Source organism: Papaver somniferum, unplaced genomic scaffold, assembly GCF_003573695.1.
Source record: "Papaver somniferum cultivar HN1 unplaced genomic scaffold, ASM357369v1 unplaced-scaffold_118, whole genome shotgun sequence".
NCBI lineage: Eukaryota > Viridiplantae > Streptophyta > Magnoliopsida > Ranunculales > Papaveraceae > Papaver > Papaver somniferum.
Window position 1 is genome coordinate 13,497,305 of NW_020620825.1, and position 72,089 is coordinate 13,569,393.

Genomic DNA, 72,089 nt, shown 5'->3' on the forward strand with positions numbered 1-72,089 from the left:
TTGCAGGTAAAGCTTAAATTTCATTTGTATATTCAATTGTTGAGTTCTGTTTAAATGAATAGACTGAAATTGAATTATAGATTAGAGTTGTAGCTGTGTGAAGAACCTTTGTCCTGAGCAATGTCTCAGGCTTGAACCTTAGCATGTCTGACTAAGCTTACTCAGTCTGGCTCGGTTTGTTCTTAGCTGACTGAGTTGAGCGAACTCAGTATTTTGTTTTGATTCCGTTTTGACTCGGTTAGATGACTGAGTTAACCAGTTGACCATTTTGACCTGGACTTTGACCTGACTTTGGACGTTGACTGTTAGTTGACCCGTTTGACCGTCAGTGACCGTTAGATTGACCCAGTTGGGCCAGGCCTTGTGTAGTGGACCGGACTAGTGGGCCGTGCCGGATCAGTCCCATGGGCTTGGGCTTAGGGCCAACAATCTTAATTAGTGTTTAGACCACTTATGATCTGAATTAGCCTTTGGTTTCTTCTGCGAAGTTGTGGATATTCATAAAACTTAACTATGGACTATAGAATCAATATAATTGGATTAGTTAAACCTTTAGATATGCAAGAGATGGATAATGAAAATGTGTAGAACCTTAAATGGGCCTAGAATCAGAAAGACTTGTATGATTTCTTATGTGAGCCTTTGGGGTAAATTCTTAGACTTCTTGTGTGATTAACGGTTAGTCTATTAACAACGTTCGATTCAAAGGATGAACTAGTGGATCGTGGATCTCGAGGTAGGTGTGGCTTGTCATCAAAAGAGGTGGGAATTTATATTTAACTCTCCTGTGATTATTGTTGTTTTCATTTACAAAATTTTATGTTTAACAAATTCATGCATTATCTGCTTGTGTATTCCTTACATTGTTTTATTTTGAATTCCGAAAGTATTGTTGTTTCTTTTAATCTTTCCATTGCTTGGAAAGGAATTGCAATGCTTTGTATGTCTTTATGAAATGCTTGGGAAATAAGAATATCCATTTGTATGCTTGATAGGTGTGTAAGGAATTGGTCGACGCCTATTAGGAAAATGATAGGTGTGTAAGGATTTGGTCGATACCTATCTGGAAAACGAGAGTTTTTCCATGCGTGGTATATAGGATACTTCTCCTTCATTTATATCTACATGAATTCGAGCTTTTATGCGTATTTGGTGTGTAAGGAATTAGTCGACACCAATATAAACTAATAGGGTATGTAAGGAATTGGTCAACACTCAATATAATACATTGTTTGAAGAAGGAGTTAGTTTCATATACATGATTGTTTATTTCTATGATTTGGTTGTGTTTTAGTGTTAGGGAAAACATGATTTGTTTTCAAAATCATTCCAATGATTACTTGAAAGTTAAATGTTTATTCTTATTGGGCACCCCTTTTAGGGATGATGTGCACACCCTTTCCCACTTTCAGTTTCAGAGACAGATCATAGTTGTGCACTTCGAGGATTTGACTCCGTTAATTAGTTAACTTCTGCTATGTTTATTATGTTGTATATTCTGTTTTGCAAACCAAATGACTATTGTATATGTATCATTTGAGAGGAGTTCTTGTATATATATTTATGAGCGGGGCTAGTATTAGGTTAAGTTTTGTAGCCGGTTTCTTAATTGAATTTTTTAAGTAAATGATTTAGATTCTTAGTGCCTCTTTATTTAGTTAATCTCTTGGATTAGTCAGCTGCTAGCTTAGGGGGTGCTACAGTGTTGGTATCAGAGCTCACTATTAGATCTTATATGGGAAAAGATAGAAATAGCCAGAGCCAGTTAGAGAACTAGATTAGTAAAGAACTGGGTTGGGTTGTGAGATAAATCTTAATTCACTAAAAACAATCAATAACTAAAAGATTTTGAATTGAATTGATTGATTTATCTGTATAACATGTTGATTGATTGCTTGCTTCTTTTCTAGTCGTGTATATATTTTATGAAGTAAAATTTATCAGGATTATACCAGTTACGATAAAAGTTTAGAGATTAGTTAATCTTAGTAAGTTAGTACTTTATTAATCCAGCACTGGGGAATAGTGAAGGTTGTGTTTTTCTGTTCGTAGGAAGGCATTGTCGGGCTTGGCCAACCTTGACAGGGCAACTGCATTCAGAAATGATCGATCATAGAAGTGTAATATTGTCCTTTTAGAGAACAAATAACCATAATTTCACTTAGAAAGATTTGAGGATCTCCTTTGAAATTAGAGACACATATCTTATAAAATAGAAATTAGTGTAGAGAACCGAAAGACAAAGATTTATAGTCTTTCATTATAGAAATTTTTGTAAGGAACTAGACTTACCTATTTGAAAGAAATTAAATCAGCGTAGTTGAACCTAGAGCTACAAATTTCAGATTTTAGTTGTTGAATCCATATAGGTTTGTGCTTTATTTATTTTTGTTTACGCTTAGATAAGAGATAGGATTATTCTTTAAGGTGGGGAGTTTTGAAGACTAGAAGGGTGGTTCGATTTTCGAGGACGCAAATGAATAAGGTGGGGAAAATTTAAAGACCCTCAAGCTCGTCAACGCTATTAGACTAGTCAAGAGACGTATTAGCCAGTAATATCTCGATTTTGTTTAAAACGAACGTTAATTAATTGGAATTAATCCAACAACGATATAGATACAGAACTAGTATCGTTAGAACGATCTCAAAAAGTTACGGGAGATGGGCTACTCGAACGTGTCAATTGGATATCAAACAAAGAAGAAAACATCAAAGACAATATGAAGAGTAAAATTTTCATTTTCGGAAAAACGCTTTTGATGCCGCACAGACACGTTGTGGCTGCCCTTATCAAATTATGGGTGCCCTAATAAGTTTTAATAAGCCTTATATCTACGAACCGAGAAGACAAATGCGTATTTTCTTAATTTTATTCTTCTTATCTTCTTTCTTTCTTCTTCTTCTTTTCTCTTTCCTATTCCTCTCCTGTTCTTCATTTTCCAGCGAATTCGAGAGATCAAGTGAGATTTTTCTTATCGGTAGAAGGTGGAACCGAGCATGGGGTAGATGCTGGTGATAGTGATGGTGTCTGTTGTTGATTCAAATTCGAATATGAGAGGAACTGAATTCAGGGTTTCTCTGTAAATCGATGAGGGTGAAGATGATGATAAGATTAAGCTTGGGAGATGAATAATAGTACTTCCGAGAGATGAAGAAACGAGGGTTGAGGTTTAATTTAGTTTTTGAAGTTGTTATGGAGAAGAATCAAAGAACTAGGGTTTGGAAGAAGACTATGTAAGCTCGATTAGAAGACGAATTTGATGTTTTAAAATGGGAATTTGATATGTGTACTGATCGACTGAATGAATTATGATTGGAGATGAAAAGTAATTCGAGTTTGATAAAGTCAGGGTTTTGAAGATGTTTGTGAAGAGTTTGATTTTGTGATAAGAAAATGATGGAGTTATCTCTGGTGATGAACTGGTGGATATTTGAGTAAACATGATTTGGAGATTGAGATAATTATTGAATGGAACTGTGACCGTGGATGAGAAGATGTTGATACTTGAATCAAAGACTGGGATGCGGCTGAAATGGTGGTGTTGCTCAGATTCTTGTGATGATGGTGATGGAACTGAGATATAGTCGAGATATGGGAGTATGCAATTGAATTGTTGGTAAGTTGTAATAGTGCAGATAGGTTTTGAGTGGTGCGTATGAAGTGCAGTAATTGTTCCAGAGAAGGCTTGTTGGTAGCTGAAGGCATGAGATTGTAGTGGTGGACAAAATAGCATGAACTTGTGCTGTTGGTTACTGTTATTATTGGTTGCTTTTGAGTTTGAGTCTGGCTGTGTGTTGTTTGAGTTTATGTTCAGTTGATAATGAAGAGAAGTTGAATTATTGTGAGATGTTATTGTTATCGGGGCTAAAAGGAATTGGTAGAAGTTTAGTTGAATGTGAAGAAGTTATGGCTTAGTACTGCTATTGCAGGTAAAGCTTAAATTTCACTTGTATATTCAATTGTTGAGTTCTGTTTAAATGAATAGACTGAAATTGAATTATAGATTAGATTTGTAGCTGTGTGAAGAACCTTTGTCTTGTGCAATGTCTCAGGCTTGAATCTTAGCATGTCTGACTGAGCTTACTCAGTCTGGCTCGGTTTGTTCTTAGCTGACTGAGTTGAGCGAACTCAGTATTTGGTTTTGATTCCGGTTTGACTCAGTTAGATGACTGAGTTAACCAGTTGACCATTTGACCTGACTTTGGACGTTGACTGTTAGTTGACCCGTTTGACCGTCAGTGACCGTTAGATTGACCCAGTTGGGCCAGGCCTTGTGTAGTGGGCCGGACTAGTAGGTCGTGCCGGATCAGTCCCATGGGCTTAGGGCCAGCAATCTTAATTAGTGTTTGGACCACTTATGGTCTAAATTAGCCTTTGGTTTCTTCTGCAAAAATTGTAGATATTCATAAAACTTAACTACGGACTATAGAATCAATCTAATTGGATTAGTTAAACCTTTAGATATGCAAGAGATGGATAATGAAAATGTGTAGAACCTTAAATGGGACTAGAAGCAGAAAGACTTGTATGATTTCTTATGTGAGCCTTTGGGGTAAATTCTTAGACTTCTTGTGTGATTAACAGTTAGTCTATTAACAACGTTCGTTTCAAAGGATGAACTAGCGGATCGTGGATCTCGAGGTAGGCGTGGCTTGTCATCAAAAGAGGTGGGAATTTATATTTAAATCTCCTGTGATTATTGTTGTTTTCTTTTTAAATTTTTTTATGTTTAACAAATTCATGCATTATCTGCTTGTGTATTCCTTGCATTGTTTTATTTTGAATTCCGAAAGTATTGTTGTTTCTTTTAATCTTTCCATTACTTGAAAAGGAATTGTAATGCTTTGTATGTCTTTATGAAATGTTTGGGAAATAAGAATATCCATTTGTATGCTTAATAGGTGTGTAAGGAATTGGTCGACACCTATTAGGAAAATGATAGGTGTGTAAGGAATTGGTCGACACCTATCTGGAAAACGAGAGTTTTTCCATGCGTGGTATATAGGATACTGCTCTTTCATTTGTATCTACATGAATTCGAGCTTTTATGCGTATTAGGTGTGTAAGGAATTGGTCGACACACCAGTATAAACTAATAGGGTATGTAAGGAATTGGTCGACACTCAATATAGCACATTGTTTGAAGAAGGAGTTAGTTCCATATACATGATTGTTTATTTCTGTGATTTGGTTGTGTTTTAGTGTTAGGGAAAACATGATTTGTTTTCAAAATCATTCCAATGATTACTTGAAAGTTAAATGTTTATTCCTATTAGGAACCCCTTTTAGGGATGATGTGCTCACCCTTTCCCACTTTCAGTTTCAGATACAGATCATAGTTGCTTAGTGAAAGCTTCGAGGATTTGACTCCGTTAATTAGTTAACTTCTGCTATGTTTATTATGTTGTATATTTTGTTTTGTAAACAAAATGACTATTGTATTTGTATCATTTGAGAGGATTTCTTGTATATATATTTCTGAGCGGGGTTAGTATTGGGTTAAGTATTGTAGCCGGTTTCTTAATTGAATGTTTAAGTAAATGATTTAGATTCTTAGTGCCTCTTTATTTAGTTAATCTCTTGGATTAGTCAGCTGCTAGCTTAGGGGGCGCTACAACTAGGTGGTGCCTTATCCACTTAATTCCTTTCTAGGTGAGCATTGATCCAATCTAGTGGTCTCTCCATCTTCCTTCACGGCCTTAACCATACTTGCACCAAGTGTAGTTGTCACACCTTAGTTTGCGGGTGCATATCCTTTACAATGTAATTTTAACCTTACAGACATGTTTGTAGTTGGTATGTGTGATCTCGTCACTTTAGCGATATCAATGTGCATTCTGAAAATTGATAACCCTTTTTTTTCCACTTCAGCATTTCCATTTGTTGGAGTATAGGAGTCTATATGAGATAAAATGGGAACACACCACGACATTCCATGTCGTTCCCTCGAAACATCCTTTTTCCTGCCTCCCCCAATGACGGAAAGATTGTCTCATTAGAGTGACTATCCGCAAATCAGCGGTTGAGAGATCGCATGTCAAAAGGTTTCAAACTGCATGCGGATAATTGTTGGAAATTCTTGTCCAACATAGTCACTTAATCATTCTGATGACCCATCATAGTACGATGTGGACTCGTAATGGCACAAATAATGCAACCAAATATGCATAAGAACACAAATGTCAGGCTTATATCCAGTTACTAACTGGTACACAAATAATGGTTGACCAATAGTAGGTCTAAAATGAATAAGTTAAGATGTGTTTAATATTGCATATCCCCTAAGTAGTTAAAGGTAGGTTTATATGCATAACCATGCTTTAGACATCATCTGTAACCTTTGATGATAACCTTTGTGATACCATTAGGTATAGGATGCTCTGCATTGATCCTATTAAACATTTAATAACCATCAAGTTCTTTTGATGTACACTAGCTAGCATTTACAAGGGGTGGTGATCCCTTACATGTATAATATGTGCTAGTAGTTTTCCAAAAACAAAATATCTTGGGACCTATAACTATTTCAAAATGTCAAAATATCCACCAAAGTCATAAGTCACTTTAATGGTCCACATTCTGCATGGATATATTTCTAAATATCACATTGTTTTCTTTGTAATATGGATTGTTTACCATTTGCATCTTAGGATGGTCTCGATCCTGTTTTAATGAAGATTTTGCAAGATGAGTCATATGCTCTCTTACTTAAAATCATAATGCGAAGGGGGGTTGTTCATCTAGTACTTTAGAAAATACTTATTAAGAGATATGCCGTCACTTCGCATTCTGTCAATCTTTTTCCCGTTCTCGTTCACTCAAATAAAGTGATGTACGTACGAGTCCTTTCAAAAGGATCATCATGCCACAACCAAAGTGGCTTTATGGTTATGCCAAAGCCTATATTATTCGATTCCCAACATGTCAATGTCGGGGTCAATATGGATTCAATAATCCAAATACTAGTGATTTACATTTCACCAAATTGACTCATAAATTTTTCTAAGAATATGCTTCCTTCCACATTTATTAAAAACAATAAAATATTCAATAAATTACACTCTCATTACTATGAGTTTCCATATGATAACCATTTGCATGGATGTCTTTGGAATCTAACAAGGTGTAGATAGCTCTAGGTACATACAGAGATTTTGTGACTTTTAGTCTTTGACCATCATAGAAACAAAGTTCTAGCAGTACTTCGCCCGATGATCCAATCATTGTAGTCACATTATCAATTAGACATCGAGACTTATCCTGAGAGGTTTAATAAGTGGTGTGTCCTTATTACGTAACAAAAGCATTCAACATAAGTACTTTAGCGTGTATCGTACGGTTACGGGGACATAATATACTTTTCATCCAGATATATCTCAAGTGCTTTAGGGAAGTTTTTGTCTCGTGATAATGATATACTTTTCATAAGTGCAGAAAATGGATATTTCAACTGAAGTCAATTGGTTAGGGAAAGTTCTTCTTGACAATAAAGTTGATATCTAAAGTATCACTATCCAATGGAAATCGGTTCCTACTATGGTACCTACATTACATTGCTCGTAGCAATACCAGTAACAATTTATTTTTGATGCGATCTAGAGTTACATCTTAGCTTGATCCCATGTTCGTTTGATACCCATGTTTTGGTGTAATTACTACCAGAGATAAAAATATATCTTTGTATCATGAAATATATGTCCATTTACACATGCTTCACATAAGTCAGTACGCCTAACCCTCATTATTTCAGGGTTCTTTCTTTTTCAGTTTTTCTACAATTAACATCTCTAACGGGTCAAGAAAATTTCACTTTGCATGTCAACCACTTACTATAGGTTGAATACTTTACAAAAGATAGTAGATCTCTTGTTCTCATACTTTAACATATACTGGTTCGTTAGTATTATGAATGAAGTAGAAAAATGGAAGAAAAATAAATCTGACTCATGTCACTTTTTGTGATTCCTTTCACAAAAGTTGAGATTCATGTGCTTTAACTACAACATAACTTTGTTGAAGCTACTGATTATAATTCAATAGTCTTTACCATTTAGACGATATATCGTCATTGGTAGAAGGTTTTATATGGAATATATTCATTTTCCACAAGGGAATGGTATTCACATCAAGTAGATAACGATCAACTGATTGGTCAAGGCCCGGTCCGGGTTGACTAGGTCATGGTTAAAAAAAGTGCACATATATGGTCCATTATATATGAATTACTCAGTCCCGTTGATAATAAACTTGAAACTATTATCATATAGGTCCAAATATATTGTTAACCCTATAATTGGAAATTTCATCATCCAAATGTAGTGATCGGAAAACAATTGCAACCATGCCCGATGATGATGAAATTTTTAGAGAACATTCATAAAAATATTTCTCCAAACATGATACAATTTAAAGGTAATCCAACTTCCAGATAAAAAGATATTCATGAAGTCGTATGACTATTCCAATTCACGTTTTTGTAAACATAAATGGAAATATCACGTACTTTGGAGTATTTTCCATGGTTGGTTCTTTCTTGAATTTTTACAATAGCTTACCAAGAACAACATATAAAACATTCCAAAAATACACCATAATACAACGGCTGAAATTATTCAATATTAGGTTTTACCATGCTGTTATAAACTAGGGTTTTCCTGAACGTATATAGTTTTAATAAAATCAAGTTTTGGAGATTGCACCATATTCATATTTGATTAAAATTTTAAAAGATTATTTTTGATTGTGAGTTTTTGCCAAGGGAATTTGTAGTAAATTAGCCTTGATTTAGTTGTACAAATAATCCCTGGCCCGGCACTGGGATTATTGAATCTGCATAAGCATAATTTTTATTCCGCAAGAGAATCAATAAATTGTATTTGGCTAACGGGCTCAACAGTCCTAAAGATATTTTCAAAGTGTATGCGTATGCCAAATTTCAGAGCTTTCCCCAGCATAAACTTTGTTATTTTATGTACGCCAATATACATATCTTTTACGTCATATACATGGCATTAGACTTATTCGGAACATGATTAGACGCCATTCTTGAATTAATGAGACATTAAGAATATTATGCTTAGTACATAGTTATATCGGTATCGCCTCAAGTCGCAAAACTCCCGCGACCGAGTTCTTCGAGCATACTATATCAACACTATTATATTCAAATTAAAGTTTGTACTAAAATAACATTTTTTCTCCAAATATAAACCTGGCATGTTGCCTTGAACTCAAACCCCAGATTGTATCTATATGATGATCACATCATGAGCACGACATATTGGCTAGGCATGGCCAAGCCGCTAACGTACACCGCATATCTCATAAAAGTACCTTAGCCAAACATGGTTAAGGCCATGAAATAGCCATTGTGGCTTACAACACTTTGGTCAAGAAAAATGGACTAATAGCTAAGAGGAAATCGTCTCAAAACGGTTGACTAAGTCCATAAAATAATTTGGCAAAAAATGGCATGTGGCCTATTCGTCATAACGCCACATCATAAGTAGTGGCACCATGCCACGTGCGACCTTGGCAGCCTAAGCCAAGGTCATAGAACGTAGTTGTACGTCATTCTCGGCCATGCACTACAAAAATGATGGCCAGTTGTGACGTATTTTTTGAGACGTCTGTCACAAAAAAGTAGTCAATTGTGACGCTGGTTCCTCGCTGTCGCTTTTACCTGAAATACTGTGACGGCATGTAGCCAACGGAGACAGGCTTCGTTGTCACAAGAAAATACGCCGTCACAATTAGTTTAGCACCTTTGACTGGTCAATACGGGACATGTTTTCTCTATAGACTACCGAAAAAAATTAGTAGGAATTACCAATAGGTACCATTATAGTGTTCTTAGTTAGTGGCAGGTCCATCCATTAAAGCCCAGTAATCAGAGGTCCATAATTAAAAGAAAACATGAAAATTGACCAAATTTTTTTAGCCCAGGTCCTGCACACGTGCGAGATCAGGTATACGTAATATGAAAATACCACAAATAACCTTTCCTATTTAATATGTTAAAAGCATGAGAAATATTTTTCACATTTCATATTCATTTTCTTCTTCTCTTTCCTCTCACCATTGTTGCAGATGAAGATGAAGATTTGTTTTTGTTCTTTCTCGTTTCTACCGAATCAGATGATGAAGATTTTCCATTGTAATGTTTCTTTTAAGGTTTTGGCGTTCTAATCATTGTTGTGTTTGATTATGTTTTCGATCTCCATGGTTGATTTGTCGACTATATATTAGATCTAGATGAATAATCACATTTTTTGTTCATTTCGTTGCTAGATTCGATTATGCCACTTCCATTTTAGATGTTTTAGACGTATTTCAGTTCTTTTTTGTATATGAATCAACAATACGTATATCCCGTACTGATAGAAACTTAGTTTATTTTTGAGAAGAAGAAGAAGAAGAAGAAGATGCATCGTTATGATTTACGACGAGAAGATTGTTTGTGTTTCCAGGTATGTATATTAACAATGATTTTCGGTTTCCATTCTATTTTTTTCATAGATTCGTTACTAGTTTTTCACATGCAGCTGAAGTTTAGATTATGAATCAGCAGTACATATATGATGTACTGAAAAATTATGCTTTAATTTTGTTATTTTTGTAGTTTTTGATATTTTTCTTCTTCGATCTAGAAGTATATATATGGAATATTGAAGAAAAAAAGTGTTTCGATTCTGGTTTTTAGAGATTCATTAATTGGTTTTCACATGCAACTGATTTTAGTTTCATTTTGGTTGTTTTTGATATGCTTTTAAGTTGTTTTTGTGTATTAATCATCGGTACGTATATGATATACTGGTGGATTTTTATGGAACAAGTTCAGATCTAAATAAACAATCATGTTTTGTGTTTATTTCATTAGTAGATCTGATACTTTTATGGTTTGTTTTTCAGTTTTCTTTTGTTATTATCAATTGTTGATAAACATCACTATCCAGAGTTCGTCCTAAATTTTATACTTCTCTTGCTGTTTTAAAAGTTTGTGGGGATATAGTTGATGAAAAGAATGTACACAGTTGGTTTTTTCTTAGATTTGTTTATAGACCTTCTTTGATTCATATGTGTAGTATTTGAATTTTATGTTTGTTAGTGATGTTGTGAAGTGTTTGATGAATAAGTGTTCTTGAAATGCATTAGAAGCGTTGGGTATCTTTAGAGAGATGAGAATTGAAGGAGTTAAATTGGAATTGCATGACTGTATCTTACTCATTGCTGGTGCTCCACTTGGTGAAGAATTGAAGAGGATTTTGATTCATGTGTATGTGCTCTTCCTCTTATGTGGTCTTCCTCTTTTCTGTATTTCCTTTTAAGATTCATGATACATTTTGTATCTTATCTATCACGGACAGGTGAAGGTGGGAACCCGTTCTGCGTTACTCAACTTTGGATCACCAGTGGATGCATCTCAGCTATATAAATTACTCCATGCCCTTCATACACATCCTCATTAGAAGAAAAATTAGCAGGCAGAGGTGCACCTGGAACATGTATGTTGCTCAGATTTTGTTGCTTTTGTCATACATACCAAAATAAATAGAATAGTAGCTTGGTGCATCTTCTCGATGTTGTTTACTGCTCTGGAACTGTTATCCTCAACTGGATAGATAGACCTCACCCTGTGTAGTTTCTTAAATGCCAAATGGCCTAATGTAGGCTCATGGGCATGCGGATAAGTAAAAGGTTAGCCTAATATTTATAGTTAGATAATGTGATTTTGTTAACTGATACTAGTTTTTGAAAGCTTTATCGTTCTCCCAAAATCATGTAGACCTCTGAGGCAGAACAATTCTTTTTTCTACCACAAGTTTCCTGACTACCTGCTGCTGTGCGATATTGCTGTCTCACTGGAATACCCATTTCTTGCTTCATGCTACAAATAGACACCACCTAATACACAACTGTTTTTTTCACCCTTAGTCACTATGTGGAAATGATAATCTATAGAGTCACAAGACTCATAAATTGTTATTATCAATTGTTTTTCAGTTTTCTTTTGTGTATTACCTATCAGTACATATATGACGTTTTCTAATATATTTATCATTGATTCTTATAGATTTGTACTCTACCTGGAAGCAGTGCAGCAAATATGTACTCGAATTTGTAAGCATTCAGATATATAATCGGATTTGTAAGCAGTACGACAGATATGTACTCAGATTTCTAAGCAGTGCGACAGATATGTACTCAAATTTGTAAGCAGTGTAGCAAATATGTACTTGAATTTTTAAGCAGTGTACCAGATATGTACTCAAATTTGTAAGCAGTGTAGACACACACGTTTGGTAGTAATGGGCATTATGGACATTTCCATGTTTTAATTAATTTTGGATCCTCCGGATAAAAAAAAAGTCTGGTTAGACCCTACTATAAATAACTATATGGGCCTAGGACCAAACAAGAAATTTTCCAAAAAATTAATCATTTCTCGAAAAATATTCTCTCTTTCTTAGTCCCTCCCCAGAAACCCATCGAGAAGATATGATACCCTAGATTTTATTCATCCACTTCCTTCAAAAATAAAAATAAATTCATCCACTAATTGTGTGTATCAGTCACTTACTACTTGTTATTCTCTTCGTTAGGTTTCGATTTCTTTCACAAAGAATACAAATCCACATTGGAGCAATGGACATTTACGGATCGAGATTTGTTCCTAGAAAAGCTATCGATTGGTTAATGTTCTGTTCGATTTGAACATCTTTTGATTCTTAAAGCTCTGGTTTCTTCGAATTGATCCATCTCCTTCTAAATCGTCTTTTCATGGTGGTGTTGGTCTTCAAAATTAAGTTAGTTGAATCAATTTCGTAAGTCTCTGAAAACCTAAGTTTGGAATATTTTTTTATTATTTATTATATGGTAATTTCTTATAATAGTTTCTACAGATTTGATTCTTTCGATTTCTTATATCACTAGTTGGATTCTAATTCCAACAAAATTTTGATACCCTAAATCTGGAGGTTAAATTTTTTTTTTTTTTTTGGTTTTGTTGATGGATATTTATTAGCTTCATTGTAGGCAGCGTCGTCACAGACGTATTATTGAGAATCCCCCTTCATTGTTTATGCATTTTCAGCGACTTGAAGAAAATTCACATAATCCAGATTAACAATGGTATATATGTATATCGTTAGTGATAGTTTTGTCGATTTATTGGTTTCATTCGTGTCTCCAGAATGAAATGATTACTGATAAATCAGTTTAGTATCCAGTTTGTCATTGGGGTAAATCAGTTTAATATTGTAACTATGCTCTCATTTCTGATAAATGATTGTAATTGTTCACAAGTGTTAACTAATATGAATAATTCCCAGCTTTATGAATGCTTGTGAATTTCATTTGTTTCTTGAGTTTTACTTCCTGAACAAGCTAATGGGGTGAGGTTTCTTTATGAGCACTAGTTTCTGGGCCAAGAAATCAGTATTATGTCATGGTGTGAATTATCTTTTTCTTCTTGTGTTACAATAAAAATTTGCAGTTAAGTATTTTTTTTATGTGAATCGGATTAGGGGGATTGTAATTGCAAACTTTTATAGTACTTAGTGTGATCGCTGTGGGGTAAGTGGTGCAAGGCATCAGTATGGGACCCAAAATCTAAAATCTACCTTCATTCTGCTTGAAAGTGTTAAGTGTCCAAGGAGGCTGTAACATGTAAATCCAGGAGAAGAGACCAATTGTCGTTTCTGCTTCTGTAAGTTGCTTGGGCATTTTCCTAGCAGTCTTGCCGTTTCTCTTGCAGGATGGTCATTTTTCAAAAGAGTCCAATATTGGCCATTACCGGCTACTACATGCAATGCAAAAGACTGTTCGTATTAGGTGTCTAAATTAATCACTTGGAGGAGTTTTCACTTCATTCTACCAATCTAAAAATAACGAGCACTACTTCTTTGATGATTAGGTTTTATGTTTTATCATAGAGTCTTATGTCGTTCAGTAGTTTGTTTTTCATTTTAATTTAAATTTCATTATCAGTGACAAAGCTCTATTTATTTGCTGGATCTTATGAGGTTTTGTCTCTCTTATATTTATAAACAAGTTCTTTTTGGGAGAATCATGACTCGCTGAACATCTTTTGCCTATGAAATTTGAGTTTTGAAAGCTGTGGTATGTATATTGTCTCAGTTATCTCTTATTCCAGATTTTGTTTGATTGAATTGTTAGGTAGATTGGGGTTTATTTTTCCAAATTATCCAGGAAATCGACAGTGCAGGAAGGTTGCCAGTATAGCGATTAATTTCAGGTATCATTAGGAGCGTGAGCTTCTCGGGAAAAATACTAATCACGAGCTCAGCTGCAAGGTCACTGGGATCCTGCATTTTAGCTCCATACATGACCAGTTGGATGAATAGCTGCGAGTAGAGCATATCAAATCTCCTGTTGTTATCCTGTAAACATGGCTGCTCAAAGATCCAGATAACTATATCTCTTTTAGTCTTTTATGATCCTAACTGTAACCAATTTTTTTTTAATCGTTCATCGTATCTTTTTGACTTACATACTGCTGTTCTTTTCATATGTTTTTCATATTGGTGGGAGCATCATCATGCCTGGCTAACTTATTAATAGTGAGCGCAAGAATCACTTATGAAGCCATCAAATCGATAACTTTGGCGTACTTATAGACACAAGTGGAACAACTGCACCCTGGAAGGTGTTACGCTCACACATCTGAATCTATTGCCTAAGGTATCAATCTTACTTTGTGTTAACTAACAAGATTAACTTCTTTTTCTGCTACCTTGATGTACAGAATACAGAACCAGATGTGTTTTCTGTGATTGATTTTGTGCACTAATACACTCATTCAGGTATTGCTTTTCCAAGTGGAATTGCTGTCATATTATGTTTTCCACTGGTTTTTATGCTATTTCATACCATGTGATGTATCCTGATTTCCTATTTATCTAGCTTGAGCCCTGGAATTTATCAATAGTAACATGTTCGCACTTTGAGAAGAACACAGGGTTGTTGGTGCATAAAAAGCAGCTGTTATTAGATACATTTGGCCTGAGGATAAAACTTTTATGACGATAATCCTGTACTTGGATTACATATCTGATCTATCTGGACCGGAAGAAGAGAACACATTATGCTAGATCGAATGATGGATGGATTCCTCACGCATCAAAGTTAGACATAGTACTGTAGCCCAAATACCCAAGGGAAACTGAGCCCTCACTTGCTGTAAGTTTTGAAGTTTTAAACCCCAAGTTTGCAGTAGCTTTGATGGTTAACGAGTTTACTAATGTTAATTTTTGCCCCCTTCTTCTATACTTTCTTAATTCTGTTTGTTAAGGCTTTCCATTATTTTATTTCTAAACTGCTCGTATGTATTGTGTTGATAGTAAAATATTTAATTGGACCTGTACTATATTCCTCAAGATTATTTTCCGACTTTATGTTAACTTACAGGACATCATAGTATCGTACCTGCAAAACCTGATAATAGATTTATAAGCATGATTTAACCTTGCCATGCATACTAGGGAGCTGCTGAGTTTTCATTTCAGTATGGGACCTATGGGTTGAGCAAGTATACGCGACCATGTTGAAGGTATGGTCTTTATAACATTCTTTGGTTTGACATTAGAAAAAGAAGCCTTTTTACATCTGTTAGTTGCTGGATTTTTCTTTTTTCTTAAAGCTCTGCTGTTTCTGTTAGTGTTCTGTTCATGATACACATTAAGTAGAACACAAAATAAATTAGAATCAGTAAGATAAAGTAAATTAATTTCGGCTCCTTCGGCAAATGAGACCCTCTACAGGTAGATTTGCCTTCTTGAATTTGAAGCTATCTAGGTGTGATTTATACGCATTGATAATTTTGAGGTTCAGTGTTTGTGGTAGAGATCACTATTCCTCATTATTAGGAACAATATTTGGGCCGAGTTGCGCATTAATGTTTATCCTTTTTGTTATCTTTAAAACAAAAACGTTATTTTCTATTTTAGCCTATTGTATTGTTATGTAATGTGCCATTGCACTGTTCCTGGCTCCGTATACATGTGTCCAATCCATCTTAAACGCATCCAATCGCTTTGAGTAATATTTTGGTGAAAGCTTGTTTATGAACATAGGGAAAGTAGGGGTTGTGGTTCCGAAGAGGATCTTGAACTTAGACATGGTTTACTGGTTATTGACACATCTCTTTGTCTTAAACTCAACTAAATGCTGCTGATTTGCTCGAACTTTTGAGTGATTTTGGTTTTAATCTTGGAAATTTTAGGCCTAAAGCTAAAGCGAAACCCAAGGAATTTGAGTACACATCCAAGAAACCAAGGGAATGTAAGTACAAATCCAAGGACGGTGATTATGTAGTAATGCCGTTGGAAATCGAAGCCATGAGGTTCTGTAGCAAAGAAAAAGTCAGTTTTCTTTTGAGTCTTTATTGCTTTTCTTGAAACCAATAGCCATTTTTGTTGGATTCCCTATCTTTCTTTTTGGTTCTGAGTTCATATTTCTCGTGCTTAGTAGGTTATAATTGAAATCTATTCAAAATTTATTAAGATTAATTTGTGATAGCTGAAACTGTAATTTAATCTGTGGTATATGTTCTACGTTTCAGGGATATGTCTGCTGCAAAATTGGTCCTAGTGATGCAGTTGTTGATTTGGAGAACCCAGTTCTGCAATTCAGTCCATCTTTCTCGCCTGGGTATGTCAGCACCAATGGCGCTAAACAAATTGTACATTGTGATCGTGTGCAAATTGGCGGTATGTCTAGGCTAAATTCCAGATCTATGTGAAACCCCTTCGGGTTACTCTTACACCATCTGTTGTCATACCTGAAAAACTCCATAACAAAGTTCAAGTATGTTTCCATAGGTAGGTGGAACAAATTATTTAATCGTCTTTGTGTCATTTTCTTCGTTGAGCATCAGATTTATAACGGCGGATGAGAGCTACGTCATAATGTGGTTGTATTTTCAGGAATGCTTCTCTTGGATTGTGTCAGTGCGGGAAAGACGACTAGAAGGCCATCCAAAATGGCCAATGGAATGGTTTGATGTCACCTTATGAGAAAGATAAATTCGACTGCGACATCATTTTGATGTAAAACACGATCAAGTAGCTAGGTAGTGTTTTCATTTGAAATTTCTTTACGGCTGGGCATTATATAGGAATTTGTCTCAAAAACTTGGAATCTTTGTTGATCTTGGTTAATAGACAGAAATTGATGCTTTGAGAATAAATGAAAGTTGAGTTTTGATATGGATTGTAAATACCTGTGGTTACCTATAGGTAATTGATTGCAGCAATGAACGAATTGGGTCCAAATGTGTAACATATTTGTACTATCTAGTTTGCAACGGCCTTTGTGCGTTCCAAATGTCTTATTGTGACAATAAAGTCAAACGTGACGAGAAGAATGCCGTCACAAATGATATAGTGACAGCGGGGCCGTCAAATATACTGTCGCAAATACCTATTGCGACGGCACCTAAAGCGACAGCACTTTGGCCATCACAAAATATCAATTGTGACGGAAAAGTGATCTATTGTGACAGATTTTGACCGTCCCAATAGGCCATCATTTTTGCAGCCTAGGCCAAGGCCGTAACACGTAGTCGTGCGTCATTCACGGCCTTGGCAGCTTAGGCCAAGGCCATGGCACGTATCCATGCGACATTCTAGGCCTTGGAAGCCTAGGCTAAGGCCGTAACACGTAGCTGTGCGACAATCATGACTTTGGCAGCTTAGGCCAAGGCCATAACACATAGCCATGCGCCATTCACGGCCTTGACAGCTTAGGCCAAGGCCATAACACATAGTCGTGCGTCATTCTCGGCCATCACAGCTTAGGCCAAGGACATAGCACGTAGCCATGCGACATTCACGGCCTTGGAACCTTAGGCCAAGGCCATATCACGTAGTCATGCGTCATTCTCGGCCTTGGTAGCTTAGGCCAAGGCCATGGAACGTAGCCGTGCGTCATTCTCGGCCTTGGAGATTATGCCAAGGCCATGGTACGTAGTCGTGCGTCATTACCGGTCTTGGCAGCTTAGGTCAAGGCCATAACACCTAGCCGCGCGTCGTTACCGACCTTGACAGCTTAGGCCAAGGCCATGGCATCATGCCATGCGCCATTCTCGGTCATCACAGCTTAGGCCAAGGCTATGGCACTACGCCGCGCGCCATTCTCGGCCATCATAGTTGAGGCCAAAGCCATGGTAAGATTATGTGCACTATTTTAGGCCATAATAGTTTATGCCACAACGAGGCACGATTGCGTCCTAAAAATGTCATATCAATGGCTACGATTTAGCCTAATCAAGATGAGATCTACAATTCAACAAAAACACCTAAGAAATATGAAAATATATAACCTGAGAGATTCTTCATGGGGTATTTGGTCTGGTGGTCTACGGCAACATGTTGCGTGGCAACACCGCATGTGAACAGTTAAAGTAGTTCGACAGTTACAGCAGTTGGGGAGATAGTGGGTGTAACATAAAGGGGTTTTCGGAAACTTTTCGACTACTTACGAGATTGGCATTGTGTATCTTAAACTACTATAAATATGCCACTTAGCCTATTCAGAAAACAGAACAACCTTTCATACCTAAAAGCTCTGTATTCTTCACAGTTTTCAATACCCAACACATAAAATTCAATACCATTGTCAATTTCTCAAACTTTTCTGCTTCCCTCCCTTAAGATCAGCTTATCTTCCTCTCCATCGTGACCGAAGCAGGATGGAATGGTTGCTATCGTTGTTTAGGCTTGTCCTGTTCGATTTTGATTTTCGAACCTAAACAGAAAGTACCACAGCGGTGCATTTGTTTTACCTGATAGTAATTTTCAGGTACTAACAAGTATGTAATACCTAATTGGGTTGAACATGTTAAAATTTCGTGAAAATCTAACGGTGAAACCTCTATTTTTGATAATCATACATTCGTGGAACCCTAGTAAATACTATGAAATGAAATTCTTTTGTTCAAAAGAAATACCTGGTAACGCATCAGTGATGATAAAAAAAATAGGATCAGAACCACGCTAATCTTCAATAAATAATCCATGACCAATCTTAAACGAAGAAGAAAATTGCACGTTGGTAGAGTCGTGTTGATAACGTATTGCAGTATATTATAGAGAAGAAGACAAAGAAGCATAGAAGGAGAAGAATTTCTATTGAATGGAATGATCAGGTTACGTGGATATTATATATTTTATATACATATAAAGAGAAAATCCTAGGTATCAAGTTGGGACGCACATCCATGGGACGTAGGCCTACAACAGAAATATATTTTTTGAAAATTTTTATTGATTTTTAAACTTACCAGGAAATTGATATAAATTTTAACAAAGATTTTACATAAATAAATATTTCAATTTTATTAAATATTAAAATAATATAATTATAACTTTCATTCTTTATCATGCCAAATACATAGATTTAAAAGGATGAAATTCATTTTCTAGGTAGTTGGAACTCCTTAGAATTCGAACTTCTTCCATGCCAAGCGTAACCAACATGCTAATTATATGGTTACCAAATTGTTCTGGGTAAGTACTAAGACAAAACATCGGATTGATACACCCTCAAGCAAATTAGTATCTCTATTAGCAATGTTGGCTTATATGGATGCAATGAAAAATAAAGTTGTTAGATCATCATCGATGAGCTTAGACGATTATTTAGATATTTTTTTTTGGAAAAATTATAAATAAATTTTTGTTTAACTTATAGAATAAAGCTTCGTTACAACTCGAATTAGGTTGAATAAGAATTTTCGACACACGAAAAATAACACTAGGTTTTTTTTTTAAGCATGAGAAACAGAAAGAGCAAGCCTAGTTACCTATTAAACGTGGGTATCTTCTACCCACATAGTCATTTAATAGAATTTGTTTGAGAAAATGTGGGATTGTATGGTCCCATATTGTTGTTGATAAGTTTCATGTTTGGATTACGTCTGCTGTAAAGTTTGTCAGGCCATCTGCTGCTTGGTTCCCCTCTCTATCATTGTGTTGAATAGCATAAAGAGGAATTTGTCTCATTCTTTGTTTTATTCCAGTAATCATTTCTGCAATATACCACGGAGCTTCAGCCTCCGTTTTTATGAAGCGCATCAGATTTTCTGAATCCGTCTCAAAGACAACTTTTGGCCATTGTCTCTCTGTTGCCTCCATTGACATAGTAGAGTTTCCCATGTTTTGGCTATTAGCGCGGTAGTTATTCCTAGAGGCTGCGCGAGAGCCATCACAATTTGAGTACTCGAATTCCTGCAAATAAAACCTGCACCCGCCATTCCTGGATGTCCCTTAGTATCACCATCCGTGTTGATCTTTATCCAATCCGGTTCAGGTCTGGCCCAGCCTGCGAACGTTGTTGTTGCTGCTATGATATTTGTTGGATTGTCCCTGGATGGTGGGTCACCAGGTAAAATCGGGGGCATTACTTTTTTTGCCCATTCGAATTCCTGTTGTTGCTTCAAGAACTTTTTCTTGGGGTGTACAAACAAACTAATTCATTTCTAGACATCCAGAAGTTCCAGAGAAGAAAACAGAAAACTGATACAGAGAGGGTATAGCTAGTGTGTTGAAGAATTTGTGAAATACTGTAGTTGTTTGATTGTTTATAGTGATACGAGAGTTTAGGTTGGTTTGGTTGGTCGATATACGAGATACCAGGTTGTTCCAGGTAGCTGAAGCTATTGGGCATTGAATAAGCATGTGCTCTGATGTTTCTGGTTCGACGTTGCACTTAGGGCATTGGTTAGATTGGTGAGGTTGATGCAATGTAAAATAGAAAAGGTCGGAAGACCTTCATTGATAGATTTCCACAAAAAAGCTGAATTTTTGGTGAACAGGATAAATTCCACAAAAATTTGATGGGTGGGAAGGGGTTTAGGTGGTAACGGTGAAGTAACACTAGTTATTAAGAACGTTTAACTTTACCAATTACAAATAAAAATTTTATTGTGCGCCATAACCCAGCCCCTACTGTCCTCCGTGAGGCCCACGGGAACCACATAAAAAGAACTGTGAGACAAAAAGTTAAATACAATTTTGACGTGGTTTGCCACACGGTCCGTGTAGATAACAAATGATGGTTTTAATAAATAAAAAATGAACCAAGACAATAGTATAATTCATTTTTCTCTTTTTTCTTCTTTCCTCTTCTATCTAAGAAAACACCCTAGCCTCCATTAATCTCTTGCCCAGATTTGGTCCTTTTTCGGACCAGATTTGAGCAAAATTTCTTTTTCTTTTTTAGTTTTAATCGAATAAAAGTAGTTTTATTTTGTTTTTAATTTCTTTTGACATATTTCTTTGCTATTTGGAGCGATTTTTCTTCGCCATTTGTGGCAAGTTTCTCTTTGCTTTGAGGGCGATTTAGTCAAACCTTGATCGATGGTTCGTGACTTGCTATTCTCGATTCAAGAACATCAACTATCCAACACGATATTGCTTTGAATCCAATTTCAATCCAAGGGATTTAGGGAATCCAGGTTCGTTTGGATCTACGAGATTTTGGGAAAATAACTCCTTTCTTTTAGGAGTATCTCTTATTGAAGAAGAAGAAAATCAGATTAAATGATCCGAATCGATTCCGGATTATACCATCATCTTTCCATGCTACAATTACGAAAATTGGGTATCATTACGATATATGACTTTTGCTCTTCGCGACTTACTTGTAATTGATATCTTCATGTGTATTAGAGTTTTGATTATCTGATGCTTTTGTTATTCCTGTATAAGCGATCATGTAATCGTTATTTTAATTTGAATAAACTTAAATTTGTTGACCAAAAATAAATAAATAAATTTGTTGATCCCACGCTTTGTGCTCAATTTCTAACTTTAGAGTTTCTCTTGTAGATTTTGAATAAAATAGGTCCACAGCCCATAGACGAATTGAATTTAAATAGAATCTTGGCATGTTGCGATTGACATGAATATGACTGTTTGGTGGCTCAGTTGACAGTAGGCCTGTTGTGCGCATAATCTATTGTTTGAACTTGCATATTACTCTCAAAATTTCGAGGTGCCCTGATGGATAAGTTATTTCAAGATCGACGGCCTTTGCCCTTCGGCTTCTGGTCCATTCCAAAGTTCAGACATTCTACACTTTTGGCGAATCCTCGTAAAAATGTAAACAACTTGAGATATTTTTGTCTGGAATTTGGTCCCTTTTGGGGGATCAAATGTTGGCCTCTCTGGTCTCAAATCTTTCCTTGTTCGGTCATATCCGTGAGTCTGCGTCCATGTATATTTTCATGTGCACTTGCCTTTCATTTACACTGCACTCTCCTACTCTAGTAAAGAAACTAAACAAAAAAAAAAAAAACTAGTCTTTTCATCGTCGAGCGAACAAAGAAAAAGAAACAAAAAGGTATTGGCAACAACTAGTCTCTGAATCACACTGATCGGGGAAGTCCTGCAAAGTATGTACGGGTTCAAGGAATTCAATCGTTGGTATAATCCACGTTTTTAAGTCTGTAAATAATACATTCTTCTACTTTCCTGCAAAAGTTAAAATAAGATTTGAGTATTCCTATCTTTTTCTAATTTGAATCTGTAGCTTCTTAGTTTTGCGCCTATAAATGGCCAATCATCAATACATACTTGGAAGAGTAAACAGGGATAGCTTCTGAAAACCAGACATCAACCTGTTTAACAATGTCTTCTTATACATTATCATCACCATTTCTTGTTCTCGCATTTGTTGCATTTTCTACACTGGTGAGTACTTATAGCCATCTCTTAGTGAAAGCACAAACAAATACACCTCCATTAGTGAAGGGACTCTCATGGACTTTCCACAAATCAAACTGTCCGAACCTGGAAACCATCATTCGGACTGAACTCAAGAAGGTCTTTGAAAAAGATATCGGGCAAGCTGCCGGTTTGCTTCGTCTCCATTTCCACGACTGTTTGTCCAGGTAACTATAACTATTGCTGCATCTATAGAACAATTTTTTATCTTTATTGTTTCAGTTAGATGCGTGACTGGTCGTGTAACTAGCTATCTGCTGTAGCCAAACTCTGATGTTGGCTAAATTTGATTTTCGTTCGATTTAAATCTCAACAGATCAAAGTTTATAATAGCTAGTTTGATGTTACTCTGTGTATGTGTAGGGTTGTGAGGCGTCGGTTTTGCTTGATGGGTCTGCTAGTGGACCAAGTGAGAAGAACGCACCACCAAACTTTTCACTCAGGCCCCAAGCCTTTAAGATCATAAACGACCTGCAAACTCTTGTCCAAAAAGCATGTGGTCGTGTTGTCTCTTGTTCCGACATTGTTGCTCTTGCTGCTCGGGACGCTGTCCATCTGGTAAGCTTATAAGTCTTCCATTCCATATATATATATACATATGCATGGTTGATCGTTATTGAGAAGATGGCGTAGGAATTTTTAATGTTGCATGTATTGTGTCTCTGTAGTCTGGAGGTCCAAACTACAAAGTCCCTCTTGGTAGACGGGATGCAACTGCCTTTGCAACCAGAAATGAAACAATTCAGAATCTTCCTGCTCCCACCGCAAATACAAGTACTCTTATTACAGCTCTTGCTGCTAAGAATCTTACCACTACTGATCTCGTTGCACTCTCTGGTGGTCACACCATCGGTGTCGGAAATTGCTCATCCTTCACCAATCGCTTATACCCTACCCAAGATCCCACCATGAACCAGAGCTTCGCAAGAAACCTTAAAATGACTTGCCCTAAAGCTGACACTATCAATACCACAGTGCTTGACATTCGATCGCCAAATGTGTTCGACAACAAGTACTATGTAGATCTCATGAACCGTCAAGGTCTCTTCACTTCTGACCAAGATTTGTATATGGACAATAGGACCCGACCCATTGTCACTAGCTTTGGTGTGAATCAAACTTTGTTCTTCGAGAATTTCGTGTTCTCAATGATTAAGATGGGCCAGTTAAACGTATTGACTGGTACTGCAGGACAAATTCGGGTCAATTGCTCTGCTCGTAACCCAACCTCTTCTTCATCCTACTTGTCCTCTGTGGTTGACGAAGAAGAAGATCATGAAGATATGTCAGTTACATATTAACAATTGTTACGTAATTTCATGTTATATATATGAAGCTATGGCCTAGGAGACACGCCTAGCTAGCCAGTTTATGCTGTTGTCCGTATGTATGTAATATGTTCACCCGCTTTGTCTATCAGAGCTGCAATAAGATGATTATCCATTAAAAATTTAGTTGAACAGTGGGAGCTATTGCCGGACGAAGAAGACAGAAAAATGATCCGGTCAAAAGGTTTTGCTTAAAGTCAAGGACTGGATATAGGAAATGAACCCAAAACATAGGGTGTTCTAGTAATAAAAATGAATTAAACCCTTTGTTTAGTTCTCCTCTCTACCTTCTTTCTATTGCAAGTTTGAAATGGTACCTAGTACGAAAGAAAAGAGCGGGATTTAGAACACAAAGGAGAAAATCACATCATTCAATGGCTAATGATCATGTAGAAATCCTTTCAGATGATGATGATCCATTACTATCTCCATGTCCATTTCCATACAACCCTCCTCCCACCAAAAGAAGAAAAAATAACAGCGACGAGGGTGTTGCAACTCTTCTCCCTTCTTCTTCTTCTACACTTGTAATTCTCGATGACGATCCAACTCCTATTAAGAAACCTAGTCAATCAATCCTTTCGTCATCCTCTTCTCCCTCTTTTGTTCCTGAAACCCCATTTTCATCATTAAAAGATTCGTCCAAATCTGATGTTTCAGTTCTTAAATGTGCCAACTCCGCTGACCCTAAAATTGGGGATTCATCATTTACGCTTCCAAGTCGAAACCACAAAGAATATTCTGGTTAGTGCATATTATTTCTTTTTGATTATTTTTTTTCATAATTTGTTGATTGTTTAGGTTTTTGTTATGAGAATTTTGTGTTCTGGAAATTAGGGTTTTCTTTAGGTTTGGGGTTTAGCAGGGTAGTAGCTTGGAGTGTCATTAGCAACGGAAAAGGAACTGGTCTCGAATTTAAGGGATTCTGTTAGATTCTGGGGATCAATATAGTTCATAATTTAAGCAAAAACCTTCCATCATCCTTGAATTGGATGCTGCATCCCCGAAGGATGGCTTGAGTTAGTAATGAACTATCATTACAAGTAACCCACACTTATCAAAAGCAATTGATGATCCCCACTGGTTTAAGATCTGTAATGTGCATAGAATTTCAGTGACACTGAATGCACCATCAATCGGAAAGAGGGGATGAAGTCCTCGCTGCAGTTTTGCTTTTTTTCGCGAACAAGTTGGGTTTGAATTATTCAACCCTTTATGTCATCCCGTTATAGCTTGAAGTAGAATGAAGACACTATTTGTGGTGCCGAAATGAGGAGTCTAGTGAAACATAAATTTTGTCATTTGAACACGGTTTGTTTGTTCAGCAAGTGGACCTCCTTTGTTTGCCTGCTAGTTTGGTACCTGCGAAATCTATGTTTTTGATGGGTTGTTACGTCCCATGATGCATTTCTTCTCTTTATTGGGGTGTCTGGACGAGTTTCAAACGTTATCGTTATGAGCTCTGAAGTAGTTTGCAACTCACTCATTTTGATTATTTTTACCTATAGCAGGAAATAGTTGTTTTATATGTTTGGACTCTGATGACGAAGCAAGAGGTGATTGTGAAGCGGAAATGTCGAAGGAGAATGAAGACATGGTTGCTGGATCGAACAACATGGAAATTAACTCTAGTTTTCCTGACTCTACTTCTTCTCCGTGTAAGACTTCTAAAACAATGTTTATGTCAAAGAGACTGAAGAATGCTTACATTAGTTAATAACTAAAATTACATTTGTCAATGACGATAGTTGAATTGGGTATCCATCATTTAACAAGAAATAAGGAATCAATATTTCTCAGGGACGGACGATTATGTAGAAGATATTGGCGGCAGACCTTCAAACCTTGAATGTTCTTATGGAGATGTTATATATCAGGTAAGGATAGAGTAGTACAGTACACTATTCGTGTTTCAGTTTTCCTGGAAAAAAAACATTACTAGTGAAGGACAAAAAGGAAACAATGTAACGGCAAGCGTATGATGTGTAGCTCTTCCTAATTGCTATTGCATATAGTTATAACTTTTTACTTAAGAAAAGAAGGATTAATGTCCTTTTCACTTAGCAATAACCTGATGGCCGATTCAACAGTCTCAGGGATGCTATGAGGAAGAAAATGGGATCTCGACTTCCCAGAAAGATAAAGATATTGGACTAAATCCAAGAAGAAATAGTCGCAAGGATGATGCTAATGATAGGAAGAAGAAAACGAAAGAAGACAAACTTCGTTTGATTGAGGAAAAAAAACTCAAGAAGGAGGTCAGCTTTTCTAAACATGCTATTATATGACAATTTTTTTAATTATGTTTGTATGTTAAGCATTCAAGGTTTGAGTTTGCAGCAAGAGAAATTGCAAAAGCAAGCTCAGAAAGCTGAAGCAGCGGAGCTGAAGAAATTACAAAAAGAACAGCAAAAGTGGGAGAATGGTAAATTTGCTCTAAAATCTATAGTAGCTGAAATTGATGCTAAGGTAGTGGAGATTGGTGCCATTGGAGGTACATCAACTGTTTATGACTTTTCTTCTTGGTTATACACTTTGGATGTTCAATTGAATTTATTTGACGGCTTGGATATGTTACTAAGATATTGGTTATTATCCAGGACCTATTCTTACAAGGCTAGCAGAGAAAGGTCTCAATTATCGTGTAACTTCCAATCCTATTGAAAGATCAATTTTATGGACAATTACTGTTCCTGATGAGCTTTCAAAGGTAATGCAAACCTCTGGTTGTAAGTGTTTGTTGTTCTTTCGGTGCGTAACCAAAAGTACAATTATGATAAAGATAATTTGCAGCAAGATTAGTTCCTCCATAAACTGTTATACTATAATTATGTAACAATTCATTCATGTCTTCATATGCAGATAAGTTTCTCAAAAGGTATACGCCTTAAACATGACATATTTGTGCCATTACTTATCCGAAACTGACTTTAGTTGAATGGTGCAGTTATCATCCAAGGGATCAGAGGTTCCATACATATTGATTGTGCGCCAGGCAGAAGAATTTTGTAATCTTGTCTCCAACGAAACTTTAATGGAAGATGTCTTGAAGGTTCAAAGTAGATATCCCTCATACACAATTTGTTATCTCACAAAAATAGACTAAAATCATATATCAACAAAAGGTATGTGAAGGCATACATTTTCTAAAGTTTTTGTTTTGTTTATTATTCCTTTAGTTTCCCATCCTTGTGATTTCATTGTTTAGTGTGACTTCCACCTCGAAAATTTCACTATATTTACTTCAAAAATTTCCAAATCCGATCTTCTTTGGTTGTAATAGGGAACAAGAGCAGTTTAAGGATCCATCAAACAGTACTTGGAAACGCCCACTGGTTGATGAGGTTTGTTATCTTGATAAAATAGTAATACACATATAATCCATCCCTATCTTGAAGTCACGAAAGATGCATACTCTAGTGATCCTAGAATGAGGTTTCATTTTTTCTGAATATATCAAATTGTTGCAGGCGTTCTCAAAATTAGCTACTAATTTTGAAAAAGTACATTCGCGGCAATGTGTAGATGAAGCTGAATTAGCTGAGCATGTTGTTGGTTTAACATCTAGCCTTGCTACATGCCAATTCAGGTAATGCACACTTGAAACTCAATCTTAGCTTAGGTGACTCTGTTGCTGTTCATTTTATAAGTTGATCCTCAATTCAGTTGGTGGTTCTTAATTTTTATTCTGGCCCACCATTTAAAGATTACTCAACTTCACTGCGTTTTCTCTTAGGGTTTGTTAAGTATATCTATTAAACTGTTAGAGAATTGGATCTGTATCAGCCGTGTGAAGTTTTTTCTATAGAGAGTCTCTGTTTTGTTATAACTTTCAAATTAGCAGTACATGTCTTTCTTCCCATCTGCATGGAGCTTTGTGTCATTGTTTCTTGTAGAAAAAGCAGAGGGAAGAAACTGGGACAGTGTGCCAGGTTTCATGAATTTCATTGTTGTGAATACCACTCTCTTCTTATATGGATTAGTGTAGTTAACACGAGTCTTTGGTAAAGATGTATGGCTTTACATCGCCGTCACGTTGTTCAAGGGTGTGGATGAACAAAAAAGTAATTATATACTCGGTGATAGTACAATATAATCATTTTTCATCCTGCAAGCTGTCTTGGGCATGATTCAGCACTCGTAATCTGACTTGTACGCATCTGGACCTTACCAAAAATGTCCTTTGTCATTGTTTCAATGTTTCATCCTTTATCTATAAGATTATGAACTTCACTTCTTCTGCTGGATTTTCAAATAAATTGTTTATTTTGTGTTCATTGCCAGAAAGAAACTAACACGGCTGTCAATAAATGCCAATGGATTCATCGTCCCCAAGGATTTCGTTGACAAGAAACTTATAAAAAATAACATCTGGTAAGTAAATTTGTTTGTACCGTGGCGAATATCACATTTGGTGGTTCTTTTCCTCTTTCTCAAAATTCTATTGGAAGTAGAAACTGAGACAAACTATGTTCTTTTCAAACTCAAAGCACAATAAATTTAAAAAGCGCATTGGTCCTATACCAGATACTCTTGTTCTTGTTATCACTCCCTTCATTTTTTTTTTCTCTCTTTTTTTTTTTTGATAGATCCTTCATTTCTTTTTTATCTTTATGTATTTGTTAAGTTATGACTTACGTTTTGAGCAGCTACACCCACGGTTTGTGATATTTAGTATCCATATTTTCAGGTTGAAGGCACTAGTGGCCATTCCGAAGGTACAACCTAGGTTTGCCGTCGCCATTGGGAAAAAGTACCCGACCATGAAATCTCTTCTGCGTGTCTACGTGGACCCAAGTAAATCTGTGAGTATCAGCATTAACAAGAGTTAATCGGTTATGTTTAGTGCTCACCATAGTGATTACGTAATTCATCTTTCATAACGAAGCAAATAGTTTGATTGTCAACTTTCCAAATATTCCTCGCACAAAGAGTATGCGGAACTCGAGAAAAGAATTTCCATTTTCTCGGCCGTCTAAAGACATTGGAGCTACCCTTTATAGGACTTTCAGATACTGTGTGCTGTTACTGTAAACAATACATCGTCATGAAATCCTAAGCTTTTCATTTTTTGACCCCATAAAGACGTGAAAATTTAAATCTAGATGTTTGGTTTGGTTGTTTTTGTCTGAGTCATTTTTAATACAGGTGCATGAGAAGGAATTCCTGCTCAAGGATATACCAACAGAGGGGTTGCTAGGTACGGAAGATGGGAGGAGAGTAGGGGAAGTATGCTCCAAGAGAGTGTACAGAATCCTCATGGCCCAAAATGGAGGCATCAAAACTGATGATGTTGAAAATGGTGCGGATTTCTTTAGGTGCTAAAGGTTAGTTATTGAATGTAAGTGGCTGAATGAGTCTGCCCCCTCACCTCATCAGTCATCCACATCTGACTATTTAACTCGCTGTATATTTGCTTGTACAGTTCTATGTATTTATGTACATCACCACTTACGGTCTGAAATCTCACTTAGACTAATATGTGATGAGAGGTAGTCGTAATGGACAACTAACAAACAGTCTTCATCAATGTGTCGATGTGATCAGCAGGTACAACTATAGGTAAGCCGTCCACTCATTTAGTTTATAAAAGAGAAAGGGATGTCTTCATTTCTATCTTCTTTTTATAAAGTGGGAATTTTGTTATTTCTAATCAACACTTTCATTTCATTACATTTAATCCATGATTAGACGTGGTTTCCAGACTTGGATTTGCACCACTATTTCAAAATGAATAATTAAACTTTGTTCAAAAGCGGAAATCATAGTATGGGAATCCTTTTCTTCTTATTCAATTCGCTTGTATTAATCCTAATTGAACAAACGGTTCACAGTTCATGAACTTTTAATTCTTTAGTGAGAAAACTTTGGCTTTGTTTGCACCACAGGAAAAAAAAAGGTCAAAAGGAAAACAAGATGTTCTTTTTTTTATTGGAAATCGCTTTCCTGATTTCATTTTTCTTTTTTGAAGAAATTGTGGAGCTCCCCTGAGTTTCAAACTCAAATTGTGAGAATTTAACACCTTGCCTTTTTAATGAAGTCCCATGTTTGCTAAGATAGATCAAATGTTTTTAAGCTAGATTCACCAAAAAGGCTTATCATTTTAAAGAGACGTGTTGGTGTTGGTTTTGGTTTGTGGAGCTTACCAGGCTCGCACCTCCACTGGCGCTAGAAGTGTCCCACCACCATTTCCATCTGATTAGATTTGAGCCACTTCTTCCTTGGTTAGTTGGATACCCACTAACACTACCATCTTCATCATCATCATCACTTCCGATACCACACCTCATCTAGTTGTTCTTAACCATGAGTTGATATTATTCCCATGGTGGAAAAGAAAAGGCACAAATGCTTTGACACACTAGCAACATCCTCACATGGGGTCTTATGCCAATTCAGTCTTGTCCCCACCAATCCCACACCCACAAACACACATCATTTACATGTTCACATCACCCCCACCGTCCATCTACCATCGTTTCAGCCATTCGAGGTTCCTTTGGTTTTCTTTTTAGTTTTTAGTTTTGTTGGCTTGCAATAAATCATCTAAATCAAGTGGTACATTACAAGCTAGCATGCATTCATGCTCATGTATTTTATATACTTTACATTTGAACCCAAAGGAAGTTCACTCCCCCCTTCCAATATCTGTCTCTAGGTAGTCTCTATATATAGAGAGAGAGGTTTAAAGAAGATATGCTCTTCTCTTTTGAGCACATATTCTCAGTCTCTCTGATACTATAATCTATAGTACAGTTATTATAAAAGCTTTTTGATTGTATGTACACTTCTCATCATTCTCCACGTGTATAGAAAGAGACACGTGGAAGGCATGTGAAGCGAGACATCAAAACATGATAACAAGCATTTCATTAGAAGATGTCATCGGTTAGCAGATCTGACGGTCAGGGACAGAGGACCACAGAGGTATGATGGATCAGAGGAGCACCAGATAATACCCCTTGGGTATTAACGCACCCAATCCCGAGGAAGATCCCAGATCAACGGCCGAGAGGAAGTTTGGCTGACACAGATGTGACCATACAAAGAGACACTTGTCTGACACGAGCAGACATCCATCTGCCCGCATTAAATACCAAAGAGATATACACGTGTTGATCAGCTCATGGAAGAAGCGAGGATAACCCTTCGTGTTCAAGCTCAGGCCGCGGCATATACCGAAGACCTCTGCGTAATAGGCACAAAGCACAAGAAGATAAGATTACAACGGCACTTCAGAGATGGGACCCATGTTCTCTCCCTATAAATACCCCTCTCCAATAAGAGAGAAGGAGCAGACCATTTTGGAGAGCAATTAGAGGAGAATATAGGAAGAGTAAGTAATCCACCTACTTCCGCAGACCCATGTATATTCTAAAGTCATTCGACTATCTTTGTAACCATTCAGTACATAGTGAAACACCAAACCCCGTGGACGTAGGCCTTAGTGCCGAACCACGTAAATCTGTCTCATTTACATTTCTGCATCTTACATTCCGCGTTAAACTTCATATGCTTTATATATTTATACTTGTTTCTTGATTTATTTCCTTACACGAACGTTATTCATGAATATTCGACTAGACAATGACAATCCCGAAGGCTTTGAGTCGATGAATCGATATAATCATCACGTTACGCATACGATGTACAATTCTAGAATTAGTACGTATGCGAATATTGTTTGTGAACACTTGGATGGCCTCGACATAATTGTGTTCACAATTTGGCGCTAGAAACAGGAACTCTGTCCCGGTAAAGATTTATCTTATCCTGTGATTTTACCTTAAAACGCGCATTATGGTTGTGCCCTTTTCTGGGTTCAGCGTGCTTTCAACACCTTTTTTATTTTTGGGTTCATGTTCTTCAATTTCACAAACACCATTTCAAAGCATACAAACCCGTGGCTATCTATCACCGATTTGCAAGTGAGGTGTTTTCTTCAACTAAGACTTAATGATCCAGATTCGTGAGTCCTCGTGAAGGATCTGCCTTTTCAAGAGTTCTTTTTCAAAAGTAGTCTAAAAACGAGATTCATGATCGTTTGTTGAAGGATTTGTATTTCCAAAAACTAGACCCATGAAGTCTTTACATTTCTCTTCTATTAGGGACCTTGGGCAACTCATTTCCTTCTATTCCAATAGTCTTGCGGGTACGAATGGCGCTAACCCGATCCTCGTGGATATCTTTGGTTCTCCTTATTTATTTCCCTATGCAGGAAAGGATTAAACATGGAGAAGATACTAGAGGCAGGAAAAACCAAAGCCTCATCAAAGGAGACACCGAGGGTTACCTCGGTCATGACCCGAAGCAAGCAGAAAGGAGACAAAGATAAAACAACTGCTCTGAGGCAGGATGCTGCGGAAATCACTTCACCTATGAACACTAACTCCATTGCAGACGCGGCTCTCAAAGCAGCATCCACGAAGACTGTTGCGGCCCTCCAAGCTACAGAAGCTAACAAGACTTGGGTCCCAAGCTCAACCGAGGGGACATCCACCAATCTTCGGAATGCCGTCAACCAACTGTCAGAATCAAACCATACCAGTGCTTTTAGGACCACGGGCGGAAGCTCAACCGAGGGGACCAAACTTGGAGATATCAACGATTGAAGCTGATCCTCGGCCACCCTTAATACACATTGTAGACGAAGGGGGAATTGTGGCCGTAGGGGTACCAGCCGGAACTCCCAATCAGGGATCAAACCAATCCCACCGACTGATGGTAGAGCTCGAAGAATTGAAAAAGAGCCAGCAGGTCTACGCAGATGTCGTAGCTCTTCTGGCCAGGGAGAACCAAGACTTGAAAGATAAGATTGCCCAAAGCACGAAGACTAGCCAACAACTGGAAGAAGCAAATTCTAAAGCGCCAGAGCCTAATTGAGACCGAAGAGTCATCCTAGCAAATGACGCCAGGGGAAGCAGCGCATCCGATCCGGAATATGCCACCGAAGAGTTAGACTATTATGACAGCAAAGATCGAAGAAAGAAACGCTCAACTGAGCATGAGAACGTGGGATATTACCGCGCAATGGAGGAGCTGCGTGATGCCATGATGGCTGAGATCAAACAGCTAAAAGCCAGACAAGGCGGAGGAAGGCTTGAAGAGGTGATGAAAGAAGCTATTTCCACGCCCCTAACTCATCGCCTGGAAAATACCCCCATTCCGTTAAAGTGCCATGTCCCAACTTTTGAATGCTACGACGGATCCAGTGATCCCGCGGCACATATCCGGTATTATAACCGTATCTTAGCCCGATGGAGTCAGAACGACGCCGTCCTCTGTAGATATTTCCCATCAAGTCTGAAGGGATCGTCTTTGTCTTGGTTTGACAACCTACCACCTGATTCCATCAACTCCTACGATCAACTCGCAGCGAAATTTCTGAGGACATACATGTACAACAAAGCTGTCAACACTGGAATGGATAAGCTTTTTTCTCTGGAAATTGGCTACAAGGAAAACACGAGGGAATACACTAACAGATGGCACAAGATCTGCCAAGCTATAGGGAGTGTGGACCCAGTAGTAAGTATCAACTGCTACAAGTGGGGATTAGACCGAATGAGTCCACTATTTGTTGAGATTCATGGAAGTGTGCCTAAGACAGAAGGAGATCTTCGAATAATTATCGAAAAGTACGCTCATCTTGAAGAAATCCAGCGTGAGAACCCGAGGGCACACACGCAGAGGTCTCACCGTACCAATTCCGCAGAACAAACCAACGGGGCCAAAAGAAATAGCTCAGTGGAACGGCCTCACGAAGATAGGAAGGAACGAAGAGATGAACGATGAAAAGACGATCGAAAATTCTAAGATCAAGTTTACAAGAAGCTCAATGCTAGCTATGCTCGGATCTTGCGAGAGATCAAAGGAAGGGAAAATTTGGAGTGGCCGTGGTCTAAGGGAAAACAGCCTCCAAGAACCGAGAAGTCTAAAGATTACTGTGAGTATCACTGCTTCAATGGACACCAGACCGAGAAATGCAAAAACCTCAAAATAATGATCCAAAAACTGATTGATACTGGCGAACTCAAACATTACATACGAAAGGAGGTCGCCGAGGATAGATCCAAATGGACCAAGCAAGTCCAACTTCCAGAGGGAAACCGCACAATCAACACCATCTCGTGTTCCGAAGCCGCGGGGCCCTCCCTTACAACGCAGATAGGAAAGAGGCTACGGAAGCAGTTTGAAGACTACTGAGAATTATATAAGATTGATTGCATAGAGGTGGACGAACACGAAGAGTGGATGGACGCACCTATTATCTTCGATGCTGAAGATATCGAAGAAGATATGGAAGATCATAACGATCCCTTGGTCCTCACACTACCAGTGGCTGGATGTAACCTCAAACAGATCCTCATAGACGGGGGAAGCTCAGTGAACGTTCTATTCTACGACGCATTCAAACGGATGAAGCTCCATGATGAACAGCTAATAACCTCTTATTACACCATCTACGGATTCAATGGAGCGCCCACAAAGCCATTGGGAGACATCGTGTTGTAGGTTAACGCCGGACCCATGAAAGTAGAAACACGATTCAGCGTGGTTGACACCCCATCCCCATTAACGCCATTATTGGACGAAAGTGGTACATAAACTCAAGGGAGTGGCGCAACTTACTACCAATATCTCATTCCCTACACCCGAGGGAGTGATGGAAATCAAGGGAGATCGGGTCTCTGCAAAAGAGTGCCAGACCACTCAGGATCGTATCAACAACGAACAAGAAGAGCAGCGAAAAACCCGAAGGATAAAAATAAAGAAGCTGCGAAAGAAAAGGCCATAGACCTGTTCCTCAAGGAAACCACAGGGAAGGGCTTGACAAAAGATGATAATGTCCTAACACAGACAGTACTTCAGCAGCCAACGAAGGACAGAAACATACCAAATAGCAATTAAAGAACGTCCCAGTCCTGGGGACCCGAAGCCGGTGTTCACACCAGTGGAGCCCGTAAAAGAAATCAACATAGGAACGGAAGAAAACCCGAAGATGATCAAAGTAGGGACCATAATGGACGAAAAGAGAAGATTCCTTAACCAAATTACTTAAAGAATACGCGGATGTATTCGCCTGGAAGTTAGGAGACATGCCGGGGATTGATCCGAAAATAATCCAACACGAGCTGCGCATCAAACCAGGCACGCCACCTTTCAGGCAGAAAATAAGAAAAGTTGCACCAGAGTATCATAAGGCAGTAGAAAAAGAACTTCGGAAACTACTAGAAGCAGGCTTCATCAAGGAAGTCAAATACCCTACATGGATCTCCAACATGGTCGTCGTTCCTAAGAAAAATGGAGGGGTTAGGATATGCATCGACTTTACTAACCTCAACAAGGCATGTCCAAAGGACAGCTATCCCCTGCCAAGCATAGATCTGGTTGAAGCAGTGGAAGGATACGAAGAGCTGTCATTCATGGACGGATATTCTGGTTACAACCAAGTAGCCCTGGCAGAAGAAGATCAACTACACAACATTCTACACCCCGCATGGCCTTTATTGCTACACTAGAATGCCCTTTGGACTTCGAAACGCAGGGGCAACGTACCAAAGAATGGTCGATGCTATCTTCAGGCCATGGATTGGTAGTACCTAGAAGTCTACGTTGATGACATGCTCGTCAAAAGTAGGCTGCGCAAAGATCACCACCAGGACCTGAGAGATATTTTCGAAGCAATGAGGAAACATCACATGAAAGTAAATCCAGAAAAATGCACTTTCGGTGTCACCTCAGGGAAATTCCTCGGATATCTGGTAACAAAAAGGGGTATTGAGGTAGACCCGCGAAGATTCAGGCCATAGTGGAAATGCCATCTCCGAAGAATTTAAAAGAAGTGCAAAGCTCAATGGGTCCTTAGCAGCCTTGGGCAGATTTATTGCCCGATCCTCGGACAAATGCAAACATTTTTTCAATATTCTCAAAAAAGGGAGTAAGTTTGAATGGACCGCAGAATGCGAAGAAGCCTTCCAAAGAATCAAGGAACACCTGGCTTCAATTCCAATCCTGCAGAAGCCTGATCCTGATGAGGTTTTGGCATTGTACATAGCAGCGACAGAAGACGCAGTTAGCGCAGTGTTGGTCAAAACCAATACGAAGATAGAACAACCTATCTATTATGTCAGTAAGACCCTCAATTCTGCGGAAAGGAATTACACGAAGATCGAACAACTCATCCTGGCATTGGTGGGCTACTCAAAAGCTGAGAACCTATTTCCTAACTCACTTCATCCGCGTCCCATGCAAAGCACCACTGGAAGCAGTCCTCAAAAGCGCGGGAAAAGTAGGTAGAATAGCCAAGTGGAACACCCACCTGGACCAATTCAACATCATTCATGAAATTCAACATTCCCAAAAATCCCAAGTTTTGGCGGATTTCTTAGCAGACCTCCCCCTGGACAACGATGAAGAGATTAGGGGAATACCAGAAGCCGACGAGGAAAGCAAGGATCCAGTTGATGTCCTCGAACCCGCGAGTCAAAGACAATGGGAAGTCGTTGATGGTTCCAAAAATAAGGAAGGGGCAGGAATAGGCATTGTCATCACCACCCCAACTGGAGAAAGGATCGTACAGGCACTCAGGTTAGAATTCAAAGAGCATACTAACAACATCGTCGAATACGAGGCAGTCGTACATGCCCTCCGCTTAATAATAGAGATGGGGGTAACTGATGTAAGACTGACAAGTGATTCGCAGCTTGTCATACGGCAAATAGGGCTCGAATACAATGTGTACGACGACACCCTCTCAGCTTACATGGCCTTGGTCCAAACATTGGCATCACAAATTCCGAACATCAAGTTCCGGCACTTATGCAGAAGGGATCTCAGGCACGCGGATGCCCTAGCAATATATCATCCATGCTGAAGGACAAGAGTATCGAAGCTATCAAAATAACAAGGGTATACGAGCCTTCGATTGCACAATTTTCCTTTGCTACAAATCAAGATACAGTGGAAGAAAATATCGAAGATCAGGTGGGAGAAGACATCCGTGACGATTTTGACGAAGAAGATATCCTGTCAAGAGCAAATCAAGACGAAGATTTCAACAACGAAGATGATTGGAGAATGATGATCCATGCGTTTCTCAAGGATGGAACCTTACCCGCGGATCACAAACAAACCAGGAAAATACTCTCCAAAGTAGGAAGATATGATCTTCGGGATGGGATCCTGTACAAGAAATCTTTCCTCGGACCGTTACTACGTTGCTTATCCAGGAAAGAGGGGCATCGAATTCTAAACGACATCCATTATGGTGACGCAGGGAATCATAGCGGCATGAGATCACTAGCCGACAAAGCAAAAATGCAAGGATATTACTGGCCCACAATGATACAAGATGCTGCAAGAATGTCCCGACGATGTGAAGAATGTCAGCGTTTCGCCAAAAAGATACACACCAGCAACAACGTTGAATTCTGTGGATAGTCCGTGGCCATTGCAAAATGGGGCATAGATATCGTTGGGCCTTTCATCGAAGGATCAGGGAAAAGACGATTTTTGATAGTAGCCACGGACTACTTCAGTAAATGGGTGGAAGCCAAAGCCTTAGCCAGGATCAGAGACGTGGACGTGTTTACTTTCATATTCCAAAACATTATTTGCAGGTTCGGCATACCAGCGGAAATCGTGTCCGATAATGGTAAACAATTACAGGGGAAAAACATAGACATGCTCTTCGACACTTTCAAAATAAGGAAAAACAAGTCCACCCCCATATACCCTCAAAGCAACGGACAAGCGGAAGCTACTAACAAGACCCTCGCCCTTATCCTCAAAAAGCAATTAGACGAACACAAGGGGCGATGGTGTGAACAGCTACACAATGTATTATGGGCATACAGGACAACACGAAGATCTGCCACTGGGGAGTCCCCATTTCTCCTCACTTATGGAGCTGAAGCAGTCATCCCAACAGAGATCCTCATGCCAACCACAAAGACCGAAGCATGGGAGAAAAATCTCACAACAGACATGATGTTAGAGAGACTGGACGACCTGGAAGGAAGGAGGGAAGCAGCATTGCAAAGATGGAAAATTATCAACGGAGACTAGCGAGAGAGTACAACAAAAAGGTTAAGCTTCGAAATTTTGTAGAAGGGCAGTATGTGCTAAGAACAATCCCGCAGTATCAACGAGAGAAGAAATGGGAAAGTAGCACCTACATGGGGAGGACCTTTATAATACACGACATTGCGGGAAACGGTTCCTACTATCTTCGCAATCTGAAAGGCGAGGTCCTCCGGCACCCTTGGAATGCTAAATGGCTCAAACCGTACTACCCATAGGAGCAGCGCAGCTTTGCATCTGCGTGGAGAATACCAGAAGAAGAAGGCAGCGTAACCGCTTTACATGTTTCTATCTCTGGACGAGGAGTAGCAGGCCTCAACCTATCAATCAAACAAGCTTTTTGGGAAATCTTCAAGTAAACAAAATTTATTAACAATATTGGGGAAAGTAGTTAATCTACAATCTCTCAGGGCTCCCCTATCAGTGTCTATGAGTGTAAGACCAGGGGGAAGGCACCCAGCAGAAAGAGATACCCAACCAATTTTAAGGCAGTGGGTCGACGGAATGGGTGCATGTAAATATTTTCAATTAAGCATTCCATATCCTAGAACGCTGCCTCGGCCCCCACCGTTTGGGAATCCTCTGGCCCAGGATTCGCCAGGGGGTGACAGGTCTCAAGACGATCACGAAGGTATTTACCTTCGGTGTCGCACTCAAACACTCTCAACTTTTTACAAAACCAGTTATTTCTAGTTTAACACTTCACATACTTTAAAATAAAAAGATGAATTGATAACGCAGGTACGCCAAAAGGATGATCCATTTCATAAAGAGTTGATTACAAGACTCGGCAAATAAGATAAAAGGAAACACATCAAAAATGATCCGAAATTATATAATCAACGAGGATCAACTTCTATGACTAATAAAAGAAATCTACTTGGACGATACAGCTCCATCAACGGGGTTGTCTCTGCGAGATGAGGGTACGCTACCACCTGAAGAGGGCCCAGAAGAACCAGGCAAAGGCGCGGGAAGGGGACGCGCGGATAGTTCTTGACAAGACCATGTTCGACTTTAAGGCCAAGTTCAATCTTATCCAGGACTTTGTTGTCTCTTCAGCCAACTGACATCGAGCCTTATAAGTGATAACAGCGGTCCGCTGATGGGCTTGAGACAGCAATACAGATAGGCGTTCCGCCTCTTTGGAGGCAATCTCCGCTGCTTCCTCACGAGACGCGGCCAACCCTTTGAAAATTGGTTTGTCCTTCCTGCTGCACTAAGGCAGATTGAGTCTTTTTAAGCTCATCATTTGCTGCGTGAAGCTGTCCCTCGAGTGCTGAAAACAAAAAATACCAAGGGGTTAAAACGAAGAAATAACAGAATCACACTCGATAAAACGAGGTTATACCTTCGACATTAGCCGAAGCCTCCTCATACTCATTGACAACTGCGTCCCGAGCCTCATCAAGAAAGTCATATTCGGTGGATAGTTTCTTATAATCCGTTTGAAGGTTCGTAAGAGCAAATTGACTGGCGTCTAAATCTACCTGCTTCATCGAATCCAAGTGACGAAGATGGTTGACTTCATCATTCACCTCCCCCATCCTTTTATGAAGTCGATACACATTCATCTCAAGATCTCTTTCAGACTCCACTTGGCGAGCAACATCCGCTCGAGACGCTGCTAGGGCTTTACTAAGTGCACCAACCTCGGCCCTAGCATTATCTCTTTCCTCGGAAAGACGCACATACTATCCCTAACCCCAGGGCCTAAGAAAGAACGAGCCTGTTGTAACTCTCCTTCTAAAAAGCGCACTCTAGCCTCTAAGTCTGAAGCATGTTCTCGAGCATCACGCAGGTTGTCACGCGTCCATAGCAGCGTACCATTAAACAAACAACGGTCATGATTGTACTTATTTTGCATATCAACCATCAGTGTTCGCTTTTCACGCCACTCAGCTGTTAAGGCGTTGTGCTCATCAGCACGAGCATTCCACTTTGGCTTCACTCTTCAACTTACCCACCAACTCTGCAATACGGGATTTCTGTCGTTCCCTTTCTTTCCGAAGCCATATCAACTCGGGGACTCCACCCACTGAAGATAGGGTGGGGAGACTCAGACAGAACACCAAAATACAGATAGGGAATCACAAGGAGTGAAAAATCCGTAAAATACAAACCTGTGAAGGACGAGACACTTCTACGAGTCTGCTCCAATTCATTGCGGACTATAGCAAGCTCTGAACGAAGACTCTCCTCAGCATTCCCAGCTTCTTTTTCTTTCAGACGGCCCCTCAGTTCATTTATTTCCGCTTCAGCCGCAGACAGTTCCTCTTCCCTATGACGAAGCTTGGCCTCCAACTTTAAAGACTTTGCTTTAAAGAACTGGTATAGAACATGGTTACAATGTTCGCTCCTCATCATCTACGTCACAAACAACAAACATTATTATACCAAAGGAATCAGATATCACGAAGAACACAATGCGCGGATATCATAAAAAGAGTACAAGGATTTACCTCTAAAACACGCTGCTGGGGAAAACCGTACTGGTACCCATCAGCTATGGCCATCATATCAGCAACAGATGAGGGAGGGTCAACCACTAAATTAGCTTCCGAAGCTCTAAGATCCTTCTCCCACATCTCAGCAACGCGGGCTTCAGAAGACAGTTGCATCATTCGACGAGTATAAGCGTCGGAATTCTTCTCACCAGTGACCACGGGGGCAGGGTTAGGGACGAACATCAGGTTCTTCTTCTTTAGCCAAGCCAAAATGGCATCTTCACCTTCAGGCATTAGCGAGAAAGGAAAATCCTCGGAAGGAGACTCAACCGCAGACTTCCCCTTGGCGGTTATCTCCTCACCCGCGCAAGTCTCGACATTACCACCCTCAGCATGACCACCTGCGTTCTCAGCTTGCGATCAGTGGTACATTTTTTCCAAGGTCCCCAAGCACATCCCAATCATCATGTGGGGAAAGCAATGAGAAGTCCTCGGCAAGACCCATGGCAGCAGTCACATCGAAGGATTCCCCCGCGGAATATATCCTACCGAAAGAGAATTCTGGGGAAATACGGGCAAAGTACCCACACCAACAATGTCATCACCAACAGGGGCAGATCCACTCCCACCAGTACCACCGACGGTAACATTACCCTCAGCCTCACCATACCCCCCGGCAACTTCTTCAAGATCACCACCCGCGGCAACTTCTCTCACCATCACCACCCGCGGCAACCTCTTCTTCATTACCACCTTCGTCATCAGGTAAGAAGTGTCGGTACGCTCTTCTCCGTTGGACATTTCTTCATCCTCACCATACCCTTGGTTTACGGGACTCGTAACCTCCTCATAACCCTCTCACTGATAACCGCAGTAGAAGATTGCTTGGGTCCAAGTTTCTTTTCTTCGACACCTACAAACCAGTATACATCCCACAAAGCTCATTTTTTCCCTCACTTCAAAAATGAAAATTATTTCAAGCAAGGAAAAAGGGGCAAAAAGATAGAGAAATAAGAAGAAACTATACCTTGGCAGCAGCAGCACTCTTTGATGGATGGATAGCACCAGAATCCTCCTCATCTCCATCAACGACATCAAGAGCATAAGGAAATTCATGCCCGCGAAATTAGGACGCCAAGGACAGAAATCTCCATAACGAGCAGGAGGAGTTTCACGAGGCTTGCTATTTTCAGAAGGACGCCAACCACGTGGACCCGGAATCCATCCGTAAGCCCAAGGACCAACTACCTCAATAACAGTAGCATGCCATTCATAATCATGGTCACGCTTAATCCTTTCACGAGCAGGAAAGAGTTTCCGTTTAGCAGATCCCTCAGTACCAGGAACATACTTCAGCTTGGCATCACTCACCTCACTCAAGAGACGAATTTCACCACGGGGAGCAGCAATATTACGAAGACTAACACTCCACGGCTTACGGTTTCTGCTGTTGACATAATCCCCAAAAGAACTGTTAAAGTTCTGAGGAGTGTACCACTCTCTCTCAGCAGGATTTAGAACATAGCAGGTCATCATAGTCTCTCCCTTGCTCCGCAGATAACATTCCTTCAGTGAACGAGGATAATTCCCAGATAGTTGTGACACGGAACGATTATGAGTGTTCATAGAAGAGCCTTCACGACTAGCCAACACGTCATAATAAAAGGAGTCACCCGACTTATATAAGGGCAACATAAGACCCGCCTCGAAGGCTCCAACCGTAGTCAACAGATGAAACTCGTCAAATTGATAATTAGCAAGGATCTCGTAGGTGATATCATCGTCAGGAGCATAGAAGCGAACCTCAAAAGCTTGGAGTTCATGTTTTTCCTTGAACATCTCAAGATCAATATGCTTGAAAGTGACCTTCTTCTTACCAACTGAAATGTTGCGTATCACGGGGACAGTTTCTTCTTCGTCTGCGGAATCAGAAGTAGGACCCAATTCCGAAGCTTTCCTTTTAGAAGGAAGATTTGCAGACGGATCATCTCTCGATATAGTACCCTTGGAGTACTTCCCTTTGAAAGAAACCGCGGGAGGAGGAGGCAGAGATTTCTGCGGAGGCACTGAAGGAGGAGCCACTGAACGAAGGGGCGGAGCTTCCACCACTTCATTACGAGGATGAGGAGCCCGCACACTCCTAGAGTCATCACGAGGAGGATCCTGCGTACTCCTAAAATCTTCACGAGGACGAGAAGGGGCGCGGTTAACATCATACCTAGACCCGGAAGGGCCCTTCGGCATATCCCCTTTTTTAGAAGGCATAATCTTCACACCGGAGGAAGACGAAACCCTCTGACCCCGAGGATCATATTGCGAAGACTTGTGAGGATCTTCCCCAAGTGGAGATCTATCAGGATATCTACGCGGAGGGGATCTTGGCGGACTAGACGACGGAGTTTGTTAAGGAGCCCGCAGACGATCAGACATATCTACAAGGAAACACAAAAACAGTTTAGAAAAGAATACGAGGAGATCACTAAAGATCAAAAAACCCATAATTGAAGGTTCATCCGGATAAACATGAAAAACCCTAAGAAACTAAAAAATACTCCATCCGACTCCAGGGATAATACTCATACACAGACTCACAGACGCTGTAACAAAGAATAGGTGCAAGCATATATGCTTCGACATGTATCATCTTCATCACAAAACCAAGAACACAGCAGCAGGAGACAAACGGATAAATATACAGATAAAACAATGGTGAACAACTGATAAGAAAATCCCATACCTGTATAAAAGAGGACGACAAGCACTAACTGCAGTAGAAGAAAGGAGGATCGGATATATCGACAGATACAGGGGCAGCAACAATCAAGAACGAAAGAAGCAGGAGAAAGAAACAGAAAATTGAATGCTATATTCCTCACAAGGACGGTGATAGTAAATGACTAAAGAACAAGAACAAGAGAACAAGAAGAGAATGAACACTGACAAGAAGAGGATAAAAGTTTTTTCACATTCTCTTTCCTATTTATGAAGCTAGAGAAGACAATAACTGCTCCTCGTACCAAGGAGCAGTTACGGGAGAAGTTAATGCAAAGTGGGAAACGTGTAGGACTACCATTCTTCTTAAAAATTGCAAAATACGCCCAAGTTAGAAGAAGAGGGGAAAATTGTATGTACACCTCTCATCATCCTCCACGTGTATAGAAAGAGACACGTGGAAGGCATGTGAAGCGAGACATCAAAACATGATAGCAAGCATTTCATCAGAAGATTCCATCGGTCAGCAGATATGACGGTTAGGGACATAGGACCACAGAGGTATGATGCCTCAGAGGAGCACCAGATAATACCCCTTGGGTATTAACGCACCCAATCCCTAGGAAGATCCCAGATCAACGGCCGAGAGGAAGTTTTGCTGACACAGATGTGACCAGACAAAGAGACACTTGTCTGACACGAGCAGACATCCATCTGCCCGCATTAAATACCAAAGAGATATACACGTGTCGATCAGCTCGTGGAAGAAGCGAGGATAACCCTTCGTGTTCAAGCTCAGGCCGCGGCATATACCGAAGACCTCTGCGTAATAGGCACAAAGCACAAGAAGATAAGATTACAACAACACTTCAGAGATGAGACCCACGTTCTCTCCCTATAAATACCCCTCTCCAATAAGAGAGAAGGAGCAGACCATTTTGGAGAGCAATTAGAGGAGAATATAGGAGAGAGAAATAAGAAGAGTAAGTAATCCACCTACTTCCGCAGACCCATGTATATTCTAAAGTCATTCGACTATCTTTGTAACCATTCAGTACATAGTGAAACACCAAATCCCGTGGACGTAGGCCTTAGTGCCGAACCACGTAAATCTGTCTCATTTACATTTCTGCATCTTACATTCCGCGTTAAACTTCATATGCTTTATATATTTATACTTGTTTCTTGATTTATTTCCTTACACGAACGCTATTCATGATAATATTCGACTAGACAATGACAAGCCCGAAGGCTTTGAGTCGATGAATCGATATAATCATCCCGTTAGGTATACGATGTACAATTCTAGAATTAGGACGTATGCGAATATTGATTGTGAACACTTGGATGGCCTCGACATAATTGTGTTCACATTGATACTGGAATAATAAGATCACATATATGGATAAGATCAAAACATTCCCGGATCAGTACTACTCATCGTCTAATAACAGTGGAGAATTCGAAGAGGACGGGCCAAATAATTTCAGCTTTAATGGTCCGAGTGTCAAAGGAGATGGTTTCGCAACTTCCAGCGACCCTGAGATAAAGAGGAAGAAAAGGGTGGCTTCTTATAACGTGTTTACGACGGAGGGTAAAGTAAAATCAACCATGAGAAACAGCTTTAGATGGATCAAGACCAAGTTCACTGATGTCCGCCATGGTGTATGAAGAATCACTACAAGCTTAGCAGCCAGCTAGAACTCCAACACAGAATAATTGGTTAAGCAAGCAATTCTTCTGCCTAGCTAAGCTGATTGGACTGAATTTTGTAATACCTTAATTTGCATCCTAGATTTGTGTCATGTGTTTCCTGTGGTGATCAATAATCCAAGGGACATAAAATAATAATTTTCCTGGTTATTGATTCAATAGAGTACAAAATCAAGTGTGTCAGTGTGAGTGTATGAATCATGTTCATGTATTTCATCGAAGGTTGCTTGTCGGTCGGTCGGTCGTAAGACGGAATAAGATGACATTGTTGTACAGTATTTATATACTCTTATTAGTACATGGATGGATTATTAAACCACTGAGAAATATGTTATCTTCATAATTTAATTTGTACTATCAAGAGAATGGTTGCTCGGAGGTTTAAAACCAAACCAGGGAGTGAAAAAGATGTGAGTATTCGTATCTCCCATTTAGCTATTGAGTATATTATAACTCGATGGTGGTAATTGGAGTGTAGGTACACATTTCATCTTCCGTCACGTGTCCACAAAGATACACGTGGAGGACATGCGGTTGAGAACATCAAGACATGATATCACGCGTGGACAGCCAAGAGATGCGTCTTGTTAAGATAGCGTCTCCACCCACCAGATTCAACGGTAGAGGATCGAGGAAGACGGAAACACTAGAACACTGCGAAGCACTGGAGGATAACCCAAGAATCACTTTATACTATCCCCAGAAAGATCTAAGATCTACGGCTCCGGATAGTCAGACTGACGCAGACAAGACAGGGGCAGAGGACAGCTGTCTACCGCGGACAGACATCTCAACTACCCGCATTAAATACCCTCAAACAGCGTACGTGTCAGTCAGCCTGTGGAGGAAGCGCAGATAGCACTGAATATTCAAATGGAACATGCAGAGAGAACCGAGAACACGAAGACCTCTGCGTAAGCGGCACAAGACACAAGAGGATAAGGTTATAACGGGCTTCAGAAGTGGACCCCATGTAACCACCCTATAAATACCCCTCTCTCCCAAGTGAAGAGGGGAAGGAGAGACATTGAGAAGAGAATAGGATAGAGAGACAGATAGATATAGAAAGGGTAAGTGAGGTTCCTCCTGCTACGCAGGCTTATATTGGTCTCAAAGTCATTCGACTATTTCTGTAACCCTCACACGTATAATGAAAAACCCAATCCCGGAGACAGAGATCTGAGTGAGAATCATACAAGTTAATCGTTTCGTATATGTTCATACATCTATACTTTATATATTCAATTCGTTACTTATGGCGCATCATATTCGTACATTTTATACTTCGTCCACTATTTATCTTATTGTATGAGCCAAGGAAAATGATTGTAGTTGATGAGACGAGGAAGAGTATTAGAACTCTGAGTCAAGGATTCGATATAACCAATCCATTCCCTTCAGGCGCAACCTATTTACTGTATTATCATGAGTCTGCGCGCATTGTTTGTGAATACTCAGATGACATTGATCTGCGTGTTCACAATCTGGTGCTAGAAACAGGGACATTCATCCCGGTAAAAGATTTATCTTCTCCTGTGACTTGTTTCAGGCTTCGTTTTCTGAAAATAACGATGTATGAAACACTACGGTTTTTTCCGTTCATGATTTCAAAAACCAAAACTATGAACAGATCCGCGTTTATCTAAGTGGATCTGATTTTTCATGCATTTTCTAAGTTTTCACACCTTTGAAAACTAAAATTATGAACAGATCCGCGTTTATCTAAGTAGATCTGATTTTTCATGCATTTTCTAAGTTTTCACGTCCTTGAAAATCAAAACTTCGAACAGATCTGCGGTCATCTACATAGATGGGTGCCCTTCGTATCTTCAAGATTTTACACCTTTGAGAACTCAAAACGCTAATAGATATCACGTGGGACCCATTGTCTTCGTGATTTTTTCTCTCTTTTTCAGGAAAATATTAAAAGATGGAGAAAAGCAAAGATATCGGGAAGGCAAAAGCTTCGTCAAAAGAGATGCCAAGGACAACCCTAGTGGTAACTAGGAGTAAGCAGAGAGGTGAAAAGCTGAAGGCAGCGGATAGGGCGCAGGATAATGCGGAAAGCACGACCCCCATCAATGCCAACATCATCGCATCAAACACAGTAAATGCCGCGGCAGCCAAAGCAGGAGCTTCAAGAGCTGGCGGATCCAAGGTGGGAGCTCCCAGAATAACCAATGCTCAACTACAGGAACATCAGGAAGTCGTTGCAGAGTCAGGAATACAACAACCCCTCTATGGGATGCCCTTAACCAACGAACAAAACATACCTTTCCCGACCAAGCAACCACTTCTAGTAGTAGGTCAACCCTCACAACAACCATCGGGGTTCCAGGGTGCACGGTTAGATCCACCAGAGCCAGTAATACAGATCGTGGATGAGGAACAGACTATATCCGCCGATGAGCGATTGCGGGCTGGAACACCAAATCAAGGGTCAAATCATTCCGCTCAGATGATGGCCGAGCTGGCAGAATTAAGGAAGAACCAGAAGGCATACGCAGATGCTGTGGCGATATTAGCACAAGAGAACCAAACACTCAAGGAAAGAATCATTCACAACGCAGAGGTAGAAAACCAACGCGACAAAGCTAACTCCAAGGTTGTAGCACCTAATCAAGATAGAAGAATGGTGATTGCAAACAACCCGATTCCATTGAACCGAAAAGGAGGAAGGAGCAGCCAAAGATCAGACCCTGAGTACAATCCCGAGAACTCGGACTACTACGATGGTACCACCCTCCTAAGAGCAAAATCTACCATTCTTGAAGAGCACCAGATCACAATGGAAAATCTGCGTGCTGATATGCTGGCAGAAATCAAGGAGCTAAAAACTAGGCAGGGAGGCGGAAGACTAGAGCAAGTGATGAAGGAAGCAAACACTACCCCGCTGACGCTACACTTGGCCAGGGCTTCTATACTGCAAAAATGTTCGGTTCCTGCTTTCGATTGCTATGAAGGGTCAGCTGATCCCGTGGCTCATCTTCGATATTATAATCGAATGATGGCCCGTTGGGATAACAAAGACTCCATACTATGCAGATACTTCCCATCAAGTCTAAAAGGGTCCGCGTTATCATGGTTCGATGACCTGCCATCAAACCCCATCGATTCCTACGACCAACTCACAGAAAAATTTCTAGCAACATACATTTACAACAAGGTTGTCAATACCGGCATGGACAAGCTATTCTCGCTGGAGATGAAATACAAAGAGACCATCAGAGAATATACTGATAGATGGCACAAGATTTTCCAAGCTATTGGCAACGTAGATCCTGTGGTTAGTATCAACTGCTACAAACAGGGGATGGACAGGATGAGTCATTTGTTTGTGGAGATCCACGGGACCATCCCTACCACCGAAGGAGATCTCCGGATAATCATAGAAAAGCATGCAAGGTTAGAAGAAATTCAGCGTGAAAATCCCAGAGCTCATACTCAACGTCCCACACGCACAAATTCCGTGGATCAAGCCAGCGGGTCCAAAAGAGGAATCACAGAAGAGCATCCCAACGCAGAAAGGAAAGAACGAAGGGATGATAGACGAAGAGATGATCGAAAATTTGAAGATCAAGTCTATACCAAGCTGAATACCAGTTATTCGCGCATCCTGAGAGAGATCGAAGGGAGAGAGAACTTCGATTGGCCATGGTCCAAGGGAAAGCAGCCCCCTAGATCAAAAAAATCCAAGGAATACTGTGAATACCACTGTTTCAACGGTCATCAAACAGAAAAGTGCAAAAATCTCAAGATAATGATTCAAAAACTAATCGACGCAGGAGACCTGCAATATATACGGAAGATTGATAACGAAGATAGAACCAAGAGAGGCAAGCAGGTTCAATTACCAGAAGGCAACCGCACCCTCAACACGATTTCATGTTCAGAGATTCAAGGACCATCCCTAACCACCCAGATTGGGAATAGATTGAGAAAACAATTCGAAGATTATTGTGAGCTTTATAAGATCGATGGGAAAGAGGTAAACAAGCACGAACAATGGATGGACGCGCCCATGACCTTCGATGCAGACGATGTGGAAGAAGACATGGAAGACCATAATGATCCTCTAATCCTCACACTCCAAATAGCAAGGTGCAATGTCAAGAAAATTCTCATCGATGGAGGAAGCTCAGTCAACGTCTTGTTCTATGACACGGTCAAACGTATGGAATTCAACGAAGAACAACTGCTGTCATCTTACTACACCATCTATGAATTCAACGGCGCAGCTACAAAGCCCCTAGGGGACATTGTCTTACAAGTAGACGCAGGGCCCATGAAAGTGGACACTCGATTCAGCGTCGTAAATGCACCTTCACCTTACAACGCCATCATCGGAAGAAGATGGGTTCATAAGCTCAAAGGAGTAGCGGCAACCTACCATCAATATCTCAGATTCCCAACACCCCAGGGAGTCATGGAAATTAAAGGAGACCAAATAACTGCGCGGGAATGTCAGACTTTACAGAATCAGATCAATAATGAGCGGGAAGAAAAGCACCAGTCCCGAAGAGCCAAAAATAAGGAGATAACCATAGATACATATCTGGAAGAAATATCCGGAAAAAGCCTTCTGAATGTGAGCACCACTGGCAGCACATAAGCCAGCACCTCCGCGACAAAAGAAGACGGGGAGCCCACCAAATAGCAATCAAAGAATGTTCCTCTCTTGGGGGAACCAAAACCCACGTTTACGCCTGTCGAAGCAGATAAAGAAGTCAACATAGGTACTGAGGGAAATCCGAAGATTATCAGAATAGGCACCTTGATGGATGAAGAAAGAGAATCCGCGCTAATCAAACTTCTAAAGGAATACGCGGACATCTTTGCTTGGAAATGAGGGGACATGCCGGGAATTGACCCAAAGTTAGTTCATCACGAACTTCGAATAAAATTAGGTACCCCCCCATTTTAGGCAGAAGGTGCGCAAAGTAGCTCCAGAATACCATCGAGCAATTGAAGTGGAACTCCGCAAACTACTGGACGCAGGATTCATCAAAGAAGTTAAATACCCAACATGGATATCTAACATGGTCATCGTACCGAAGAAAAATGGCGGAGTAAGTATACGCATCGACTTCACCAACCTCAATAAGGCTTGCCCTAAAGATAGCTATCCACTGCCAAGCATTGACCAACTTGTTGAGGAAGTTGAAGGATACGAAGAAATGTCATTCATGGATGGATACTCTGGATACAATCAATTATTCCTAGCAGAAGAAGATCAACAACATACAACATTCTATACACCACACGGCCTCCATTGCTATGTAAGAATGCCCTTTGGATTGCGAAACGCAGGGGAAACCTACCAAATAATGGTGGATGCAATTTTCAAACCATGGATTGGAAGTACGCTGGAAATATATGTGGATGATATGCTCGTTAAAAGCAAGTTGCACAAAGATCATCACCAAGACCTAAAAGATATTTTCCAAGCAATGAGAGTACACAACATGAAGGTAAACCCAGAGAAGTGCACTTTTGGTGTCACTTCCGGAAAGTTCCTCGGATATTTGGTGACGAAGAGGGGCATTGAAGTCGATCCCGCTAAAATTGAAGCCATCGTAAGAATGCCATCCCCAAAGAATTTAAAAGAGGTTCAGAAACTCAATGGTCCGCTGGATGCGCTGGGGAGGTTCATATCCAGATCCTCGGACAGATGTAAGCACTTTTTTAACATTCTCAAAAAAGGAAGCAAATTCGAATGGACGGAAGAGTGCGAGGAAGCTTTTCGAAATATCAAATAATACCTGGCTGAGATCCCTATATTACAAAAACCAGACCCTGCTGAAGTGTTGGCACTATACATAGCAACAACAGAAGATGCAGTCAGCGCAGTATTGGTTAAAACCAACACGAAGATAGAGCAACCCATCTATTACATCAGCAAGACTCTGAACGCAGCAGAAAGAAACTACACAAAGATAGAGAATCTCATCTTGGCGTTAGTATGGGCAACCCTGAAACTCAGAACTTACTTTTTGACTCATTACGTCCGTGTCCCATGCAAAGCTCCGCTAGAAGCAGTCCTTACAAACGCAGGAAAAGTAGGCAGAATTGCAAAATGGAATACTCACTTAGATCAATTCAATATCATCCATGAACTACAGCACTCTCAGAAGTCACAAGTATTAGAAGATTTCCTAGCATACTTACCATTAGATAACTGCGAAGAAGTGATCATCGAAGGACGAAAGGCAGCATGACTACCAGAGATGGACGAAGGTAAAGACCCTATAGACATCTTGGAACCAAAAAATCCTAGGCAATGGGAAGTCTTCGTAGATGGGTCGAAAAATAAAGAAGGGGCGGGGATAGGCATTGTAATTACCACCCCAACAGGATACAGGATCATACATGCTTTCAGGTTAGAATTCAAGGGGCATACCAACAACATGGTTGAATATGAAGCAGTGGTGCATGCCCTTCAGTTGATAATAGAAATAGGCATAACTGACGTGCGTCTGACAAGCGATTCACAGCTAGTCATCCGACAAATAGGGTTGCAATATAATGTTTTTGACAGAACATTGTCAGCATACATGGAATTGGTGCAAACACTGGCATCACAAATCCCAAACATAAAATTCCGACACCTGGCAAGGAAGGAACTCAGGCACGCGGATGCCCTGGCCTACATATCATCGATGCTCAGAAACGAGGACGTCAAAGCAATCAAAGTAACCAGGATTTACGAGCCTTCAATTGATGTTCAAGAACTCTGCGCTGCACAGCAGAGGAACCATGCAGAAGAAGATATTGCAGATAATGACGTGGGAGAATTCATCGCGTATGATTTCTAAGAAGACGACATCATGGCTAAGGAAGATCAAGATGAAGACTTCAGCAAAGAAGAAGATTGGAGATCTGAGATTCATCTTTTCCTAAAAGAAAGAATTCTACCCTCGGATCTAAAGCAAGCCATAAAAATACAGTCAAAGGCAGGAAGATATGATCTGGGAAAAGAAATTTTGTACAAAAAATCTTTTCTCGGACCATTATTACGCTGCCTATCCAGATCCGAAGGACATTTGATTTTGAAAGACATACACTGCGGCGACGCAGGCAATCACAGCGGAATGAGATCCCTAGCAGATAAGGCGAAAACTCAAGGATATTACTGGCCAACAATGATACGAGACGCTGCAAGAATGTCACGAAGATGCGAAGAATGTCAGTATTTCGCCAAAACAATCCACGCACCCGCAACAATGTTAAACCCAGTAGACACCCCTTGGCCATTCTCAAAATGGGGCATAGATATCGTGGGTCCCCTTATCGAAGGATCAGGGAAGAGAAGGTTCTTGATAGTGGCCACGGACTATTTCAGCAAATGGGTAGAGGCTAAAGCCTTGGAAAGGATTCAAGACGCAGATGTCTTCACATTCATTTTTCAAAACATCATTTGCAGGTTTGGCATACCAGCTGAGATCGTATCTGACAATGGCAAGCAATTCCAGGGAAAAAACATCGACTTTCTCTTCGATACTTTCAAAATTCGAAAGAACAAGTCAACACCAATTTATCCTCAAATCAATGGTCAGGCAGAAGCCACAAACAAAACCCTCGCACTCATCCTCAAAAAGCAGTTGGACGAATACAAGAAGCGTTGGTGTGAGCAACTACACAACGTTTTGTGGGCTTATAAGACAACTCGAAGATCAGCCACGGGAGAATCCCAATTCTTACTCACCTATGAAGCCGAAGTTATTATCCCAACAGAAATAATCATGCCAACTACGAAGACTGAAGCATGGGAAAAGAACCTCACAGCGGACATGATGTTGGAAAGGTTGGATGATCTAAAAGAGAGGAGGGAGGCAGCACTACAAAAAATGGAAAACTATCAAAGGAAACTAGCAAGTGAGTATAATAAGAGGGTTAAGATTAGAAATTTCGTAGAAAGGCAGTATGTGCTGAGGACCATTCCCCAATACCAACGAGAAAAGAAGTGGGGCAAATTAGCACCAACATGGGGGGGACCCTTCGTCATACATGATGTTGCAAGAAATGGGTCTTATTATATGCGCAACCTAAAAGGAGAGATCCTCAAACACCCATGGAATGCAAAATATCTCAAGCCATACTACCCTTAGAGGGCAACGCAGACCTGCATCTACGTGAAGAGCGCCAGAAGAAGAAAACGACGCTTGCGATCGACATGTTTCTATCTCTGAGAGAGGAATAGCAAACATCAACCTATCAATCAAGCAAACTTTTGGCAAAAAATAGTCAATACATGGAGCAACATAGTAACAAGACAACTGCGTGTAAATATAACACCTCACGAGAACCCTACACCTGTAAATACAGCCTCCGCGTCAATACTTCATCCTCCTGTTTTTACTATTTGCTACCTCAAAAGTTCCATCAATGGAATTCTTTTAAATGTAACTCAACAAACTGAATAGACACTTTAACCCTCTTTCACCCGTGGACGTAGACACTCTGCTGTCGAACCACGTAAACACTGGTGTTAATTGTTTTTCTATTTTACTTGGGGAAAGTAGTCACCTACAATCTCTCGGGACTCCCCTATCAGCGTTTATAAGTGTAGGACCATGGGGAAGGCATCCAGCAGAAAGAGATACCCAACCAATCTTATGGCAGCGGGTTGACGGAATGAACATACATTCCAAACAACTCATATCCTAGAACGCTGCCCCGACCCCCACCGTATGGGAATCCTCTGGCCCAGGATTAGCCAGCGTGGTGACAAGTCTCAAGACGTTCACGAAGATACACATATCTTCGGGTTCACACTCAAGCACTTCACTTACACTTATGGCAGCGGGTCGACGGAATGAACGTACATTCCAAACAACTCATATCCTAGAACGCTGCCCCGACCCCCATTGTCTGGGAATCCTCTGCCCAGGATTATCCAGCGGGGTGACATGTCTCAAGACGTTCACGAAGATACACATATCTTCGGGTTCGCAATGGTACGCGGAAACAAGAAAATACAAAAGGAATCTCACGAAGCCTCATAATCAACAAAGATCAACTCTCTACAAAAATATACTTGGATGGTTCAACCCCACCAGCAGGTTTAGCAATCTTCCACTTCTGCGTTGAAGGTACGCTCCCACCCGAGGAAAGGCCTGAAGAACCAGATGTAGGGGGCGGGGGTTTCTCACGGCGCGGATAGCTCCTGATAAGGCCATGCTCGGTCTTCAGATCATACTCAATGTTATCCAGAATTTTGTTAGTCTCTTCCACTAGTTGACACCGAGCCTTGTACGCAATAACAGTATTCATCATCTCAGCCTTTGACAACAACGAGGAAAGGCGACTCACTTCCTTCGAAGCGGCTTGGGCAGCCTCGTCCCTTGTTGTAGCTAAACCTTTATGATAGTTAATCTGACTTTCCTGATGCACTAATTGAGATTGAGCCTCCGCAAGCTCTTTATTTGCAGTACGAAGCTGTCCCTGGAGCTCTGCAAGGAAAAGAAAAACGCAGATGGTTAGGTCCAGGAAATTGCAGAATCACACTCGATAATATAAGCATATACCTTCGACTCTCGCCGAAGCTATTTCATATTCGTAAACAGCAGCATCACGGGATTCACCAAGAAAATCATACTCATCTGACAACTTCTTATAATCCGCTTGAAGGGTTGAAAAGGCGTACCGACTCGCATCTAATTCTACCTGTTTCATTGAATCCAAGTGACGAAGATGATTGACCTCATTGTTTAAACCCTCCAGACCCTTGTTGAGCCGATACATATTTACTTCAAGATTCCTCTCAGCCTCAGCTTGGCGTACTACATCAGCCCTAGACGCAGCTAAAGCTTTACTAAGAGCACCAGCCTCAGACCTAGCGTCATCTCTCTCCCTAGCAAGACGCTGAAGGTAATATTTAACATCAAAAGACTGAGAAGAACGAGCTTGACGCAATTCTTCTTCCAAGAGATTGATTTTAGCTTCCAATGATGAGACCTGTTCTCGGGATTCACGAAGATTATCACGCGTCCACAACAACGTTCCATCAAACAAACAACGATCATTGATATATTGGTTCTGCAAATCAATCATTTGAACTCGTCTGACCCGCCACTTCTCTGCCAGAGCATTATGTTCATCAGCACGAGCATTCCACTTATCATCCTCGCTCTTTATCTTCTCTACCAACTCTGCGATGCGAGATTTCTGACGCTGCGGCTCTTTCCGAAGCCATTCTAACTCAGAAACTCCACCCACTGAAGATAGGGTGGGGTAGGGAGACTCATACAGAACAGTAGTTACGGTAAAGGACAACAACAAGGAAGTGAACAGATAATCAAACATGTAACAGACGAAGAATTCCTCTTGGCCTCCTCCAACTCACTACGAACCATAGCAAGATCCTTACGAAGCTTCTCCTTGCCTTGTTGCTCCTTAGCCTTGAGGAGACTCTTTAACTCAAATATCTCCCTATCCCTATCAGCGATGACAGTCTCAGCCGCAGTAAGCTCCTCTTCCCGAAGACGAAGCTTAGCCTCCAACTTAAGGGATTTGGCCTTAAAAAACTGGTACAACATGTGATTGCAATGCTCACTCCTCATTATCTGCGAATCAGAAGATTAGAACACCCTGACTCTAAAAATTGCTAAAAACTGATACCAGGCAAAATGATAAGAGAACTCACCTCTAACATCCGTTGTTGGGGAAATCCATACTGATACCCATCAGCCAACGCCATCATATCAGCAACAGTCGAGGGAGCGTCGACTACTAGAGCATCCTCCGAGGCCCGAACATTCTTATCCCACGCTACTGCAACCTGGTCCTCGGGAGACAATTGCATCATCTTACGGGTATATGCATCAGATATCTTCTCACCCTCCACCACAGGAGCTGGATTGGGTACGAACATCAAGTTCTTCTTCTTGAACCAAGATAAGATGGAATCATCACCCTCCAGGATCAGTGACTGAGGAAAATCATCTCTAGAAGACCCAACCGAGACCTTACCCATGTCCGTGACTTTAGCACCCAAAGAGTTCGAGGCTACTCCCACGTCCAAATCTGGAAGGTCTCTAGCACCGCTCCCCTCTGGAACATCACTAGCATCCACGACTCTCTTACCCTTCCCGTCCACCTTGTTAGAATTACCAAGCACATCCCAATCATCGTGGGGGGAAAGCAGGTTGAACTCAGAAGCCAGGCCCATGGAAGCGTTTATGTCAAAACCATCCTCCGCAGAATAAATCCGACCAAAGGAAAACTCCTGAGACATAGCAGGAATTTCACCACCAACACCCTCATCACCAAGGCCAGTGCTATCATCACCAGCATTACTGCAACCCGCAGGATTAGCTTCGGCACCAGCATCATGACACCATGCGGGATTACTTTCACCACCAACACCGCTGCCACCAGCGGTAGTATTATCTTTAACAAATTCATCATCATCATGACCGGGAGGGGATGTATCAGTACGCTCTTCTATGTCAGACACATCTTCATCTTCATCCTCGCCAAGCTCAGTCACAGGACTGTTAACTTCTTCATAAACCTCCGCCTCCTTGATTGTTGCGGTGGTGGACTGCTTGGGACTTATCCTCCTCTTCTTCGTCGCCTAAAAAGACAAGGCACAAGAATAAAAATCCCTGACTTTGAAAAGAATTAAAACTGCCTCAACTAAAGGACAAGGCATATGGAAATCTTACCTTGACAACCGCAGCAATCTTCGCCTGAAGGTCAGCATCGGAACTCTCTTCGTCATCTCCATCAACAACGTCGAGGGCATATTGGAAATTCATGCCCTCAAAATTCAAATGCCAAGGACGGAAATTCCCATAACGAGCAGGAGGAGCCGTACGTATCTGGCTATCTGCGGTAGGACGCCATCCTTGCGGACCTGGAACCCACCCCCAAGCCCAGGGACCAACAACCTCAATAACAATTGTGTTCCATTCATAGTCATGATCACGGTTGATCCGCTCACGAGTAGGAAACACCAGTTTGTTAGTAGAATTCTCTGTACCCGGGACGTACTTCACCTTAGCACCACTTACTTCACTCAGGCAGATCTCACCACGAGGATCGGCAATATTCCGAAGACTCACACTCCACGATTTACGATTCCTACTGTTAATATAGTCACCGAAAGACTTGTTAAAATTCTCAGGCGTATACCACTCCCTTTCCTCAGGGTTGGGAACATAAAGAGTCATCATTGTCTCTCCTTTGCTCTGAAGATAACACTCCCTCAGTGCACGAAGATAATTCCCATGAAGTTGGGAAATAGAGCGACAGTGTGTGTTCTTCGAAGAACCCTCCCGACCGGCCAGCACATCATAATAAAAAGAATCCCCAGACTTGTACAAAGGCAACATAAGACCCACTTCAAAGGACCCCACCGTGGTCAGCAGATGAAATTCATCAAACTTATACGTCGATATCATCTCATAAGTAATATCATCATCAGCAGCGTAAAAACGAACATCGAATAGTTGAAGACCATGTTTTTCCTTGAAAACCTCCAGATCAATATGTTTGAAGGTCACTTTCTTCTCCCCAACAGCGACACTGCTATCTCCTGAGAAATATCCTCCTCCTCCATAGGATCAGGCGCAGAATCCTTCGAAGGGTTTCTATCGGAAGCTTTTCTCTTAGGCTGAACCTTAGATGCATCAGTCTTCGAAACCAATTCTTTCGAAGACCTCCCCTTGGGTTGAGACACTGGTGGGGGAGGTAGAGGATGTTGGTGAGACGCGGAAGGAGGCGCCACTGACCGAAGAGGTAAGACATCCCGCGTTCTCTTAGGATCATCACGCGGATTAGCTGAGGGACGAGAAACAGCATACCGGGAGACAGGAATCTCTTTTGGCCGGTCCCCCTTCTGCGTATTCCCTCTATGCGACTCACTCCTCTTAGAAGTTAAGCGCCTCTGACCAAAATAAGACGAACCCCTATGAACGCGGGCATCACCTTGGGAATATTTAGACGAACCTCCACCAGGCGGAGAAACATCAGGATCCCTACGCGGAGGAGATCTACGCGGACTAGGCGGTGGAGTTTGATAAGAAACCCGTGGATGGTCAGCCATGTCTGCGTAGTACACAAACAAGTTTCAGATTTCCGCGGATACAAAACGAAAATCAAAAAACCCAATTTCATCCAGTTCTTCATAATCATGAACCAGATGGAAAATAAGAACAAAACCTAAATAAAAAGAGGAACTAACAAATAGGGGAAACCATGCACGAAGGAAGATATCATTACTGTTTATAATGACGAACAGGGGCAATCATACACACATCTATATACATGTTCTTCATCACAAACACATATAGCAGCAACAGAAAACGAACATATTTTTCAAAAGATAATCAAACACAGTAGAACCACTTACCTATAAAGGAAAAATAAGGGTCGTAAAGAAAGCTTCGAGGAACAACAACAACAACAGCAGAAAAGCTCCGAGGAACGACAACAGCAGCAGCAACAAAGACAAAAACAACAGCAGCAATAATTAATAACAAGGAAACAAAAGCAGAGAACAAAAGTTCTGAGGAAAGAGAAGGAATGAAATTTATGACTAGAGAATTCTCATATTCCTTCTCATATATATATACAAAGAGAAATAAAACCGCCCCACTGCCCAAGAAGAAGTTATTGCAAATAGTGGGGAACGTACCCTAAAATCTAGGAAAATAATAAAGAGAAGATGAAGAGAGTAATAAAGAGAAATAAAACCTCCCCACTATCCAAGAAGAAGTTATTGCAAATAGTGGGAACGTTCCCTAAAATCTAGGAAAATAATAAAGAGAAGATGAAGAGAGTAACACATTTTTCTTCCCACTTCGACTAACCGCCCAGTAGGATGAAAAGGGGCAACTTGTAGGTACACATTTCATCTTCCGCCACGTGTCCACAAAGATACACGTGGAGGACATGCGACTGAGAACATCAAGATATGATATCACGCGTGGACATCCAAGAGACGCGCCTTGTCAAGATAGCGTCGCCACCCACCAGATCCAATGGTAGAGTATCGAGGAAGACGGAAACACTAGAACACTGCGAAGCACTGGAGGATAACCCAAGAATCACTTTATCCTATCCCCAGAAAGATCTAAGATCTACGGCTGGGGATAGTCAGACTGACGCAGACAAGACAGGGGCAGAGGACAGTTGTCTACCGCGGACAGACATCTCAACTACCCGCATTAAATACCCTCAAACAGCGTACGTGTCAGTCAGCCTGTGGAGGAAGTGCAGATAACACTAAATATTCAAATGGAACACGCAGAGAGAACCGAGAACACGAAGACCTCTGCGTAAGCGGCACAAGACACAAGAGGATAAGGTTATAACGGGCTTCAGAAGTGGACCCCATGTAACCACCCTATAAATACCCCTCTCTCCCAAGTGAAGAAGGGAAGGAGAGACATTGAGAAGAGAATAGGATAGAGAGACAGATAGATAGAGAAAGGGTAAGTGAGGTTCCTCCTGCTACGCGGGCTTATATTGGTCTCAAAGTCATTCGACTATTTCTGTAACCCTCACACGTATAATGAAAAACCCAATCCCGGAGACAGAGATCTGAGTGAGAATCATACAAGTTAATCGTTTCTTCTATGTTCATACATCTATACTTTGTATATTCAATTCGTTACTTATGGCGCATCATATTCGTACATTTTATACTTCGTACACTATTTATCTTATTGTATGAGCCAAGGACAATGATTGTAGTTGATGAGACGGGGAAGAGTATTAGAACTCTGAGTCAAGGATTCGACATAACCAATCCATTCCCTTCAGGCGCAGCCTATTTACTGTATTATCAATAGTCTGCGCGCATTGTTTGTGAATACCCAGATGACATTGATCTGCGTGTTCACATGGAGGGAGAATGCGCAGGAAACGCTTTAATTCCCGGTGAATCGTAAAACTTTTACTGATATGTTCAAGAACATGGTTCTGCCTTAGCTCTCCTTGTGGTATTATAGCGGCCTCCTTGTTTTCTCTTTTTGTCGAGGGGCAGCTTTTTTTTTCTTTTTAAATAGGAAAGGAAGTTAAATTAAATTAAATCAAGAAACCTATTATGAGGTATACAAAATCATTTTCCTATCTAGGGTGGGTTTATAAGGGATGTCCTAACATGGGTAGATTACCAAGTTACCCTTAGTTATTTTAAATTATTTAAATACCCTTCACCTAAACTAAAAACATAACCTAAACTAATCAAAATTCAAAACCATATTCAAAACAAAAAATCATTATCACTTCTAACCTAATTTAATCATTATCAAACAATTTTTATTTTTATTTTTTTGTCGACGATTAATTGTTGATTCATAAATTTTTGATCATTAATTAAACCCACAAGTATAAATGAGTTGTGTAAAGTGTTGGGCAAAGAAATTTAGCTACAGATCTGCATATTGGAACCCAGATCTTTTTCACTTTTTTATGTTTCAGAAGAACAGTTAGGCTGATATTGAAATATCAAGTTTTTTGTCGAACCCAGTTTATAATGAAGAATACCTTTAGGTTCGGTTGTTAGTCTGGTATATTTTTTTCCAGCCGAATCTTGTTTATTTCGGATAAAATCATGTTCGGCTCGTCCGAGAAGTTAAATTACTAGACGAACCTATAAAAATGATCCACCAAGGCAAGGTTCGGCTCATATTGGAAATGCAGTTGTATAGCCGAACCTTTAACTTGTGTTTTTACACTACCAGGTTCAACTGTATCATAGTAAGCCGCACATGACTCTGTAAGTCGCAACTTATAAAACACCAAACTACGAAGTACAAGTTCGGCCAACAACGATTGCAGTTCGAATAAACCGAACATCAAATATATTTTTTTATACACTTAGGTTCGGCTTTAAAAATATCAGTCGAACGGTTCTTCCCAACAAGATGCGGCTGGTAACTTTATAGTCGAACCACACTGAAAATCCGTAAAAATTTGTAAAAATTCATTTTTTTTTAAGAATTCAACCTAAAAATAGAGATTAAACATCGTCTACAAGTATACCTGTGAATCTGATTTGAACCGCACATTTTGGTCACATCTAATCACTAAAGTCTCAAACCCCAAGTTTTTTTTTTTCACTTCTTCTTCTTCCTCTCAAAATTCCAACTCTCTCACATAAATCTGATTTCTCTACTGGTTTCCCACTAATAAATTAATTTTAATTTTCCTCCTAATATTTCTAATTAATAATTATCATTAAATCTAATCATAATCATTAACATTAATCATGTAAGGATAGTTATGCCATTACCAAAAAAGGATGGATAAGGAGTGATGGATTTTTTTTACCTAGTGACACTGTTTTGGCACCATTAGGTATGCCTCAAAATTGGATTCTAAATCAAATCAATATGGTTGGTCACATAATGTTTATATCGGCCCCAATGCTTTTTTTATTATTTTAACTTATAAATCTCATAAGATTTCATTCATTGAAAAATATTATATGGACTTTAAGAAATCGAGATCAAAGTTCAAAAAGATAAAGTTCAAAATAAAATTAAGGGTCGGGATCGGTTAACAAACCATTTTGAAAAAACTTCCTGACAAAACTTATTAACCGTAGGATATTAGATATCGTACCGCTTACATTTTCGATAATATGGCACAAAATATAATTTTCGTTTGTATTTGGTTGTGAAACAATTACTGTACATTTTGGAATGTAAAAACCTAATGCAATCCTAATGTCCGCCATCATTTCTTTGGTCGTAGTTATCTTCTGCTAATAAACTTGAGTGTCCATTGTCTAGAGTCATCCTACATCTAACGAAAATTCTGATAAACATGAATTCCATTTATTTATTTTTATCTTTTATCGATGATAATTTATAATTTTTTACTATGGTCAATTGTGTATAAACGCTTAACTGGAAACTGATTATGTTCGATCATCACTAGACATATATCAGAGCTTGATTTCGAGGGGAAAGATTAAATCTTTCATCGGTATTCAAGTTTTCATGTGACTACCTTTTTTTTTGTTATGAACGTGATGATCGTTACGGACCTAAATGAAGTTATCATTGAACTTTTGAACCCTGCTCACCATTTAAGGTCATTAATGTGAATATAAACGTAGAGTTGACAGCATTATTACTCAACCAAAACCATCATCAAATATTATCAGATCTTTGAATCATCCAAAGTTTATTCCCATCATATAACATCATGTCCAACTTGGCTTTACTCTGAACATACCACATTATTCAGGACATGAGGGTCTACTAGAGCTAGAGTTTTTATACAATTTAGGGTTAGAGATTTCCGTCCCTTATGATTTTTCACCGGAAAACACAACCCAAAAGTAAAAATTGTTCCATGTAATTAAATATATTAGCCGTCAGATATATAAGATCAAACGGTTACTGTGTTTTGTCAAAAGCTTTTGTTAACCGGTCCCGACCCTAAAATTAAAAGGGAATTAACAAAGAGTAATTTGTGAAAAGAAGTAAAGAAATAGCAGTAAGAGTTCCAAGAAATCCTAAAGAGTGAAAGAACGTTGTTGGGATTATAATCCAACGATTTTGATAGAAATTTTTATTCTAGAAAAAGAGAGTAACATGCCCAAAGTCTTGAATCTCGATCAACGTGTTAGAGCATTGCTCGATCGAACTCACAAGTGTTGCTATCTCAAGCTTGTTGTCAAATTTAGTTGTCAAAACTATATCTTGATTTTTAGTCTACAATTAGTTAAGTCTCATATTAGGATAAAGGATGTAGTTGAGAATCGGACATCACTGCGTTCTACCGTTTGAAGTCCAAGATCAACTGAATCTTTATCAAATTATATTCATCTTCCTATATATCAGAGGTTGTCGCATAACTAATTAGACTATCGTAAGCATATCAAGAATTTCGAGTCAAGTTTATCTTGGTAATTAATTCTCGAAATATATATGACTAAGCTTAATAACATTTGTTCATACTTGATGAATTTCGGTTAAGAACAATTTATTGTTCTTAATCTAAATTATAATTCAAGATTAGCATTCGAAAGTAGCCTGGAACAATGATATGTGTCATTGATATTATTTGGGAATGTTCCGAATTGATCAATAGAGAAATATAGAACTACTGAAGATTTGGATACTGGACAATATGCATACCAGTTTCACAAACTGGAAAAACTGTTATAGGTCTAGAGACGTAGTACATGTACCATGTACATGTACCGGCGTAGCTATAGTTCAGCAGCGGCTTAGTGGTACGCATACCCGGTATACATACCACAAAAAGTCTGTGAACTCGTGAACCTATATTGGTACACATACCTAGTATGCATACTTAAGAACTGTTGGTTTTGAAACTAGTGTGGTATCTACACCCGGTATGCAAACCAGAAAAGTTCTTGTTAGAGCACTGCTCGGTCTAACTCGCAAGCGTTGCTATCTCAAGATTTTTTTTCAAGTTTAGGTGATCAAAACTATAAGTTTTGATTTCTAGTCTACTTATAGCTATGTATCGGACTAGGATAGAATGTGTAGTTGAGCTTTAGACTTCACGACGTTCATTGATTGCAGACGAAGATCTACTGAGGATAGCTTGGAGGAACTTCATCAACAAATGGTATGTGGAGACTAAAACTTATCTATCAATCAGAAGTCTATTCCATTACATATCCTATTGGGACTAAGTCTAACTATATAGATTTTACATTATACGCATTTGATATTTCGAGCTGAGTTTAACTCGCTTCATATTTCTCTAAATATGTGTTGGATGTTTTTTTTATTTAGCTACATTCATCATTATTCTTGACGAGTTTAGTTGGAATCAATTTATTTTTTGGGAACTAAATAATGAGTCCAAAGATGATCATGTGAAAATTGCCTTGAAACATCTTACATGATTTGTCTGAGACAGTCATTTGATGTCGATTCGGAGTGTTTCGTATTGATCATTCGATCACTTAAAAATAACTTATAAGCTAATAGTTTGTGTGATACATTTATTGTCGTCTTCTAAGGATGTTTCAATGATTAAAATGGGAGCTTAGAACAATTAACCATTGTCTGGATATAGCACAGTATGCATACCAGTATGAAAACTGTTGTAGTATGATTCAGGTCCGGAAACCAAGTTTACATACCAGTATGCGAACAGTTTTAACTGTTAAAGTCCGGTAACCAAGTATACATACCAGTATGCGAACGGTTTTACCTGAGTTAGGATCGGTACGACAGTATGCATACATGTTTGCGAACTATCGGGCAAGACCAATGTCCGGAACTTAAGTTTGCGTACCCGTTTGCAAACTAAGTTGCTTTATGTTCTAAAATCGGTTAAGTATGGTTTCATACTCATGAGCAAATACATATATGAATTAAAGAATGCAATCTTTGCAAACCGTGGCTCAATGTTCATGATTTGATTCTCTTGAATCAATCCGATTTTTTTTCAATTGTGTCTTGTATACTCCTATGAGAATATAAACAATTGAACAACTCTATGAGTAACACAATTAGATTTATTTGATTATCATTTTATCTAGAAGTGTTAGATGAATGTGTTTTATAGAAAAGTGTTCATATGGATAACTTCGATTAATTATTGTTGAGCCAAATCAATATACACGTTTAGGTACGGTTACCCATATCTAAATGAAGGATATTTCATTTGTTTATAACAAGCTAAGACTATCTAGAGGTGGAGAGATATTTCTTTGGTTTTAAGCAAACTTAGCTTGAATCTTAAATCAGGTTTTCATCTAACGGTGAATGTTGATTGCTTTGTTTCAAAGCTATCAAACCCTGATTTGAAGACTATATAAGGGAGAACTCTAGCAACTAGGAAACCTAATCCCCACACCTCATGTGTGATACTAGTTGCGTACTAGAGTCGATTCTCCCTTAACCTAGGTTTTTCCTAAAACCATTATATGTTAACGACTTAAAGACGTCATTGGGATTTTGAAGCCAGATCCAACTATTTTCTCTGTAGTTGCGTATTCAGATCTTACTTGTTCTATCGTATTGAGTATTATCTTCTCTAAGATTGGCTCGAGATTTATCTCTGATAGGTAAGATATAAAAATTAATCACAAAGCTCTTTATCTCATTCTTTGTGATTCCACAATAACTTGTTTTACTACCATATAGTTAAGTTATTATGAGGTGATTGATATTTCTAGGCTGTTCTTTGGGAATATAAGACCGGATTATCAATTGGTTCCTGTTCACCTTGATTTATCAAAAGACGGAACAAAAAATTCATAGGTATTTTTGTGGGAGACAGATTTATCTATCAGAATAGACTTTTCTGTGGGAGACAAATTTGTTTATCAAGTCTTCGACTTTGGGTCGTAGCAACTCTTAGTTGTGGGTGAGATCAGCTAAGGGAATCAAGTGCGTGGAGTCCTGCTGGGATTCACAGGCGTAAGAAACGCGACTATACCTTAATCGGTGTGAGACTTGGTTAGGGCTCAACTACATTCCAGTCCGAAGTTAACTTGTAGTAGGCTAGTGTCTGTAGCGGCTTAATACAGTATGGTGTTTCAAATCTGGACTAGGTCCCGGGTGTTTGAGGGTGAAAACAGTTTCTACTGATTTTGGTAATTTCGAGTGTGTGGGTGAGAAGCGAGTCTAAATCCTAAACAATGTACTGCTAGGGAGTACTTTTATTTGAGAGATCAATCTATACAAATCCGGCCTAAACCAAGAAATGGTCGTTCCAGACTTGCTTCGGTCACAAAGTGAAGGAGAAAGGTTGGTCTAGGAAGGGAAGCGAAGAGAGTGTTGAGACCAGAATAGTTGATTCGGGAAGAGTATTTGTTTGACGACTTGTATCAGAAAGTGGAAAACTAACATATGGGAAAGCTAACAAGTGATTTCTGAGTGTTGTATTCTCCTGACCAAAAACTTGTCTTTGGTGGAAATAGGTGAGACCTATACAAGTTGCAACGAAACGCACCCTGGTCTCGTAAGAAGTGGAAGCGGTTGAGTAAATGGAAGAAAGCGGTAACGTGTAACGCCTGGAATTGATGTTTCCATAATGAAGAAAACGTTTCACCATTACTCCTTGTATTTACTAACCGCTTCACTCTTATGACACTTTCTTGTAACGGGCGTAGTGTACGCCGCACGTTGTAAACCGCCAGACCAATACCCTGATGAGCATTCCCCAGTTTGTGACATGTTTTGATGTCTCGGGTGTTTTCGTGGAAAACGTGTAGCATGTTGCTATTGTTTGGAAAGTTAAGATTGAGAGGCTTGCCGGTTCGGTGGTGACTTTCGACGGCTGAGATTTCACATCTTGGGAGAAAGGTTAGCCATTGATTGTGGTTACCTTCCGTTGGTAGCAAGTGGTGTGGCCACGTTGGTGGCATGGCTTGCGCATAATCTTGGCGTGGCTAATTAGGGTTTGGTGACGTGACTAAATAATTGGCATAGCTAAGTATGTGTCGTTGCCAAAGAGTTGGCAGCGTATCCAAATGTTGCCACAAGTCGTTTGGTGGCAAGTTTGTACAGCTGAGATCTGCATCTCAGGAGAAAGGATAGTCGTTGATTGTTGCAACCTTCCGTTTAGCATCCAGCGGCATAGAGGCATGGCCGGAATGGCTTTGGCACCGTATCCAAGAGATTGCCACAAGTCATTTGGTGGCAAGTTTGTATGGCTGAGATCTGCATCTCAGGAAGAAGGATAGACGTTGATTGTTGCAACCTTCCATTTGTCAGCCAGCGACATGGAGGCATGGATGGCATGGCTTTGGCGTGGCCAAATTAGGGTTTTGGCACCGTAACCAAGAGATTGCTACAAGTCGTTTGGTGGAAAGTTTGTACGGCTGAGATCTGCATCTCAGGAGGAAGGATATCCGTTGATTATTGCAACCCTTCGTTTGGCAGCCAGCGGCATGTCTTAGGCGCGACCAAGCTAGGATTTTGGCATAGTTTTAGGCGCGTCCAAAATTAGGGCTTGGCATTGGGCCAAAAGTTGCCACGCGTTTAGTGGCGAACTTGGACGGCTGAGATTTGCACCTCAGAAGGAAGGGTGGTCGTTGATTGTTGCAACCCTTCGTTTGGAAGCCAGCGGCATGGAGGCATGGCCTGCATGGATTTGGCATGGTTTAGGCGCGGCCAAGCTAGGATTTTGGCATAGTTTTAGGCGCGGCCAAAATTAGGGTTTTGGCATAGTTTAGGCGCGGCCAAAATTAGGGATTGACATTGGGCCAAAAGTTTCCACGCGTTTGGTGGCGAACTTGGACGGCTGAGATTTGCATCTCAAAAGGAATGGTGGCCGTTGATTGTTGCAACCCTTCGGTTGGCAACCAGCGGCATGGAGGCATAGCCGGCATGGATTTGGTGCGGAGGTGTGGCTGGCATGGCATGCCATTGGCACTATGGTGCGTCTGGTATGGTTGGCATGCCTTTGGCGCGGAGATGTGGATGGCATGGCATGACATTGGCACGGTGGTGCGGCTGGCATGGTTGGCATGCCTTTGGCACGGAGATGGGCTGGCATGGAATGACATTGGCACGGTGGTGCGGCTGGCATGGTTTGCATGCCTTTGGCGCGGAGACGTGGCTGGCATGGTTGGCATGCCTTTGGCGCGGAGATGTGGCTGGCATGGCATGTCATTGGCACGGTGGTGCGCCTGGCATGGTTGGAATGGCTTTGGCACGGAGATATGGCTATTAGGGTTTAGCGTGTCGAAACCCTAGTTTAAAATATATGGCACGCGTGATTGGCACGTTCGGCTAGCAGGCGCGGCTGGCATGTGCAGAGATGATGCCAGACAATACCGAGGGCTCTGCCGTGGAGCATGGCATATAAAAAAAAGGTACCCCGGTAATTTTACGCAGACATGTGAATGGTTCAATAAATGTGCTAGTGGCGAAATTATTACTCAAGTGTGACGTCACTGTCTGACTAAGGTTTTACGATTTTAACCCTAAGCTAAAAACCACCATCAACATTAAGTCCCCTGCTTAGCTCGGAACAGGGGAATTGTTGCGAGGTAAGCATAAGATGGTGACAGACAAGGACAAAATCGAAATGGCAAGTCATGAAAATATGGTCATGAAGATCCGCCTAACCTTTTCGAGAGGTAAGGAGAATTCGTGATTCTTATGTTGGTGGATTTGCGTAGATTCTGCTCGTGGTGCGGCTAGCTAGGCCGCGGAGTGGTAGTGGTGGTTGCTGTCCGGGATGCGAACAGTTGACGTCATCTTGGCTAGGCCGGGGAACGCGGAGTTGTTGGCGTTGCTGGATTGGCTTGGCAAGCCGTTGGCATGGTCGGCGTGGAATGAAGCCGTTAGCGTTGGATCGGATCAGATTTGGAGTGGCGCGGAATATTGGCTTGGCACGGCGCCGGCTTGGCATGGATGTTAGCTTGGGATTGGCGTGGTGCGGACTGTTGGCTTGGCACGGCGTGGCGCGGACTGTTGACACCGTGCAGCCTGCTATTGCGAGCCTGGTTGCCTCTTTCCATACGTGGCTTCAAGTAGGAAATCCCTTCCTTATTCAAATTCCAAAAGCGTTGCGGCTATAAAAGGGGACGTGATCCTTCCTCTTCATGTCATATCGCTGGTTTTGCTCCCGAGTTTCGGTGCTGGCGTTGGAGTGGTAGCAATAACGCTGGAAAGCGTGTTCCCAATACGTATCTCAATTTTTCTTTACCCCTGATTAGTGTTTTGATGGGAGATTTCACTGAGGCTGAGTCTTCGACTGTAATATAGGACCATCTTGTCTGCTCAGCATCCGTTTCTCTTTCTCATTAGGGTTTCTGCAGTATATATGCCGGTGAAATTGTATCATCTCTCTCTTTTCAGTGTAAAGGTTTCTTCTTGTCGAGTCCATATTTCTTTATTATGTCAATCAGAAGCGGATCATCCTCGATCCATCTAGATTCTCCAGTAAAGCGCGTGAGGCCTAACTCTCGTAACAATTCTCCTACCTGGTTCATCCGAGTCAAGAAGATTATACCGGTATGATTTCTTTTATCAATAGATGTTTCATTGTTTGATGACCAATGACAAAAGATTTTCTTCTGTGCAGAGATATCCTGTTGGATCATACGTGACTATCGTTGATGAGGATGACTTGGTTGCCCCCTTCCTTCGAGTCCGATCCTGCCAACCGCTGGAGATCTGGAAAACGCTGATTTAGGCATTTCTTGTTATGAGTATCCCAATGCAGGTTTGTCGTTCGAAATCCGCATGAAGTGTTTATCTTCTAACTACCGGAATTTTGGTGGGTTTCTGGTGCGGAAGGAATTCGTGACTCTTTACACGAAGATATGGAAAAGATACGGACATATCGCTACCAGGAGTGTGGTGCAACATTGCTCGTCTGCCTTGGTTTCCACAGTGAATTGTCTCTTGCCTATGGTCGCTGAAATGGAAAGTATATCCATCCGTGCTGTCGTGGAAGAACAGGGTGTCTACCTGTGAATCCTTGAAGTTCAACGTGAGTTGGTTGTTGTATCGTCTTGATATCTTGAAGGTCGACAGTGCCGGTATTCACACTGATGTTGTTCCTGCTGCAAAGGCTATTTTGGAAGAGGAGAAGGCTCTGGCCATGGAGTCACAGAAGGTGAAAGAGTCAATTCAGAACTTGAAGAGCAGGACCGAAAAGTATCAAAACCTGTTGAGGATGATGCTTTTGAGGAACTACAATCTGTTGGATGGGCTTTTCTGAGTTATGTAGTTGCGAGACGTTTGGTTTCTTTCTGGGTCTCGAGCGTGTATTTTTCTCCTTTTTTTTGTATAGGTTTTTTTTGAAGAAATAAGAGAATTTTATTGATTTGCTTCAATTAAACAAAAAAAAATAAACTTGATAACTGAGATGTGAAAGGAGGCGGAAAGATGCCCGGCTAGCTGTGCTATAATATGGCAAGGTGTGAGGTGACGGTCATGCGTAGTATGACTTGAGACACTTTCCGTTGATGACCGCTTTCAGTTTTCCTCCGTCTTCTTTAATGACCTTGTAGTACCCGCTGTTGTACGCTTTCGTAACTATATAAGAACCTTCCCATTTTGGGGAGAATTTTGGTGCGGACGCGTCTTGCTGGATTTGTTTGGCAGTCTTTAGTACCAAATCTCCCGCTTGAAAAACCCAAGGCTTCATGGATTTGTATATGCTCTCGAAACCCTATTTTTGTATGCTTGCGTGTGTTCTTCCGCTCTGGATCTTCTGGAATCCACAATGTCCAACTCTGCTACCCTGGCGCTTAATGCTTCAGCTTCATTCCATCGAACTCCGCTTGCTTCGGCAATCTTAGCTGATGGGATTTTAACTTATGATGGGAGGATGATGTCTGCTTCGTAGACAAGGGAGTAGAGAGAGGCGCCAGTAGAACTTCTTGGTGATGTCCGATACACCCAAAGTGCCATTGGCAATTGTTCGTGCCATGTCCGAGGATTATCGTGTACCATCCGACTGAGGATTCAGATCAAAGTTTTTTTAGTGCTTTCAGCCTGTCTGTTTCCTTGGGGATAGTACACGGTGGAGAAAACTTTCTTAATTCCATATTCTTAAAGTAATTCCCGTACTTGCTTGTTGGCGAAAGGAGTGCCGTTGTCGATGATGATATGTTTAGGCACGCCAAATTGGCAGATGATGTACTCCTTGATGAACGCCGCGATTGTGGCTCCAGTAGTTCCTCGTAAAGGTATGGCTTCGACCCATTATGTACTTGTGATGTTTTGGATACGACGGGTTGATCTTTCCAATGATGTCGATTCCTCAGCTATAAAAGGGCCACGGACTGCTTATTGAGTGCAGAGAAGTAGACGGTACATGGATAAGGTTTCTGTGGATTTGACATTTTTGGCATCTCTGAACAAAAACAGCTGCATCATCCTCCATGGTTGGCAAGTAGCATTTCTCGTGTATCTGAAGAAATAACTTTCGTTTTCTTTGGTGTTCGCCTTCGTGCATTTCTTTCAGCATGATCGGTATTTCTTCCTCGTTCAAACACCGTAGCAAACTTCCTCCAAAGATTTTATGATATAATATTTCTTCATGGAATATGAATATCTTGGACCTTTGCTTTACCTTGGCCGCGTCCTTCTTGTTGGTGGGGAGTACGTCGCCGCGAAGGTAACTGATGTATGGCTCCTGCCAGTCCCTGGCGTGAACAATATTGAAGACTTCCAATTGATGTGGCGGTGCTTGACAATAGGAACAGGTTCTTTAAAGCAACCGAGATTGAGCCTCCATATCTGGCCAGTAGTAGACAAGGCATTGCAAACGGCGATAGAGTGTTATCACTAGTGTTAGCCCGTAAACTTCACCATGGACGCGGTTGAGTTGTTGTTGCGCCTCTTCCTCTCCGAGGCATCTTGACAAGGATCCGTCTGGGTTCCGATGGTACAACACTCCTCGGAGCATGAAATTTTTTTGTAAAGTTTTGAGACTGACCTTTCCCTGGGAAAGCGAGCTGTTAATCTCTTGGATAGTCGGTGTTCTCCAGTCACCGGCTTCTGCCTCCTCGGGTTGCGAAATCCATATTGAAGCCACGGTTCGTCTCTTCCCTGTCAGGGTTTCCTCAAGACCTTATAATTGCAGTTTTGATGCTAGTGTGGCTAGAAAATCAGCATGTTTGTTGCCGTTGCGGCCAACATGCGTTATGGCCGCGTCAGCGAAGTAATTTAGTAGCTTTTGTGCCTCGTCTATATACGGGGCCAATGTTACTTCCTTCAGTGCGCATACTCCATTCACCTGGTTGACGAGTAATTTAGAATCCCCTCTTATTTCCAGACGCACGCTCCAGCTTGTTTAGCTAATGACAGTCCGATGAGAAATGCTTCATATTCTGCTGAATTGTTGGTACAAGGGAAGTCTATATTGAAGGAGTGCGAGGAGACTTCACCGGTAGGGGATACTAGAACAACACCTGCTCCTCCGGTACCGTTGTTAGGGTGGCAGAGCCGTCAAAAAATAGTAACCACGTTTCTTTTTTGATGAAAGATATTTCCGGAAAATCTCCAGGGAGGTCCTCGTGTAGCGTCGTGGTATTCTCTCCTGGGAACGCTGCTAGCAAATCCGCAACTGCTTTCCCTTTTATAGATCTCGGGGAAGCGCACGTTATGTCAAATTTTGACATTTGGAGGAGCCA

The 72,089-nt window shown here is 40.4% G+C and overlaps 1 long non-coding RNA gene and 2 pseudogenes across 12 annotated transcripts; all 3 read left to right on the forward strand.

The window, feature by feature from the left end:
• The first annotated feature begins 12,447 nt into the window (after positions 1-12,447).
• Positions 12,448-17,229, forward strand: LOC113330423. Of its 12 annotated transcripts, none has more exons than XR_003350279.1 (7): positions 12,448-14,669; positions 14,769-14,826; positions 14,975-15,202; positions 15,431-15,572; positions 16,245-16,383; positions 16,584-16,842; positions 16,948-17,229. It is a non-coding gene; the product is annotated as an uncharacterized LOC113330423 (long non-coding RNA). The 12 variants fall into 12 exon arrangements; XR_003350276.1 differs by having other exon boundaries at positions 14,982-15,202; XR_003350275.1 differs by having other exon boundaries at positions 12,448-12,825; positions 14,055-14,122; positions 14,213-15,202.
• A 5,370-nt stretch (positions 17,230-22,599) lies between these two features.
• Positions 22,600-24,199, forward strand: LOC113330422 (annotated as a pseudogene).
• A 126-nt stretch (positions 24,200-24,325) lies between these two features.
• On the forward strand, positions 24,326-29,782 carry LOC113330421 (annotated as a pseudogene).
• Positions 29,783-72,089: the final 42,307 nt, after the last annotated feature.